This window comes from Chrysemys picta, chromosome 4, assembly GCF_011386835.1.
Source record: "Chrysemys picta bellii isolate R12L10 chromosome 4, ASM1138683v2, whole genome shotgun sequence".
NCBI classification, from domain to species: domain Eukaryota; kingdom Metazoa; phylum Chordata; order Testudines; family Emydidae; genus Chrysemys; species Chrysemys picta.
Window position 1 is genome coordinate 5,110,898 of NC_088794.1, and position 71,067 is coordinate 5,181,964.

At 45.1% G+C, this 71,067-nt stretch overlaps 6 protein-coding genes and 1 long non-coding RNA gene across 8 annotated transcripts in view; 4 read left to right on the forward strand and 3 right to left on the reverse strand.

The window, feature by feature from the left end:
- LOC135972108 (olfactory receptor 5AR1-like) overlaps positions 1-1,060 on the forward strand; it is a 12,061-nt gene extending 11,001 nt beyond the window's left edge. For both annotated transcript variants that reach the window (XM_065591227.1, XM_065591228.1), the window contains one exon: positions 1-1,060. This exon is cut by the window's left edge and continues 556 nt beyond it. In XM_065591227.1, coding sequence (XP_065447299.1) covers positions 1-430 — 430 coding nt within the window. In that variant the 3' untranslated portion in view covers positions 431-1,060.
- Positions 1,061-8,467: 7,407 nt separating this feature from the next.
- Positions 8,468-9,740, forward strand: LOC135983473 (olfactory receptor 5AR1-like). Its single transcript, XM_065595778.1, has one exon. It carries the CDS (start codon positions 8,502-8,504, stop codon positions 9,438-9,440), a length of 939 nt encoding a protein of 312 aa, XP_065451850.1. The 5' UTR covers positions 8,468-8,501; the 3' UTR covers positions 9,441-9,740.
- An 8,361-nt stretch (positions 9,741-18,101) lies between these two features.
- Positions 18,102-19,561, forward strand: LOC112061465 (olfactory receptor 10K1-like). The gene has a single exon (XM_065595779.1). The coding sequence runs from the start codon at positions 18,102-18,104 to the stop codon at positions 19,044-19,046; it is 945 nt and encodes a 314-aa protein (XP_065451851.1). The 3' UTR covers positions 19,047-19,561.
- Positions 19,562-27,628: 8,067 nt separating this feature from the next.
- Positions 27,629-28,865, forward strand: LOC135983299 (olfactory receptor 5AR1-like). Its single transcript, XM_065594185.1, has one exon. It carries the CDS (start codon positions 27,930-27,932, stop codon positions 28,863-28,865), a length of 936 nt encoding a protein of 311 aa, XP_065450257.1. The 5' UTR covers positions 27,629-27,929.
- Positions 28,866-33,112: 4,247 nt separating this feature from the next.
- Positions 33,113-34,218, reverse strand: LOC135983474 (olfactory receptor 5AP2-like). Its single transcript, XM_065595780.1, has one exon. The coding sequence runs from the start codon at positions 34,157-34,159 to the stop codon at positions 33,113-33,115; it is 1,047 nt and encodes a 348-aa protein (XP_065451852.1). The 5' UTR covers positions 34,160-34,218.
- Positions 34,219-47,346: 13,128 nt separating this feature from the next.
- LOC135983300 (uncharacterized) lies at positions 47,347-50,413 on the reverse strand. The gene is made up of 3 exons (XR_010600873.1): positions 50,134-50,413; positions 48,885-49,347; positions 47,347-48,279 (listed from the first exon to the last, which is right to left on the reverse strand). It is a non-coding gene; the product is annotated as an uncharacterized LOC135983300 (long non-coding RNA).
- Positions 50,414-59,006: 8,593 nt separating this feature from the next.
- On the reverse strand, positions 59,007-60,005 carry LOC135982791 (olfactory receptor-like protein COR4). The gene has a single exon (XM_065590985.1). The coding sequence runs from the start codon at positions 60,003-60,005 to the stop codon at positions 59,007-59,009; it is 999 nt and encodes a 332-aa protein (XP_065447057.1).
- Positions 60,006-71,067: the final 11,062 nt, after the last annotated feature.

The window sequence follows — 71,067 nt, forward strand, 5'->3', positions numbered from 1 at the left end:
CTCAAATGTCATCAACCATTTCTTCTGTGACGTGTCCCCCCTCCTGAAACTGTCCTGCTCTGACACCCGCATCACAGAGATTGTTCATTTCACCTGTGCCACTGTGGTGGTAACACCTACTATCTTGATCATCCTTATCTCCTACATATACATTGTGGTCGCTATCGTAAGGATCAACTCTGCCAAGGGCCAACGCAAAGCTTTCTCCACCTGCGCCTCCCACCTGACGGCTGTCACCATCTTCTATGGAACGGGCTCTTTCATGTATTTACGGCCCAGTTCAAAGTACCTCATGGATCAGGACAAAATCATTTCTTTGTTTTATACCCTGGTGATCCCCATGTTGAACCCCCTGATCTACAGCCTGAGGAACATGGAGGTGAAAAAGGCCTTTACGAGGATGTTAGACCGGAAGATTTTTTCTCAGTGAATTTAAATGTTGGGAATGGGTTTTTAATGGTAAACGGGAGTGAAAGGGCGGAGTGAATTCTTTACATCATTATCTTGGTTTTTGTGGATAACCAACCCTGTGCATCTTGCACCAAAAAGAACTAAGGGGCAGGTTTTCCAAGGAGATCTGCACCAAACAACTATGATTTAGCATCTCATGAAGTATCCAGCTTCTCAGAGCTGCACAACTCCCAGTTAGGAACCATTTTATGCTAAGGCTGCATTTCCATCCTCAAGTGAAGGGCAGGCTGGTCCCATGGTTCAGGCACTGGCTGAAGACATAGAAAACCTGGGTTCAATTTCTTGGTCCACAATGGGCTTCCTGTGTGACCTTGGGCAAGTCACTTAGCCTCTGTGTGCCTCAGTTCTCCATCCTTACAAAGGGGATAGTGGCACTGCCCGGTCTCCTGGAGTGCTGAAAGGGGAGCAACGTTGAAGAAAAAAAGACAGTAAAGTGCTTGGAGAGCTACTGATGTAAGCAATAGGCCGGGGTCGGCAACCTGCGGCACGCATGCCAAAGGCGGCATGCATGCCAATTTTTACTGGCACACTGCTGCCAGCCAGGGTCCCGGCCAGCAGCCCCGCTCAGCCAGCTGCTGGCATGAGTGAACGGAACCCCCGGTCGGCAGTGGCTGAGAGTGGCCGGTGGCCGGGACCCTGGCTGGCAGGAGCCGTCGCATGGAACCCCAGACCGGCAGCGGGCTGAGCCGCTCTGCCTGCCACTGGTCTGGGGTTCTGTCCACCGGCTCTGCTCAGCCCGCTGCCGGTCTGGGGTTCCAGCCGCCCAGCTCCTGCCAGCAGGGTCTGGGTTTACGGTCCTGCTCAGCCCTCCTGCCGGCCTGGGGTACCGGCAGCCAGCCCTGGGCTCTGCTCCTGGCCTGGTCCCAGCGCTCTGCAGCCCTTATCAAAAGTTACACTACAATTAGCTTAAAAACTTTGTATATTACAGGAATCGTTAAAACATGTGTAATGTTAATAAATAGGTTTGATGAAACAAAGTATTTGTACTTATGTGCCTGTGCTTAATTTGTGTTTTCTATGATTTACCTTCTAAAAAAATCTCGCATGACTTGCACCCCCAGAAAGGGCCAGGGGGTGCGGGCACACCAGGTTAAGAACCACTGCACTAAACTGATAAGATCTGCATTTCAATTTAATTTTAAATGGAGCTTCTTAAACATTTTAAAAACCTTGTTTACTTTACATACAGCAATAGATTAGTTAGAGAGAGAGACCTTCTAAAAACGCTAAAATGCATTACCAGCACGCAAAACCTTAAATTAGAGTGAATAAATGAAGACTCAGCACATCACTTCTGAAAGGCTACTGACCCCTGCAATAGGCATTATTATTATTAATTTATTTATTTAATTGTTTTATTTATTAATTAAGTGTTTTTAAAGCGTGAGCTGGGCCCTCTAATAATGACAGTGACTGAAAAATCATTTATATTTCATAATAATAATGTGTGTGTGCTTATTATTTGCCTTCTAGTTTTTGAATATTTGAGTTATTCAAACCAGTGAATATTTGGGTGAACTCTGGTCATGTTTAGAAGATTTCATTACAGGGTCTTACCTAGAGTTAAGGGCATGCCCCAATGAGCCACTTTGGGCCATTTCATCTCTGCCTTATACAATACTAGTCCACTTATTTCGTAAAACCTTCTACTTACTCACCAACAGCCCTTTCTGTTTCATCGAAGGCCACATATAATTTACATCTGATAGTTGCCTGCTCGTCTATGCTAAAAGCTTTGTATGGGTTTGTTCTTCTCAGATTTCTAAGGATCACCTGACAAAATTACATACAAACAAAGCATCATCATTAGAAGTAAGTTACGCCTACTGAGAGTTTGGTCCCATACATACGTCATGACAAAAATGACAAACACAAGCATGGTGTTGAGACTATTGCATTAACTTGATAAATGTTATCTGCAGGGCCGGTGCAACCCATTAGGTGACCTAGGCTGTCGCCTAGGACGCTAACATTTGGGGGGTCCCTGGATGATCGAGATACAAAAGGAGCACTTAAAGACAATAAAGTCATTGTGGAGAAAGTAAATGAATTCTTTGCTTCAGTCTTCACAGCTGAGGATGTTAGGGAGATTCCCAAACCTGAGCCATCCTTTCTAGGTGACAAATCTGAGGAACTATCACAGATTGAAGTGTCACTAGAGGTGGTCTTGGAATTAATTGATAAACTTAACAGTAACAAGCCACTGAGACCAGATGGCATTCACCCAAGAGTTCTGAAAGATTTCAAAAGTGAAATTGCAGAACTATTAACTATGGTTTGTAACCTCTCCTTTAAATCGGCTTCTGTACCCAGTGTCTGGAAGATAGCTAATGTAATGCTAACATTTAAAAAGGGCTCTAGAGGTGATCCCAGCAATTACAGACCAGTAAGTCTAATATCAGTACCGAGCAAATTAGTTGAAACAATAGTAGAGAATAAAATTGTCAGACACATAGAAGAAGATAAATTGTTGGGCAAAAGTCAACATGGTTTCTGTAAAGGGAAATCATGTCTTACTAATCTATTACAGTTCTTTGAAGGGGTCAACAAACAAGTGGACAAGGGGAATCCAGTGGACATAGATTTCCAGAAAGCCCTTGACAAGGTCCCTCACCAAAGGCTCTTACATAAAGTAACTTGTCATGGGATAAGAGGGAACGTCCTTTCATGGATTGAGAACTGGTTAAAAGACAGGGAACAAAGGGTAGGAATCAATGGTAAATTTTCAGAATGGAGAAGGGAAACTAGTGGTGTTCCCCACGGGTCAGTCCTAGGACCAATCCTATTCATATTATTCATAAATGATCTGGAGAAAGGGGTAAACAGTGAGGTGGCAAAGTTTGCAGATGATACTAAATTGCTCAAGATAGTGAAGACCAAAGCAGACTGTGAAGAATTTCAAAAAGATTGGGCAACAAATTGGCAAATGAAATATAATGTGGATAAATGTAAAGTAATGCACATTGGAAAAAATAACCCCAACTATACATACTATATGATGGGGGCTAATTTAACTACAACTAATCAGGAAAGAGATCTTGGAGTCATTGTGGATAGTTCTCGGAAGACGTCCACGCAGTGTGCAGCAGCAGTCCAAAAAACAAAGAGGATGTTAGGAATCATTAAAAAATAGAGAGAGACAATAAGATGGAGAATGTTATTGCCCTTATATAAATCCATGATACGCCCACATCTTGAATACTGTGAACCGATGTGGTCTCCTTATCTCAAAAAAGATATACTGGCATTAGAAAAGGTTCAGAGAAGGGCAACTAAAATGATTAGGGGTTTGGCAATATGAGGAGAGATTAAAGAAGCTAGGACTTTTCAGCTTGGAAAAGAAGAGACTAAACGGGGATATGATAGAGCTATATAAAATCATGAGTGGTGTGGAGAAAGTGAATAAGGAAAAGTTATTTACTTGTTCCCATAATAGAAGAACTAGAGGTCACCAAATGAAATTAATGGGCAGCAGGTATAAAACAAATAAAAGGAAGTTCTTCTTCACACAGCGCACAGTCAACTACTGGAAGTCCTTGCCTAAGGAGATTGTGAAGGCTAGGACTATAACACGGTTTAAAAGAGAACTAGATAAATTCATGGAGGTTAAGTCCATTAATGGCTGTTAGCCAGGACGGGTAAGGAATGGTGTCCCTAGCCTCTGTTTGTCAGAGGGTGGAGACGGATGGCAGGAGAGAGATCACTTGATCCTTACCTGTTAGGTTCACTCCCGCTGGGGCACTGGCATTGGCAACTGTCGGTAGACAGAATACTGGGCTGGATGGACCTTTGTTCTGACCCAGTATGGCCATTCTTATGTTCTTAAGGTAATGCTGCATTTGTGATGACATGAGGTACATGGATCTGATAGCAAGATTGAAGCCTGAACAATTTTAAGGGGATTAACTGGCAGTCTGAGTGAGAAAATCCCTAGATGGGAGCTGAAATGGTTCAAAGAGAAAGCACTTCTGGAAAAGCCATTTTGTCAGGGTGAGATATTCAGAAGTGCCTAAGGGAATGACCAGTACAAGTTGCAGGGAAAGTATTATCTGCATTTTACATAGTGAGGAATTGAGGCATAGACGGTAGTGCTCAAATTTTTTTAAAAGAGCTTTAACGTTGAGTGCCCATATTTAAACACCTGGGCTGACGTCATAAGTGCCTGAGTGACATTTTCAGCCATTTTCAACGTGGCTGTAGCTCTCAAGAGTCTAAAACCAGAGCCCTGCGTGGATACAAAATTTGTAACCGCATCCGAGCTGCAATCCGCCAAAAAGATCCATGGATATAAAGTGAATATCCACAGATTTGCAGGGCTCTAGATACAAAGTTTGTGTCTGCATCAGGTCCCTGATCCACAGAAATGGTCTGCAGTTATAAAACAGATATCTGTGGATTTGCAGGGCTCTAATTAAAGGAACCAGATACGAATCTATTTTCCAATATGTGTCACTTTTTGCACCTTCTGAGGTGAGTTACCCCATGAGCATCTGATCAGGATTTGGGGGATCGGAGGGGAGGAATGGGCCAGTTCTCTTTGAAACAAAGAAAAGGGAAATAAAGAAAACACCCCGAAGTTGGAGCAATAACTGGACACAACACATCTTTGTGTGGTTATCCCTAGGGGACGTGAAGGTTTTAATGATCCCATCTGTGTCTACCCTGAACTGCAGAACTCTGGGGCTCTCCAAGGATTCCATCCCCAAATGGCACTGAAAAACGTCTATAAACATGGCTTCCAAACACAATCCGCTTTGCAGTCAAGAATAACAGACGTCTCCCTCCTGCAGGTAGGTTTAATTGCTCTGGTTCTGATGAAAGTGAAATAAATATTTTCTTTTGGTTCTGGCAATTTGAATTAATTCTGTTTCAGAGCCAAATCTCATGGAGATCAGATTATTGACTCCAGAGGTCCTGACTTTTCTAAGAAGGCTGCATCCTCAGCTGGTGTCAGTTGCCTAACTCCACTAAAGCCAATTTTCCATTTACATGTGCTGACGATCTGGCTTGTTAGAGCAGAGCAGTAGCTCTGCTCTAGAAAAGGTTGAGACTCACTTTCCATTGCCTCTAAAATCCACAGCCTTACTCAGACTGTCTTGAAATCAGCTGATCCTCATGGATGTCCAAGGTAGGATTAATGGACTAAGTTTGGAGTCATGTATGCACGGGAACAGCCCCTTGAAAAATCACGGGATATTAGAATTGTACAGTTCTCATCATGTTATTTTGTGAAAGCCCTGGGCACAATAGTCCTCTGGTTCTCCCCAGACATATGACAAGGAGGAAGGTGGAGAGGAGAGCTGAATTGCGTGTGTGCGCATGTGGTGGGAAGGAAAGCTTGGAGCAGCCAGGGCTTTTGGGGCAGGTCACAGCAATGGATGTGGTGGAGGGCTGGGCATCAGAGCAGGGGTAGAGGCATGTGTGTGGGGGGGGGGTGTCCACTTTCCAAACACTAGGGCTTTGAAAACCGAGTTCGATGACTAGAGCTCTGAAGAAGAACTGGCTTTTGAACAATTCAGGGTTTTTATTTTCCTGTGATCCCTTGATGTATAACGGAATGTCCTCAAAGGGGCCTTTGCTTTCTGGGAGCTCAGAGACACTGAGAGCAGAAACTCAAGTGGCATAACTGGTGGGAAGGGAAGTCGAGCCACCTGTGTCCTTCTGCACGCATAACCCCCTCCCATTCCCCACAATTATTCCCCAGGACTGTTCCACTAGGTGGAGGGAGGGAGCTCTTCTTCCCTCCACTTTTCCTGGGTCAAGGGAAGGAACCCCAAACTCCACTCCTTCTCCACACTGCAGTGGGAAAGGGGTAGGCTCACCCTTCCCTTGGTGTGTTTGCTTCCAGGGGAAGGGGGAGGCCAGAACAGAACTGGGGAGCGTGGGGAAGAAAGGAGAGCATCAGAGCTCGACAGTGGGAAGTCTAGGGGAGCTTCTACTCTTCCTCCCTGCTAAAAAAAAAAAAAAAAAAAAAACTCCTCACAGCCAAGCTCTCTAATTATGTCCCCTCTTCAAACAATTGCCCCCACTGACTCCGTGTTAATCCTTGTGCTTGTCCTGCATCCTTGAGCTGCCAGGGGATTGGAGGACTGGTCTGATCTGTACAGACAGAGAAACAGGAGACAAGGAGATGATGTAAAGATTGGCAAGAATTACCATGGTCACAGAAGGCAGTAGCTGAATGTCAGCCCCTTCACTAAGGAGCAGTGGTTGAGGAGAGCTGGGCTGTGGAACATGGGGATGTCAAAACATTATTTGGCCAGAGAGAGCGAGTGGTTAAGGTACCCATCTCATGGGCAGGAGACCCTGCGTCCCAGCCCCCTTCGCCAATCATTCTTTCTTTATCCACACTGGAACAGCTTCAACAGGAGAAACATGATATTCCAGAGGCCAGAGCACTCTCCAGAGGTGGGAGAAACCTGTTTAAATCCTTTCTTCCCTCTCTGCCAGGGATGGGGAATGGAACCTGGGTCTCCCACATCCCAGGCAAGTTCTCTAACCACTGGGCCAAAAGTTATCAAGGGGGCAACAGCACCACAGCTTCCTCCTTCCGCCATTTTGTGCAGAACGGGGCCGGTGTCTAATTCATTCCCTCAAGAAACTGCTACTAAGCCAGGAGAGGGGTACCTGTGTGTGGATTGCTAGGAGAGAGAGTCACATACATCCAGGTGGAAGGGAGGTGACTATCTGTGAGGAAGGGGCAGTGCTTAGCAAATCAGTGGGTCCCATTGGCAAGCTTAGGGGACTCCCCACCTGGCATCAGGCGGGCTGTTGTGGAATGCATTTGAAGGTGCCGATCTGTCCCCATTCATTCTACAGGGAGATTGTAGAAGCGCCTTCACTGGAGGTTTTCAAAAGGAGGCTAGAGAGTCATCTACCTTGGATGGTTTGGGCACAACAAATCCTGCCTCGTGGCAGGAAGTGAGACTCGATGACCCTTGCAGTCCCTTCGACCGCTATGGTTCTGTGATTCTACAGGGAGGTACCTAACTCGGCTTTCTGGACTGCAGTGCTGTGCTTGTTTTTGTTTAGGTACCTAAAAGGTAGATGCCATGATGCTCGGAGCTGCACTGCCTGAGTCCCTTAAACACAGCGGGCCAGATGATCATCCCCACAGACATGCTGAATAGAATCATATCCCACCATTGCTCCCGTTGATGTGAATAGCACCACCGCCCGGCTGGGGTAAGTTTGCTGCTCAAGTGAGAAAAGGTATCGGATCGGGTGCTCGGAGTGAAGGAACTTTTTTTGGTTTCTTCTTCAGAAAGGCCGGGCTGTAAACCTGGGCTTGTGATAAACAGGGCCGTGCAGCTTTAATAGCTGAGTCACCGTGGTAATGTGAGGAGTGGAACCGGAGAAAGAGGGTCAGTTTTCTGGAGGGACCTACTTCATTGTGACGTCAGGAGCTCAGGAGTGCGAACAGGGGTCAGGCTCCTTGTGCACAAATGCTAGAGGTTCTGCATAGAACGCTGGGTCGCCTGAGGAAACTGAATAAAGGTCTCTTTCCTGCCACTCCCTGCTTGCCCACACCCCTTATTGCTAATGAAACAACTAGGCTGGCTCCATAACAGAAAGTGCAAAAGCACCCATGCCTCAGAGACATTCACACACCAAGTAGTACTTTGCCATGCAAAACGTCTCATTGCTCCGTGGTCGCACTAACTGATGTGGGTGATTGGATCAGAATCTGAGCCTGGAAACGACATTATGCAGGTGGGTGCGTTGTCCGCAGCAAAGATTGAACTTGTCCCTGTGGCTTCAAGAGTATGAGCCACCACTCCCTGAGCTAGAAAACCTAGCATGAAGCCAGTGCTGGACTCTGAACACTCCATGTAGTTCAGGGAGTAGAGGGAAACAGATCTTCATGGTGGGTTGGAGGCTTCTGGAATCCGGAGATGGATCCACTGCCTAGAGTTTATGCTTTGTTGAAAGTGACAGAGTTTGAGGTGTTTGCATTCAGCCCTCATTTGTCTCTTCTTTCAGTGTACACCTCACTTTCTCACCTGCAGTGGAGAGTGCGTCTGGGATAAATGGCGGAGAGGAATCACACCGCAGTGACTGAGTTCATCTTGGTGGGATTCACACAAGACCCGAAGCTGCAGGTCATCCTCCTTGTGTTGTTTCTGTTGATCTACCTGCTGATCCTAGTGGAGAACCTCACCTTGGTCACCTTAATCAGGATTGACTCCCGGCTTCACACCCCCATGTACTTTTTCATCAGCAACCTGGCCCTCTTAAATGTCGGATACGCCACCATTATCACTTCCAGCATACTGATTACTTTAGTATCAGCAAGAAAAGTCATTTTGTTCTCTGGGTGTGCTCTGCAATTCTTCTTCTTATGCATCGCATTGTCCTGTGAATGCTACCTCTTGGGTGCCATGGCATACGATCGCTTCACAGCCATCTGCAACCCATTGCTCTACACCATCATCATGTCTAAGCGGTTCTGTGTGCTGCTGGTGCTGGGATCGTACCTAGTGGGCTGTGTTAATGCAATTGTTCAAAGTATATTTATATTCCGTTTGTCCTTCTGCAACTCAAACGTCATCAACCATTTCTTCTGTGACGTGCCCCCCCTCCTGAAGTTGTCCTGCACTGACACCCGCATCACAGACATTGTTCATTTCACCTGTACTGCTGTGGTGGTAACACCTACTATCTTGATCATCCTCATCTCCTACATATACATTGTGGTCGCTATCCTAAGGATCAATTCTGCCCTGGGCCAACGCAAAGCCTTCTCCACCTGCGCCTCCCACCTGACGGCTGTCACCATCTTCTATGGAACGGGCTCTTTCATGTATTTACGGCCCAGTTCAAAGTACCTCATGGATCAGGACAAAATCATTTCTTTGTTTTATACCCTGATGATCCCCCTGTTGAACCCCCTGATCTACAGCCTGAGGAACATGGAGGTGAAAAAGGCCTTTACGAGGATGTTAGACCGGAAGATTTATTCTCAGTGAATTTAAATGTTGGGAATGGGTTTTTAACAGTAAATGGGAGTGAAAGGGGGGAGTGAGTTCTTTACATCATTATCTTGGTTTTTGTGGATAACCAACCATGTGCATCTTGCACCAAAAAGAACTAAGGGGCAGGTTTTCCAAGGAGATCTGCACCAAACAACTATGATTTAGCATCTCATGAAGTAGCCAGCTTCTCAGAGCTGCACAACTCCCAGTTAGGAACCATTTTATGGTAAGGTTGCATTGCCATCCTCAAGTGTAGGGCAGGCTGGTCTCATGGTTCAGGCACAGGCTGAGACATAGAAAACCTGGGTTCAATTTCTTGGTCTACAATGGACTTCCTGTGTGACCTTGGGCAAGTCACTTAGCCTCTGTATGCCTCAGTTCTCCATCCTTACAACGGGAATCGTGGCACTGCCCAGTCTCCCAGGGGTGCTGAGAGGGGAGATACGTTAAAGAAAAAAAGACAGTAAAGTGCTCGGAGAGCTGCTGATGTAAGCGATAGGCATTATTTATTTATTTATTTATTGTTTTTAAAGCATGAGCTGGGCCCTCTAATAATGAGGATGGCTGAAAAATCATTTATGTTTCATAATAATAATAATGGTTTGTGTGTGCTTATTAATTGCCTTCTGGGTTTTAACTATTTGAGTTATTCGAACGAGTGAATATTTGGGTGAACTCTGGTCATGTTTAGAAGATTTCATTACAGGGTCTTACCTAGAGTTAAGGGCATGCCCCAATGAGCCACTTTGGGCCATTTCATCTCTGCCTTATACAATATTAGTCCACTTATTTTGTAAAACCTTCTACTTACTCACCAACAGGCTTTTCTGTTTCATGGATAGCTACATATAATTTACATCCGACAGTTGCCTGGTCGTTTATGCTAAAAGCTTTCTATGGGTTTGTTCTTCTCCGGTTTCTAAGGATCACCTGACAAAATTACATACAAACAAAGCCACATCATTAGAAATAAGTTACGCCTACTGAGAATTTGGTCCCATACATACGTCGGTGACTAACATGACAAACACAGGCATGATGTTGAGACTATTGCATAAACTTTATAAATGTTATCTGTGTGTCGGTGAGCAAAAACTCAGGAAACATCATAGACTGTCATTATTTAGAGGTGCCCAGAAAATATTCATAGCCCTTCGTATTCAATAAGTGTTATATGTATTTGTGAGTTCTGGTTTCGCTGGGTGGGTTTCCCATGGAATCTGGTATCACTAGGGGGTGAGTAATGCAAAACCTAGCCTTTGAAGCTGAGGGGCCCTTGTTTTGATCCAGCAAACTGGCATGAGCAGGGGGCAAAACCTAGCTGGAGGGATTTTAAGACTGGAACCTGCCAGGACTCCATGTGGAAGGTGGTTGGCACTTGGGAAGCCAAATGTGCATTTTTTAGAACCTTTTATGGTTTTATGATATGTTTTCTCTGTGATGCACCATTGCCAGTTGTTATTGCCAGCTAAAGTGAGAAAAGATAACATTGTTTTTCAGGCATGGCAGATACCTTTCCGCATACCAGAAGGGCACAAGACACCACTGGGCAAACTTAACTCTGCATTAACAAAGGTTTGGGAAATTAATTTAGCCCAATTTTACAGCTAAATATTGAGTGTGGAATTTTCGAACTGCCTAAATAAAAAGCACTCACTCCCTATTGTTTTTAGCTGGATACTTAACTCCTAAAACCATAATGCTCTTCAATGCGACTTTCTTTTGGAAACTGTTTGATCTTGGTTTCAGAGGGGTAGCCGTGTTAGTCTGTATCAGCAAAAACAATGAGGAGTTGCATCTTGTGGCACCTTAGAGCAGGGGTGGGCAAACTTTTTAGCCCGAGGGCCACATCTGGGTTGGAAAATTGCATGCAGGGTCATCAATGTAGGGCTGGGGCAGGCGATTGTGGGTGTGGGGTTTGGGAGAGGGTGGGGTATGCAGGAAGGGGCTCAAGGCAAGGGGTTGGGGTGCAGGAGGGGTGCAGGGTGTATGAGGGGCTCAGGGCAAGGGGTTGAGGGGCAGGAGAGGTGCTGCAGGGGGTTGGGGTGTGGCCTCCAGCCCAGTGCAACTTACTCCGGGGTGCCTGCCTATCCTGGCCCCGCACTGCTCCCGGAAGTGGCCGGCACCATGTCCCTGTGGCCCCTGCGGTGGAGGGGGGCAGAGGGCTCTCTGCGCTGCCCTCGCCTGCAGGTACCTCCCCCGAAGTTCCCATTGGCCGAAGTTCCCATTGGCCACAGTTCCCCGAAAAACAAAAGTTTGCTGCAAGAAGTGCCTGTGTGAACGACCGTGTTGTCGGCAGAAGCACTCTATGGGGGGCATCAGTGGTTTGTGCTGGATGGGGGCGTTGGAACAAGTTCATTCATATTCATAGGGAATATATATTTAACATACACACAGAGAGGAAACAAATGTCTGAATGACTTTTATATTAGATTAAGGAAAACAAGAGAATAAGAAAGAACGAATGTAAGTCCTCAGGCAAAAGCACAGTGTGTGCGTGTCTGTATCCTCAGTCACGTGATGCATCACCTCTGCCTTACAAAATAGCCGCTGCCTCTGCAGACAGCAGATTTCTTGATAACGGGATCGTCAGGCGAGGGAACAAGGGGGAGTTCATCTCTCACTCTTCGGCATCAGTGCCCAGGCTGCCTACCAGGGTCCCAGCGAGAGACAGTTATCACACTATGGTTTCTTGGGTGGATGGGGTGGGGATATAAATACCTGAACATTAGGAATTTCTGGGATCATCAAAGAAGCTTGAGGGAATTCGGAGCCCAAATCTCCACTGGAATTCAATGGAAGTTGGTTTCTACGTCTGTTAGCTGAGCACAACTGAGACCAGCAACTTAACTTTCAAGAGAACATCTTCCCTGGGAGGAGGGGGCAAGGATTAAGCCTCCATAGATTCTGCAGAGGAGCTTTGTTGAGGGCTAGCAGGCCTAGTGGTCAGGCTGCTGCCAAACCGTCTCTCTGAGTTTTGGGATGGGTTTTCTGGGCAGCCTGGGGGGCCCAGCAGCCGAGTTACAGTTCATCACCTCCCTCCCACCCCAGAGCCCTCTTGGGGGTCTCAGGTGGCTGAAGGAGAAGGAAAGGGTAGGGGGATCTGGGCTCTCCCTCTCCACCAGTTCCTGGCCCAGGGCCCAAATGGGTAGAGGTGAGGGATGGGTCAGTCCTTTCAGACTCTGACTCCAGATCCGCCTCTCCTGAGCTGCTCCCTGCCTTTCCTGTTTTCCCTTCAGTTTGGGGCATGGCCCCAACCCTCTGTTTACACAGTCTCAGTATTTCAAAGCTTAGCTTGGTACAGGGGAGGCTTCCAGTTTTTCCCCCTGGTCAGGCCCCCCGACCTCCCAGCTGAATTGGACTCCCAGTCCTGGTCCTTCCCCTGTAGATTGCTCTGTCCCGGGTACATCCTGTCTTCCTTCTTCCAGCCGGCCTTGTCTTGTCTTGTCTTTCCCTCACCCAGCCAGCAGAGCTCCCTTTTAAGCAGGTCCTCTGTAGAGAGCATACTGGACATCTGTCAAGGGGCAGGGCTTTCTTGATCCAATATTTCTCCAACACTCCTTTACCGGTAGTGTGTAGGATGTAAACCTCCTCACAGATGCATAGACTGTAAGGCCAGAAGGGATGACCTCCTGTATACACAGACCTTGTGTGACCTCCTGTACACACAGGCTGCAAAATTATTCCCACAAACTGGATTAAAGCATGTCTTTCAGAAAGAGCTAATCTCGTTTTTAAAACTCCAAGTGCTGGTGAGCCTACCATAGAGTTGCCAACCCTTCAGGATTGTCCTGGAGTCTCCAGGAATTAAAGATAAATCTTTAATTAAAGTTTAGGTCATGTGATGATACCTACAAAAATAGTCCAACCAAAAGTAGCAACCCCAATCCACCAACTCCCCAGGGAATCTGTTCCAATCTTTGAAGACCCTCACTTCTAGGGAATTGCATCCTATTTCAAGCTTGAATTTGTTTAACTTCAACTTCCAGCCACTGGAATATAAAATCATAGACTATCAGGGTTGGAAGAGACCTCAGGAGGTCATCTAGTCCAACCTCTTTCTCAAAGCAGGACCAGTCCCCAACTAAATCATCCCAGCCAGGGCTTTGTCAAGCCTGACCTTAAATCCTCTAAGGAAGGAGATTCCACCATCTCCCTAGGTACCCTTTCAAGTGCTTCACCACCCTCCTAGTGAAAAAGTTTTTTCCTAATATCCAACCTAAACCTCCCCCACTGCAACTTGAGACTATTGCTCCTTGTTCTGTCATCTGGTACCACTGAGAACAGTCTAGATCCATCCTCTTTGGAACCCCCCTTCAGGTAGTTGAAGGCTGCTATCAAATCCCCCCTCACTCTTCTCTTCTGCAGACTAAACAATCCCAGTTCCCTCAGCCTCTCCTCATAAGTCATGTGCTCCAGCCCCCTAATCATTTTTGTTGCCCTCCGCTGGATTCTTTCCAATTTTTCCACATCCTTCTTGTAGTGTCTGTGTCAGTATCAATAGACAATGATCAAGTCATCGCTCAACCTTCTCTGATAAGCTGAATAGACTGAGCAACATTACACTAGAATTCCACAGAATTTACTGCAGAGGACAAGAAGTTCATTGTCATAGTGAATAGAAAGGAGAGATCTGGTTATATCTGGGACTCTCTGCTGGTGCCTCAACCTGCCTGATTGCAGCCAGTCCTTGGTGGTTCCACATCACAATTTTGGTTGTTATGTGGAACATTATTCCTACAATAGTCCCTAGGGTGTAGGACTCATTCTCCATGGATGGCATCAGCCTCTTTATCTCTTTGTGGCTTTTTGACCTTCGTAGCTGCAAGGGTCCACACAATTTCTTTAGGTGTATTTATTCACAAGGCACCATTTCTAAGCACTGCCTCGCAAGCCATGCCCACTCAGTGTGGTGTACTGTCTCCCTCTAATGGTTGCTGGCTCGTATAGGATGATAAACCTGCTACACACTTGGCTAACCAAGGGGAGTCTTTTAGCTCAAGGAGTCGAGGCTCTTGAATTAAGATCCAGAAGTTCCCAATTTCCATTGCCAACAATGCACCCACGGGTATGGCATTACATCCCTGATATCCGAGAACAGCTGCCCATCAGCCCCTGCGTGAGACAGTGTTCTTCTAAAAATTGTTGAATTCTTTGTGAACTCGTAAATGCTGGGGGGAGCAACAGGGGATTACATCCCAAGCGGTGATCAAAACCCAATATAAACATCTCTAAGCACAGATCCTTCTGGAGTTTCTTTCCTGGTGCTACAGGTATGTTATCTGGTGATGGCTTTACGTGGAAATAAATAAACTAATAGATGCATTTTTAATGTCATGCAAAGGTATAGTGATCTACCTATCTGTCTGTCTAGCTATCGTTTCAATAATAGAGAGAAAGAAGGATATAAAAGGGCTGGCAGGAATTCCATTTCATAGGAAATTCTGACATTTCGAAATTTGTTTTCATTCCAAATTGGAAAATAAAAAGAAAAAAATCCTACAAAATGAAATTTGGGGGGGGGGGGAGGGGAATTGTTTCAGGCCAAGCAAAATGTTCCATTTCAATAAAATCAAACGGATTCATTCCAATTGCCACCTTTTTAATTTTAAGTTATGTTATAATAAAATACATTTGAAACTGGAAAAAAATGAAAAGAAAACTCAAGACATCCCCGTCTTCTCAATTTTTCCCCTTCAATTTTGACAAAACAGCATTTCCTCATGGAAAAATGTTCTATGGGAAATTTTTCCACTAGTTTTATATATATATATATATATATATATATATATATATATATTAGACTCAGGTCCAACAGTTTAGTTTATCAGCTATTTTCAGGGTGTCTCAATTCAGAAATCACTGCAGGAAAGCATCCTGCCTGCTCCTACATTCCCTCATTCCAGGAAAAATAAAAGCCTCCTGTTCCACAGATGAAATAGTATGAGTTGGAACATGGGAAAGGGCGACTATTTAAGATGTATGGATGCACTGCAGATGCCTAGTGGGAAGATGGTATTAGAAGTACAGTGCCTGGAAGTTGAGTGCCCAGAATATCTTGGTTGATGAGGTGAATCCTTCATAACAAGAATTTTTCCTTAAACACCCGGATTGTGATAGCACTCAGACTGGTGTAAACCCACTGTGTTGCCGCTGAAATCAACTGAGTTCCTCTGGATTTGCACTGTTGTTATGAAAGTTGTCTCTAGCACATTCATCGCCTTATTTCCCCTTTGAGATGGGCGAGAGAGAAGCAGATCGTTTTTACCCATCAGAGTATGATTTGGTTCAGAAAGTTGGATGGTTGGTCTTGCTGTGTCTCTAGGAATGGAACTGAGAATCGTTGAGTGCTGTCTAGCCGCTAAAAGGTTTTCAGCAATAGTTCAGAGGAACCAGTTGCTGCACCCTCATCAGCAATGATGAGCGCTGAATAAGTACGTTAGGGTACAGCGACACTGCAAAGAAAAACTCACGGCACAGAACCTCTGAGCCTGAGTTAACTGATTTGAGCTTGCGGGGCTAAAAAGGCTGGAGCCCAGGTTCTGAGACTTCCCCTCTTGCCAAGTTACAAAGCACAGACTCCAGCCTGAGCCCAAACTTCCACACCGCTCTTTTTAGCCCTGCAATCCAAGCCCTGTGAGCCTGAGTCCATTGACTCCAGGTCTTTTATTGCAGGTTAGATATTCTGAGTTACCCATTGCTTGCTAGCTAACTTTCCTAGTGTTGTAGCTGGGGTTTCCAGGAAAGCCTGGATGATGATTATGATAATATTAATGTCTAGCTCTTACATAGCACTTTTCATCTATAGATTTCAAAGTTCATTTTTTTCTATACCTCCGTGCCTTTACATCCACAACATATGCCTAATGACACTTAGAACGTGTATACTAGTTCCCACAAAGATCTCAAAGTGCTTTACAAATGAGTGGTGTGGAGAAAGTGAATAAGGAAAAGTTATTTACTGGTTCCCATAATATAAGAACTAGGAGCCACCAAATGAAATTAATGGGCAGCAGGTTTAAAATAAATAAAAGGAAATTCTTCTTCACACAGAGCACAGTCAACCTATGGAACTCCTTGCCTGAGGAGGTTGTGAAGGCTAGGACTAAAGCTCCATGAATTTATCTCTTTTAAACCCTGCTAAAGTGCATTCATGGCTATTTGCCAGGATGGGTAAGGAATGGTGTCCCTAGCCTCTGTTTGTCAGAGGGTGGAGATGGATGGCAGGAGAGAGATCACTTGATCATTACCTGTTAGGTTCACTCCCTCTGGGGCACCTGGCATTGGCCACTGTCGGTAGACAGGATACTGGGCTGAATGGACCTTTGGTCTGACCCAGTATGGCCATTCTTATGTTCTTAAAACCATGTGAGCACAATTTCCCCCATCTTACAGATGAGGCACAGGGAGGTGAAGTGTCTTGCCCACGGTCATGAAGAAAGCCAGTGGCAGAGCTGGGAACAGAAATCAGGTCCACTAACTCCCAGTTCTATATTCTGTCCAGTTGCTAATAGACACGTGCCAACATCATTTTTTCCCCGCAGAGATTCATAGAGTCTAAGGCCAGAAGGGACAATTGTGATCATCTAGACTGATCTCCTGTATATCACAGGCTAGAAAACTTCCCAAAATAATTCCTGGAGCATATCCTTTGGTATTAATAACACCCCTTATGAGTGGCATACATTACCCTTCTTTGGGAACTTGCAACAGTCAATAAAGGACTAAATAAAACTCTCCTCTTCTCGGATAACTATAAAAACATTGACCGTAGCTAGGCAGATGGTGTGCTACAGCCACTGCCTATCATCTCGTTGCTTCCTTGTACTCCTCCATCCATCAGTCTGCACCCACCTGTTGTCTATTGTCTTGTACTTAAATTGTAAGCTTTTGGGGGCAGGAACTGGGTTTTTTTTGTTCTGTTTTTGTACAGCATCTAGCACAATAGATTCTGGTTTATGGTAAGGTTCCTGGATGCTACCTAAATAACTGTCATAATAATAAATAGACCATGAGGTCTTGATCCCTCTTGGAGGATAGATCCATCAATGGCTATTAGCCAGAATGGGCAGGATGGTGTCCCTAGCCTCTGTTTGCCAGAGGCTGGGAATGACCGACAGGGAATGGATCACTTGATGATTACCCGTTCTGTTCATTCCCTCAGGGGTACCTGGCATTGGCCACTGTCAGAATAAAGGATACTGGGCTAGAGGGACCTTTGTTCTGACCCAGTATGGCTTTTCTTATGTTCTTTAGAAGTGATCCTTCTGAAACAAAGTGGAGTCAAGTTGGGGAAATTGGTTGGGATAAACTTACATTGTCATTGTCCATACTGTAACACCTCCCCGGAACCAGAGCATATTGCAGCCAAAGCTAATGTTACTACCGTAACTTTTATAAATCAATCAATAAATCAGTCAATCTACCCAGCTCCTTAAGTGGGCTCTCATCACTGCAATATCTGAGCAATGAATACATGACTATAAAATACAATAGAAAAAAATCAGCAGTCTTGGGCTTGTTTTAGTTCCTTCACACCAATCATTTGATCATGTCTGAGGCTGTGTTGGAGCTAAGGAAGCAACTCTGATGGTGTTGTATAGCTCCTAAGATTTTTTGCCTCCTTTTCCCCCTTGAGTTTAGATGCTTTTGATGATGCCCAGAGGAAATGAGAGCACCGTGTCTCTATTTCTGCTGCTGGGATTCTCCAGTCTAGAAGAGCGGCAGGTACTGCTTTTCCTGGTGTTCTCCCCGGTGTACGTGATAATCCTGACCTCCAACATCACCATCATGGCAGCCATCAGTGTTGATCGGAGCCTCCATACCCCCATGTACTTCTTACTCTTCGCTTTGTCCTTCTCGGAAACCTGCACCACTATGGCTGTCGTCCCCAAGCTGCTGGTGAGTTTGCTGTCGGGAAACCAAACAATTTCTTTCCTGGGATGCGCTGCTCAAATGTTCTGCTTCTTTGGCTTCGGGGGCACAAATTGTTTCCTGCTGTCAGCCATGGCTTACGATCGCTATGTGGCCATATGTAAGCCGCTGCAATACCCAGTTGTGATAAACAGGAGGGTTTGCGTTGAGCTGGTCGCCGTTTCATGTGCAACTGGCTTTCTTATAGCACTAGGCATCAGTTCCCTTATATTCAGTTTGCCCTTCTGTGGGCCCAATGCCATCAGACATTTCTTCTGTGACATCTCGCCCGTTCTGAGGCTGGCGTGCAGTGACCATCGTATCATTGGGATTGCCATTGTTTTTCTGTGTGCCTTTGTTTTGCTAGGCACCTTCACAGGAATCATCCTCTCTTACATCTATATCCTCGCCGCCATCCTGAAGATCCGCTCTGCCACAGGCAGGCGCAAGACCTTCTCCACCTGCGCCTCCCATCTCATCGTTGTGATCACACACTTCAGCTGTGCTTTTTTTGTGTATTTAATACCCAAATCAACTGCTTCCCTAGATGAGGACACTTTGATTGCCTTGTCTTATACCTTGTTTAGTCCTATGTTGAACCCTGTGGTTTATAGTCTGAGAAACAGGGAAGTTAAATCAGCCCTAAGGAAATTAACTACCCACACATTTCTTTCTCCAAAAATGTGAAAAGTTGCAAATTTCGGTACTTCTAATATATCAATGACTTCTGCATGATGTCACTGTTGCCCATGGTATGGTCTTCAAGGCAGTGACCTCGTCTTTCTCTTTGTCGGGGCATCAAGAGCACCTGTGGGTCAGTATAAATAATGGACAGTAAAAGAATATTGTTGCCTCTTATTCTGAAACCAGCACTGCCCCTCTGTCAATGTCTGGGGCCTTGCAAGTCAAATTCCCGGCAGCAGTTAAATCTATGACGCAGAGTCTGGCTGTATTCTGAGTGTAACTTGCTTTATTCACACATCTCTACCAGTCCTGAAATGAGATGGTCAAACAACATGCAGGGCCATCTCTTATTCCAGGAATCTCATCCCAACACTGATACCCAGGGAGCAACTCTGCCTCAAAAATTGACTTTAATCAGAGACCAAACTCTCCTGCCACTCACACAACTCCCATTCCCCCCAAAGCTGCATCTACAACCAAAGCCTTACTTTACCCAAAGATGATAACAACACCGCATGTTCCCCTCAAGAGTCAAAACTTGCTTGCACACTAAGAGGATGTTTACACTGGCACTGGAGGTGTAATTTTCAGCTAGGGTAGACATACCCCTTCTAGCTCTGATCAAGCTAGCATGCTAAAAACAGAAGCGTAGCCACGGTGGTGCGAATGGCAGGACGGGTTAGCCGCCCCGAGAATGATCTCATTTGAAACCCTCGGCATGTAATCGGGCATAAGCCCTCATGCTGTCTAGGCTACACTTCTATTTTTAGCATGCTAGTTCGATCAGAGCTAGAAGGGGTATGTCTACCTGAGATGGAAATTACACCTTCCAGCTTTAGTGTAGACAGACCCTGAAAAAAAGAACGGAGACCAGGTACAACAGCACCACCTGATGATACCCGCATAACAATACTTTTTCTCTCCTATTTTTTTCATCTCTCTATATGTATAAGTGCAAAGTGTTATTATGGCCAGTCAGTGGCAATGGAGGAGTTCCTGACTTCTAGCCTTTTAATCAACATGACACACAGACAGCTCAGTACCTTTCCCCCCACAAATACACAGATCTTTGCTGGAATGGAGGCATCGGTATTTGAAATATCAGGGAAGGCGGCTGAACAACTGCCACAGTTTGAGGTTTAAATATAGCTGGTGGATTTTTTCCCACAGGAAAAAAAGGGATAAACTTTTTTTGTGAAACATTTTCCCCCTTTTTTGACCAGCTCCAGTTTTTGTCAATAGACAGCCCCGCCCGCCCTTCTCCCATCTCCCCGAGATAACTGCCGATATCCCAGCACCACCATTTCCTCCCATGTAAATATTATAAAGGAAAATAACCTCTTAAAGCTCCCTGCTTCCAATTCTTGCCCCCAGTGCATCACTTTGCTTGTGTGAGTTGAGGACCAGGGGGTATTTGCTTATGCCACTAAACTTGTTAAACTGAAAAATAACTTCAAATTATTATTTTTTTTTCCAAAAGATCAGGGTGAAATTAAAGGCAATTTATGGTCCTAGACAGATCATGACATGTTCCTTCCCCCTTCCCCGTAAACTCACCCTCCACTTGGAATGGTGATGACGAAAGTGTCATCCCCTTCCAGAGAGGCAAGGCTAATGCATTTTCTCACCCAGGAATAGCATTGTGTTCATCCGTCCCTCTCTAGGGGAGCATCAGGAGTTTCCTCTGCCCCTAGAGATGAAGGGGTGGTGGCAGGACACCCCCCCACCAGTACATACCCCAGCAGCTAGAGTGTATCTGTTTTTGAAGAGAGCAAGCCAACTGAATTCCTCCATTCTTGCCACACACAGCTCCCTGCTGGGATGGGTTGGCATGGCTCCCAAAGTAGTGTGTCCTGCCGTTAACATCCCATTCAGATGCATGGGGCAGGTAACGGAATAGACCTATGTTCACACACTACACGGTATTGTTATAATGCTTGTACAAGGTTTGCCTTGTGAGGTATTAGTTAAAAACTCATAACTTGCTGATGAATATCATGGCAAAATGCACATGGCATCATTACATGTAAAGTTAGGAACATAAGATGAAATCATGACTCAAGCATGTTACCCAGATAAGTCCAGGGAGTAGCTAAACCACTTCCTCAGAGACAAAGGGCAAGGCATCAAGTCTGACTCAACAAGGCTGATAGACCATTACCTGCTAAGTGGCCATTCTTTGACAAGGAAAGGGGCAGGGATAGAAATCTACATTTTAGCAAAGAAACTGCATGGAGTTTCCTTTCTTCACCAGACTGCCTGTCACCTTTCTCCTAGCTGGAAATGCTTCTCAATGGGGGGCAGGACTATAAAAAGAAGGGGCAGACACCCCAAGACTCCCATCATCTCTCTCTCTGACTATCTCTGGCATCACACCTAAGAAGATAAAAGAAAACAGCCACTGGACTAACGGGGAAGGATCCAGACCTAAGAGTTTGGTCAGTAATAGGTTGGAGTCTGTAGTGAGAAACTGTTTGAATCTAACACAGTTTATTAAGTAAGGCACTAGTAAATATTTTATCTTTATTTTTCTTATAACAGTTTGTGACTTTTCAGCCTCGTTACTTGTACTCACTTAACATCTATCTGTTTGTAATTAATAAACTTGTTTTACTGTTTTACCTAGTCCAGTGTGTTTAAATTGGAGTGTCTGTCTATTCTATTTAAAATAATAAGATGGCATGTACTTGGTGGATCAGACAGATGCTCATGAGAAAGAGGATCAATAAGGTGGGGAAGGAAAACGTCACATGAGGGAGGGTGTGACAGCAGGAATACAAGTCTCCTATCCCAAATATTCAGGATTTAGATGAAGCAGGGCCAGGTGGTGATATCATCTGGTTCCTTCTCTCTGACTTGATCTGGTCAGGACGTCTTTCAGTATCAGGACGATGAAGCCCCAATTGTGTCATGGTGGATGCCAGAGGATGATGGAGGTGGCAGCCATAATGGTAAAGTTCAGGCCTTCCAACCCACTTGTCCCCGTGCTATGATGTAGTGACCCCACCCCCAGATAAACAGCATCCATTGAGGGATGGATACTACATCCCTGGATCATTAACCTATCCAAGCACGTTTGGGTGGATTCAACTATAAACATTTCCTCCCATTTGTAGAATCTTTCAGCTCATTGCCGTGCCAACCCATGACTTTACCAGGTGCCTTGCAGACCCCTTAGTGCTGCTCCTTTAACCCAACCATCCAGTTCATAGCAGTCTTTGTGTCTCCATCTTTTGCTGACTTTCATACACAATTGTATGTAACAAGCTGAGCGGGATTCCTGTTACCTGGGATATCTTAGATTTCATGCATCTGTGCAATGTGGGGCTGGCTCCATGACTGGGGGCACCAGGCAGTTAATTGAGACTGTGGCCCTGTTTTGCCAAGGACTGAACCAGCACATGTTAGAGGCAAGTCTCCAAATTGCTTATAATATAAATAAGCAAAGGCAGAGAGAGGGAAATAGATTTCCTGAAGGTCATACAGCAGGTCAAAGTTAGGAGTAGATTCCAGGTCTCATGGCTCCCAGCTCAGTTCCTAATCCACTAGACCTGTTAGAGTCTCAGGTTTTTTCAATGATTTTGTAAAAATCCTCTATTGCTACATCAATTGCAGTAAGAGCATAGGATAAGCCTGTGTTAGTATGTCTAAGGGCTTGGGTGGTTTGGCTTTGGACCCAAGAATTGTATGACCTCTCAGAATTTAGGTTAAGCGTATTTAGTATAGAATTGGTGCTTCCAAAAAATCCTCCAATATCACCTAAGATGCTACATTTTTGTCTTTTGGCTGTGCGGGCCCGAATAACATATTGGTGTATTAGAAACTGTAGCTGGTCCTGCAGCCATTGCAGGGAGCTGGGGTGGTCTGAGCATGCATTTCGCAAAGGTGCCGAAAAATTGGACAAATCATATTTAACCTGAAGAGAGACCATAAGAACATCATGCAAAAGTGTTTTGTTGGGGCCTACTTGAATCATGCCATCCGGTGGGATAGGGTACAATGCCGGACAGATAGTAGGTGAGGAGTATGTTCAAATGGTCAGGTTGTAACATCGTATATCACTACAATGTAAACGTTTAACGGGGTGTACACAGTATTCCTGACAATAGAGTCCCTCCATCCCAGGTTCCCACCGCAGAGGAGGAACATCCGTCCATCCCACATTTACAAACACTGTTAGGTTAATAAAAAGTGCCCAGCCCTCCCACAAACATTCACACCGATACTCTCCCAACCCATTAGCAGCCTCATAAATGTTGTGAATCTCGACCAATCCATCCGAGGCCCTGGAAATAGAATGGTTTGTTTGTTCTAGAGGAGTGTCCGTAAATTAACACTCTGTCCTTTGGTTCCACTCCCAACTTTCTGTGGTCTTGTACCCTGAAATTGGGGGTCCTATATGAGTGGGCCCACATCCCATGAAACTAAATACCCAGTAACAGTCCAGATTCGGTGAGATGCAGGGAGGGAGCCGAAGACTGCTCCCGGACTGTGGTAGTCGAATTGGGACCTCAGAGCCTGGATGTTTTTGGAGGCGAGCTGTAACCACAATAGGTCCCAGGTGATCTGGCCGAGAGGTAAGCCAGATGTCTGGATTTTTTTTACCCATTCGCCTCTGCCTCTTGTAGGAAGTTGCACAAACTGACCAGCTTTGAAGCAGGTATCTTGTGTGATATGTACCAAAGGCGGGTCCCAGGAGGCTGCATCAGGTATATTTACCAAGAGGATTAACATGGGGAACCACATTTGTTACCTAGAAGGATACAGTATGTTGCTCTTTGCATCTACAACGAGATGGCTTTTGCTGGTGAGGGATCCTTCAGCTTCCTGGCTGAGGAAAATGGGCCAATTTCCTTTGAAACTAAGAACAGGGAATGAAGTGAGCTCATGAAGTGAGCCCAAGTTTTGAAGACAACACGTCCATGTGCAGTTATCCCCAGAGGACTTGAAAGACATTTTAATGATCCCATCAGTTCTTAGCCTTATGTGCAAACCTCTGGGGACCACCCAGGGATTACATCTGCAAATGCCACTTAAACTAATATATAAACAAACCCAGCGGTCTCTAAATACAATTCCTTTGGCTGGGTCAACAATGACAGACATCTGCCTGCTGCCGGTGGGTTTCATCACTCTGGTTCTGATGGAGCTGGCGTAAATATTCTCTTTTGACTATTTTTTTTTTTTGCAAGTGGAAATAGTTCTGATTTGGAGCCAATTCACCTGGAGAAGGGACTGTCTGAAGAGTCCATCTATTATTGTGTTCCTTTTGCACAGTAACACAATGCTGAGGAAAGTCATGCTGATGCCTCAAGTAATCTGGGAAACACAAGTGATTGCTTAGGTAAGAGTAATGTATGAAAAAAAGGGGCAGTGGAAGTTGATGTTACAAAAAGGCCACGTTCTCAATGGCTGTAACTTCTCTGAAACCAATGCCCATTTGCTCTAGTTGAGGGCCTGACTTACGATAGGGGAGTGGTAGCTCTGGTATACTTAATGATGGGACTTGTCTACTGTTGAACAGCTGGTTTCTGTAAGTGCTTTACAATCAGCGTGCTTGCTTGGGATGTCTTGAAAATTGCGCTGCCTCCTGGAAGCCAAGGGTAAGGTCCAAATGGATAGTCGCTTGTGCTTGGAATTCTCGAGGTACAGCCCCACGGTTCTGAGTGCTTGCTAACCCAAGTCAGACTGCTTTGAGTGTGGACTGAAGGGGACTTGGGCTCAAAACTGACTCCTGGGCTTCGTGTGCATTGTGGGCATCCCAAGGCTGGCTCGAGGTGACAGTCTGTGCTCATCGAGTCTTAGCATCACTCTTGAACTGTGAGCTTCAGTCCTGGCCCTGGCAGCTTCCTTAACCTGTGTGTGGACGTGAGTTACATTCTGCAGAGGTTTCTTTTGGAACTTTTGCCCTGAGAGCAAAGCTCCTGGTTTAGGGGCTGATTTTTCGAGATGCTCCAAAATGTGTCGGCATCAGGGGATTGACTTTAAAGTGACATGTTCTAACCGAGCCAGGGATGGGATCTGAGAGATACATTTGGGATCATTTTGTTCCGAGGATCCAGCCATGCAGCCCTTCTTAAAATTAGCTGCTTATAATTTTCAGGGTACTAAAATCGACATATATAGGTAAATTGATTTCAAACGTGATATGCTGCAAGGCAGTTTGGAGTAGAGCTGGCGGTGCTATTTGGGGGTAATTTGGTTAAGAGATTCCTGAGAAGCCAGGACAGGGGTTCTCAACCTTTCTCTTTCTGAGTCATCCCACACCCAACACGCTATAAAAACTCTAGGGCCCAGCTGTGCCACAACAACTGTGTTTCTGCATATAAAAGCCAAGGCCACATTAGGGGATAAAATTGCCTGGGGCCCTATACCACAGGGGGTCCGCGAAGCTAAGTTGCTCAGACTTCGGCTTCAGCCTCGGGTAGTGGGGCTTGGGGCCACGGGCTGGAATCCTGTACGGTGGGGCTTTGGCCTCCTGTCCTGGGCCCTAGCGAGTCTAATGCCAGCTATGCCTGGAGGAAACCCTGAAACCTGCTCATGGCCCGCCCAGGGGCCCCGGACTCCTTGTTGAGAACTACAGAGGTAGGGAACAAAACTAGGGCTCTGACTGCTATGCCATATACCATTGGACTGTCCTGGGATCAGCCCCTTTGTGAGTGACACACACTAAGCAGTGTACTCCCTTGGTGACTTAAGGGCACAGGTCCTGTCCCTAGAACGAAAGGACCGTGTGTCCCCACCCTTTACCCCAGTATTTTGTGTGCTGTCCGCCTTAGTGCTCTCAAGGTGCCTTTCTGCTCAGTGTTTGGGACCACAAAGAAGCAACTTTGGAAGCATGAGCGGGACAGTCACTTTAGAGGATGTCCAGCCCTCCACAAACATCCCCCCACACAATGCCATAGAGCTATCTGCCGACGTCTTGGTGGGGGACAGTTTGGGGGGCAGTGCTTGGTCAGAGATCGGATGCCTGGATGGTGATGGAGAGCCTTGATGATATGGGAGGGAATAGTTGCCACACAGAAAATGACATGGGAGAGGCCAGTGTAAGAATCCCAGCCAGGATAAACCACCCATCTGTTGGGATAGGCTCACTGAACGCCTGCCTGGCAGCACTAGATATGATGAACCGGGTCTGTGCCAGCCACGAGGAACAAATGTGCTCAGTGCATAGCACGGGCACACGGGACAGGGTGAGGAGCTGAGAACGGGCGTGCTCGGTGCATGGTACAGTACACAGCTCTGGGATTGTAGCTGGGAGCTGAGAATACATCAATGAGAGCAGACTAAGGAACCGTGAATGGGCTTGCTCGATGAATGGCACATGCACACAGTGCTGGGACAAGGACTGGAAGCTGGGGATGGGAATGTGATCTGCATGGCACAAGTCCAACAAGGGCTGCGTTGCAATCCTACAGGCACATTCAGGGCACGTTCAGTGTGTGGCATGGTGCACAGACCAGGTGTGGTCAGTGCGTGGCACAGAACACAGGTCTGGGATCATAGTTGGGAGCAGAAAAGATGCATGCTTGGTGCATGCACCTGGCACACACTATGAGACCAGTGTAGGGATCTGGAAATAAGTATGTTTGGTGCATTGTGCAGGCACACAACTCTGCCACTGGGGTGGGGAGCTGCGAATGGGCTCTGTAGTAAGAAATGTATGAGTGCCCATGTGTCATATCCTTTCTCACACTGCGTAGAAGCTTGTTACGCAAAGATTCCCATTGGTCAATGGTAGAGCTCATTGATGTGGGTTATGGTCTCAGATTCTGGGTTTTCTATAACCTTGGAAGCTTATTCCAATACTTACCTATCCTTAGAGTTAGAGAGTTTCCTCCTCATAACTAACCTAACCTGGAAGGTTGGTCGAAGCATGAAGGGGCATACAAATGTTTAGCATATCTGGATGTAAATACTTTTCAACACTGGCTACAACAGTGCCATGCAAATGCCTCTTCTCACTTTCAGGTGACATTGTAAATAAGAAGTGGGCAGCATTATCACCTGTAAATATAAACGAACTTGTTTGTCTTAGTGATTGGCTGAACAAGAAGTAGAACTGAGTGGACTTGTAGGCTCTGAAGTTTTACACTGTTTCGTTTTTGAGTGCAGTTATGTAAAAATAATTTTACATTTGTAAGTTGCACTTTCACAATTAAGAGATTGCAGTATGAGGTGAATTGAAAAATACTATTAGCTTTTTTACAGTGCAAATATTTGTAATAAAACAATAACACAAAGTGAGCACTGTACAATTTGTGTTCTGTATTGTAACTAGAATCAATATATTGTTGAAAACATCCAAAAATATTTAAATAAACAGTGTTCTATTATTGTTAAATCTGCAATTATTTTTTTATCTCACAATTATATTGTTAATTGTTTGACAGACGTACTAGTTTGCTTATGAAAACGTTATGTGCGACTGTGTCAAAAGCCTTACTAAAATCTATATCGTATCTACTGCTTCACCTCATCTTCTAGGCTGGTTACACTGTCAAAGAAGGACATTGGGTTGAGTTGACATGATTTCTTCTTGACAAATCCGTGTTGGCTGTTTCTTATTGTTGGCAATGGGGATTGAACTACGGCTCTGACTTTAAGAGTATGAGCGTCTACTGCCAGAACTCAAAGACCCAACTGTGTAGCCTGAAGCCAGTAGCAGACTCTTAAATCTCGATATGGTCTAGTCCCTACAGGGACCCAGAGAAGCAGAGGGTATATTTGATAGTTATATCTTCAGACCTATGCACTGACTACAGTTTATGCTTTATTGAAAGTGACAGAATTACACCAAGGGGTTTGCACTCAGCCCTTCTTTGTCTCCTCTTTCAGTGTACACCTCACTTTTCTCACCTGCCGAGGACAGTGCATCTGGGATAAATGGGAGAGAGAAATCGCACTCTGGTGACTGAGTTCATCTTGTTGGGATTCACAGACAACCTGAAGCTGCAGGTCACCCTCTTTGTAGTGTTTCTGTTGATCTACTTGCTGATCCTAATGGGGAACCTCACCTTGGTCACCTTAATCAGGACTGACTCCCGACTTCACACCCCCATGTACTTTTTCATCAGCAACCTGGCCCTCTTAGATGTCGGCTACTCCACCATCATAATTCCCAGCACGCTGATGACCTTTGTAGCAAGGAGCAAGGTCATTTCAGTCACTGGATGCACTGTGCAGTTTTTCTTCTTCTCCATCGCCATCTCTTGTGAATGCTGGCTGTTGAGTGTGATGGCGTATGACCGCTTCACGGCCATCTGCAGCCCATTGCTCTACACCGTCATCATGTCCAAGCGGTTCTGCGTGCTGCTGGTGCTGGGGTCATATTTCATGAGCTGTCTGAATTCAATGGTTCAAACTGCATTTATATTCCATTTGTCATTCTGTGATGCCTATATCAATCATTTCTTCTGTGATGTGCCCCCCATTGTGAAGCTGTCCTGCTCCGACACCCACATCACAGACATTGTTCATTTCACCTGTGCAACAATGCTAGTAACAACTACCATCCTGATTATCCTCGTCTCCTATATATACATCGTGGTCACTATCCTAAGGATCAACTCTGCCAAGGACCAACGCAAAGCCTTCTCCACCTGCGCCTCCCACCTGATGGCCGTCACCATCTTCTACGGAACGGGCTCTTTCATGTATTTACGGCCTAGTTCAAAGTCTTCCATGGATCAGGACAAAATCATCTCTGTGTTTTATACCCTTGTGATCCCCATGCTGAACCCCCTGATCTACAGCCTGAGGAATAAAGAGGTCAAAGAGGCCTTTAGGAGGATGAGAGAGAGGAAGGTTTTTTCTCTGTAAATGTAAAAACTGGGTATGGCTTTAGTTCAATAGAGGGAAGAAAAGGCTGGGAATGATTTCTCTGTATTGTTAGCTTGATTTCTGTGAATAATCAATGTGTGCACCTTCCATGAAAAGGAATAAAGGAAGGTAGATTTTCCTAGTTCTTACATCACTAAATGCATCAGGAATAGTTATCAGAGAAGAAATGGGGGACTTTGTCAAGGTTTGTGCAGCTGGCTCTTATAACACAGAAATATATTAGGAAAACCTGTCAAACAAACAGACTCATGAACCAGCAATGCAAATTGCCTTTTGCTAACTAATAGAAAATAGATGTATTCAACTCACACAGGCAACGTACATTAATTAAATCATGGAATTTGTTTGTTGTTGCAGCTATAAGTGCAATTAAAAAGGAGATGTGACGTAACCACAACAAGAAAGTAGTGAATAGATACAGTACATTGTATTTAGAATGTTTTATATTCATGCTGAAACTGTACTGTTGGTAGATGATGTAACCTGTGCATGAACTTGCTCTGTATACAGCGGGAGAATTCAACATGGCTAGAGAAACACATTCAACCTGACAGCCTTTAGGTATTCTCCTATGCTTGGCTTCTGCAACCTTCTGTCTTATCTATCTATCTACCTACCTACCTAAAAGTTTTATAGTGTTAGCCAATCTCATATACAATATTATCTATAATAGTAGGTATGTTTATACAAGTATGAATTGTATTCATCTTAAGATCTTCCAAAATTATTTTTACTTATGTTATGCTATTTAACCAAGAGGCGATGTGAACTATTGTAATCTCAGAGAACAAGGACAAGACAAATAATTTTGCTAACGCCTCACTAACATATGCTTTATAACAAGTTTTTACTGGTAGAGGATGCTTCGAAGGTTTTGCCAACTTCTCAAATATAATGGTCAAAACAGAGATAATAAACTAGTTATACATGTTGTCCTGTTTACTTTCCAGTCTGTGCCAGCCCAGCAAAAACATTCAAAAACATGTCAAAGATAAGAGATAAAAAACCCCTCAACTCTAGTGTAGATAGAGGCAGAGTGAAGCTCAGATTTTAAGGCAGATTTTAAGGATGCATTGTTACCATCCAAATGGGTTGGTAATATATGTAGTCTTCCTTTCTCTGTTATGCTGCATTTATCTGTTACTAAGAATCTTTTATTCATAAAAGTTGATTAAGCCTAGCCATTTGGCATTATTGAATTCAGTCGAACCTGTAACATGTGGTAATGATTTAGGGCTGGACCCAGTGTGCCTTAAAAGCCAAATGCACAACTCCCACTGATTTCACTGGTGCAAATCAAGCCTTTAAAGGGGGTGAGGAGAGGGAATTCTCTGAGCTTGTCCATTTTCCAAATGATTTTTATTTACCCATCTTGCACAAATATCTGAAGAGCTAAATTCAGCTTGGGCCAGTAAATGCAGCAAAATGACATTTCCTCTCTCGGTAACATGACATTACATGTCCCATTTTGGGGTGGTATCTGTGCCATTAATAGCTCCTCTGTTTATACCTTGGAAACTATTCAAAGTGATGCTTTAAAATGTCATGTGATGGGAAGATGGATACACTTCAATGCTGATCTGTCCCTTAGGTAAGATCCATTTTGATACTGATAGCTATGGTTTCCATGTACTTGTCTGGCACATTTCATCCACTGAAGGATCTCCAAGGATGTCACAGGAGTCTTATGCACATTATTTTCCCCACTGCTTTATCACAGTTGCCTCTGCGGTGAGGCCGTTCTGGGCTAATGCAATGTAGCCAACGTGAAACATGTCAAGAGTTAAAGGTCTAGCTGCCTCTTTGAACCCTCTTTGGCCAAATCCATGGAGGACTGGTGCAAAGCCTTCTCCACCTGCATCTTCCAGTTGGTGGCCATCACAGTGTTCTTTGGAACTGGCTATTCCATGTATTCACAATATTTTGTGCACTCCCTCACGTGTTTGGGCTCTTGCCTTCACCTGTCCTGGGAAGAAATCCCCGAATTCTCCCACTCTTAGGTTATCACCTCCTGTGTATCTACAGTGGCTTCTCATCGGGTCCATCTGGGCATGGGGCCTGCAAGTCTTCCCTTCGGGAGCTGTGATGAGTAATTAACACAGTGACCAGCTTTCTTAAAAAGAACCCCAAAATCTGTGTTTCATCTTAACAACAAAAACACAGCGCAGCATGGAAGCAAAAGGATTTTCTGACAGTAAACCAGTCTAGGTGCACGAGTGTCTCACCTAAGGCTTAAGAACCCCTGGGGAGATCAGGAAGGCCCTTCTGCCGGGCCCATGGCTATGTCAGCCGGAGCCTCACAAACAGCACCTGACAACTGCCCCACCCTCACTAGTGATTTGCTTTTTAACTATTTCATATCCGTTCATTCTATTCCCACTTATATAAGGGCTGTTCTGCACTGAAAACTGTCAGTGTAGCTACGTCTCTCTGGAGAGTGAAAAATCCACACACACCCTCTGAGAGACGTAGCTATGCCAACATAACCCCATGGCATACACAGTGCTAGGTCCATGGAAGAATCCTTCTGTCAACCTAGCTACTGCCTCTCGGGAAGGCGGATTAACTACACAGATGGGAGTACCCCTCCTATCCCTGTCATGAGCATCTACACTGAAGTGCTACAGATGCAGCACCCTGTGCGGTGGTAATAGTTTAAGTATAGACGCACCATAAGTTTGGGCTGAAGGCAAGGATTTGGGCACCATTTCTTAGTCCTGTTGCAATGTGAAGGATGGGAGGGTTGATCCATAACTATTTATGGCTACTGTATATGACATAGAAAGTGAGATTAAATACGGTCTAGTTACACTGAGTTCTTGGGATGATGTAATAGATACATTGATTAAGCTGGACTGTTAGGAAACTAGCATGAAGGCAACAAAATATCTCTAGTAGAAGTAACCTGCCGGTAAACATGGCAGGAGTCATTAGCTGCTTCCTATTAATTTCTTTGGCTGATCTCTGATTCTTGTCTTTTGTGAAGGGGGAAATAGCATTTCCAGGGGTAAATAACACTGCTTTATTCACTTTCTCCATATCGTTAATGATTTTAGTGACCTCGATCATATCCCCCCATATGTCTCTTTTCCGAACTGAACTGTCCCGGTCCTTTTAATCTTTCCTCATATGGAAGCTGCTCCATAACCTGATCATTGTTGTCACCCTTCCCTGTATCTTTTCCACTGCTAATATATATTTTTGAGATGGGCAGACCAAAACTGCATGCAGTATTCTAGATGTGAGTGTACCATGGATTTATATAATGGCCTTATGATATTTACTGTCTTATTATTTATCCTTTTCCTAATGGTTCTTATCATCTTATCTTATCTGTTAGCTTTTTGACTGCTACTGCAGCCAGAGTGGATGTTTTCAGAGAACTGTCCACAATGACTCCAAGATCTCTCTCATGAGTGGTAACAGCTAATCTAGACCCCATCATTTTGTGTGGCTAGTTGTATGACTCCTCAGTCTGGGACAGTTCCTCAGATCCGTCACCAAAAAAGAATGGTTCAGGTGTGGGAATCTCCCTCATATCCTCTGCAGTCAAGACCAATGCAAAGAATTCATTTAGCTTCTCTGCAATGGCCTTGTCTTCTTTGAGGGCTCCTTTAGCACCTCGATCATCTAGTGCCCCCCACCCATTCTTTGTCAGGCTTCCTGCTTCTGATGTACCTAAAAAAAAAGGCATTTCCCTCTTATGTTGCTCCTGCCTTCTTTCTCACCATGCAAGGCCCAGTGACAGGGGTAACAGCAGCAAGATCTCACTTTTCCCTCATCACTAGAGCCAGTTGGGAATTTTCCATTGGGATGATCTTCTGGTAGAACATACCTTTCTCACAAAATTTTAGGGAGGAAATTTTTATTTTTGCTGATTTTTTTTTTCCATTGGAGAAGTCGAAAGGACAGGACTCAGCTACCTTCTTGGAAAGTCCGTACCAATCTCGTGTTCTACCAACAGAGAGGAAATGAAATTGGGAAGAGCCTTCTAGGCGGGTGGCCAGTCAGCCAAAAAACTCCATTTTGGTTTTCCCAAAATGGAATTTTTCAGAATTTCCCTCCCACAAAGTATTTTGAGATTTTAACTTTTTGTCCTGAGTTAGGATGATTATTTTTTTTTTTGAAATCTCAACATTTTCCATAGGAGAGAAATTCCATTTTCAGGCCAGCTCCTCTCGCTTCTGTTTATTATTAAATGATGAAACTCATCCTCTTAGTTAGATTCAGTGAGGAATAATTTTCTGGTATATTGTCTTCCTCAAGGCATCTTTCACCTCCTTGTTCCTCAGGCTGTAGATCAGGGGGTTCAACATGGGGATCACAAGGGTATAGAACATGGACACCACTTTGTCGTACTCTGATGAGTTACTGGATGTGGGTCGTAAGTACATAAAGAACAGAGCCCCATACAGTATGGACACAGCCATCAGGTGGGAGGTGCAGGTGGAGAAGGCTTTGCGTCTGCCCTCGTTGGAGCGGATCCGCAAGATGGCCACCATGATAGAAACATAGGAAATGAGGATGACCAGGATAGTACTTAGTGCAGCTACAGCAGCAAAGAGGAAATGCACTGTGTCACCCACGCGAGTGTCAGAGCAGGAGAGTTTCTGGAGTGGGGGGATGTCACAGAAAAAGTGATCAATGATATTGGGGCCACAGAAGGACAGGCTGAACAAAGAGCCTGTATGCACAATGGCATTAATGGAGGCATAAATGTATGATGCCACTACCAACTGGACACAGACTTTCCTGGACATAATGAGCGTGTACATCAGCGGCTTGCATATAGCTATGAAGCGATCATATGCCATCACAGCCAGAAGTAAACCCTCAGAGTTCACAGAGAAGGAGTGAAAAAAAAATTGCGTGGCACACCCAGCAAAGGAAATGACTTTACTCTCTGCTAAGAAGTTCACCAGTGCCTTAGGGGCAATAATAGAAGAGTAAGTGAGGTCTACAAGGGACAAGTTGCTGAGGAAAAAATACATGGGGGTGTGTAGCCGCGTCTCGATCCTGATCAAAGAGATCATGCTGAGATTCCCCGCTAGGCTCATGCTGTAGATAAGCAAAAACATCCCAAAGAGGACAGCTTGCAGCGATCGACTGCCTTTGAATCCTAGAAGGATGAACATGGACACTCCAGTATGATTGCCATGCGCCATATATTCCAGGTGCGATCGATGCTGTTGGGGTAGAAGAAAGAAACACAGCCAAGGTAAAGCGTATGATTCAAGATGAACTGCATGGGGCTGGGAGGTGGATACCACCATTGTGAAATACAGATGAAAGCCAAGATACAAAAGCCACGTTATGCTGGTCCGGCTGTGTGACATTTGCAAACTTAAACTCATTTCATGTGAGTCTGTATATTTGCCAAGATTTTTACTCCTTTTAAAGAAAAGAGATTATAAAATAAAATAGAAAGATCACTTCAGAATTTTCAAAGTTTGCATCCCTGGCATTTGCAAATATAGCTTCATGGTATTATATGGCTAGGCATCATTTGAAAGGAAGTAGAGAAACTAGAAAGGATCCAGAGAGGAGTGACAAAGGTGGTCAAAGGGATGGAATGCGAGCAGAGGCTGAAGGAACTGGGTATGTTTAGTTTGGAAAAGAGGAGATTAAGGAGGGACATGATAGCCATCTTCAACTACTTGAAACACTGCCATAAAAAATTGGAGAAAAGTTTTTCTCTCTTGCCACAGAGGGCAGGACAAGTAGCAGTGGGTTCAAACTACAGCACAGCCGATTTAGATTAAACCCGAGGAAAAGCTTCCTAACTGTCAGAACACTTGGGCAATGGAACAGACCTGCCAAGGGAGGTTGTGGAAGGTCCTTCACCGGAGGTTTTCAAAAGGAGGCTGGATAGCCATCGGTCTTGTGTGGGTCAGACACAACAAACACTGCATCTTGGCTGGGGGTTAGACTAGAACATGACCCATGTGGTCCCTTCTAACCCTATGGTTCTATGATTCTCTGAACTCTGCAACAACCTGATATAGAGCAGAAAGGTGGATGAGGTGTTTGAAAACCAGCCTTATATTACAGCACTAGCACCCTTCCATAATTAAATCATCGGTTAGGAACCAGGATATATTTATGACAAGTCAGCCAAAACCTCACTTTTGGAATAAAGTCCCAGAGTAAATTCAACAAAGACAATTCTTTTGGAGATAACCAAGTTAATATTCACAAAGGGGGTGTTCACATAACTAAAGGAGGTATGAATGAACTGCAGAGTTCAACAAAGGGAGGCTGTAGTTAAACCATGGTTGAAAGAAGCCCTCACACCCGTTCTGGCCCCTGGCACTAGCATGGAACTGGCATAACTCAGCGAGGAATCAGAAGCAACACAAGTGGGTTTGGCAAAGATCACCATTCAAGAGAAAAACAGTCTACTGAACAGTGATACGACTAAAACTTCTCTCTCTCTCTCCTCTCTCTCACGTTCACTATGGCAATATCACCCTCCCACCTCACCTGTTTTTGGCCCTGTAGTGCAAGCCACACAAGGCAGAATCAATTGACCTGGCCTCTAAGACTCTCTGCCACGGGTTATTTTTCCTTTCTGCAGTGTAGACATACTTTGAAGCTCTGTTAATCTCGCTCGTGTACCCAGAGTGCGTGGAGACAGTGCTTTCTTTCTCAGAAGATATTTTGAAAGCAGAAACATTAAGCAGCTTCATAGTGAATACACACCCGATAGCCACCTGGAACTCCACAATGAGATGCCCCAGTAGCAGGGAGTGTTGGTCAGACAGCGTCCAGGGAGACGGTTACTTGGAATCCAAGTGGGTCCAAATGTGCTTGTTCTTCCACTTCAAGCTAATGAGAAAATCTGAAATATACACGAGCTTTTTATTTTCGTTCCATTATCTCTGTGTATCCACCCTGAACCCTAGCAGAGACTAGTGTGTTGGGGGAAGCCAGTGCTGCCCGTTCTGTACAGAACGTTCTTTCTACAGAGAGACACCATCTCTCTCTAGGGCTGCCAATCTAGAATATTTCACCAGCAGAAAACCTGCTCAAAGAAGTTTAAAATGAAAACATTTGTTGTTCAAAAGCATGAACTGCATTTACCAAAAAAAAAAAAAAAAAAAAAAAAATCCCTTGCAACTTGATTCCTGGCAAACAAGGGGTATTTTTATCTTACCTTTTCCTTTTTTTTTTCATTTGAGGAGCGTATACAATAACTTAGCTCACTGAAGCACATTGGGCCAGATCCTTAGTTGGTATAAATCATCACAGCTCTATTGCGGTCGATGGTGCTATGAGAATCGACAACAGCTGAGGGTCTCTAGCCCCATATATACCACTCCCCGCAAAAAATCACATGCCGCATTCAGGGTAGTTTAGGCTTTTTATCCCATTTTACTGCACATGATACAATGAGAGATAATCAAGACAACATTTTGGTGGTAAAAGAGTCACCATTTTCAGAAGAGAAAAAACAACCACCCTGTTTCTCAGTGAAAAGAATGGATCTGGGTGTATTTACCAGGTAGCTGAAGAAAAGAAAACATTTTGTTTACTCACATTAGTCTTTGTCCTGTAATATTAAAGCTGCCTGTTGCAAGAGAGACATCTCTCTTTCTCGGAGTCAAAAAGTGTAATTAGAGGCAGGGCGTATTTATTTGGTCTGCAGGCATTTGGAGACAGAATCCCTTAGAGCTGTCAATCTCACGTCTGGCACAAAGGGCATCATTAAAATGCCCTTTAGGTCACATGGGAGCAGTAGATAGTGGGATGCCAATCTGTCGGCTTCTAACTTTGTTCAAGTTCTTTGAAGCGTTGATGCTGCTCTCCATCCCTTTCCCCTGTTTTATGCATTCCATAAATCTGAACCTCCCCCTAGCAATAATTACTTCCAGTCAGGAGTAAATGTGGAAAAGTTTATTGAAAATGCATTTTCTGTTACAGTTATTTAATTATTTTGTAATTGCAGAGAAAATTAGAATTGAGTCATTCCTAACACTGGTTTTTTGAGAGCCCAGAGATTTTATAAGCAGTTTCCAGATAGAATGCAATGGATTGGGATTAAGATGCTTTTTTCTTTTCTTCAGAGATGTCTAAAAACCTGGGATTGGAGTGGCAAAAAATGGCTGAAGATCAGGGTGAGGGGCACTGGCAGACTTAAGGGTTCAGAAAGGGCTGAAATAGCATAGAGTGATGCATAGAGTAATGGGATGAAGGGCATGGCTGGGGCATATCTCACCCTATATAAGCGATAATGCGTGTGTCTCTCTAGTAGTGATGATGAAATGGAATTAAAAAATACCAGGATGAGTATGTCATGATAGGGACTAACGACTTGTGATTCTACTATGGAAAATCATTCCTGATTTATCTACTATAATTCTTTCATTTTGTTGACAAAAGAGTGAATATGGAGGGAACCATCTGACATAGTATACTTGGACTTTCTTTGACAAAGTCCCTCACATGAGGCTATTAAGGAAGTTAGGTAGTCATTGCTGCCATAAATGAGAAACAGGTTACGCCACAGAAAACAAATGCCCAGATCCTCAGAGATGTCTAGACCCCTAACATCCGTTGATTTCAACGAAGTTAGGAGCCTACCTACCTTTGAGCATCTGGGCCAAAGAGTAGAATAAACAGTCAAATATTTATTAATGATCTGGTACAGGGAGCGAGCAGTGAGGTGGCAACATTCGCAGATGGCATGGAATTGTTTTGGTGAGTCCAGGCTGGGGAATGAGAGTGAAAACTTCAGAGGGACCTAGCTGAAAGTTGTGTGAATGGGCAGCTCAGTGACAGGTGAAGTTAACTGTTGACAAAGAATTTGAACAGCTCACGCATGATTCTGTGTTCTAAGGTCAGTAACTGCCAGTGAAACATTCTCTGGTGTTACTGTGAAGAGCTGAATGACAACTTCTCCCCAGGGAAATGGAAAGTTGGCAAATTCAGTCCTGAACAATGGAAATACTGGCGTTAGTCACAAAACAGGGGAGTTTTTACACAGCAAATTTGTTTTTGTTTTCTAAGAAAATATTAAACCCCAGAAAAGTTCAGCCTAAAACTTTTGGCTAAAAACCAAAAATGTCTCGTTGGAAATGATTCCCTGTGGCCTTAGGGGAATTATTGTTTGGGTGTCTCATGTGGCAATTCTCCTTAAAGAGCTGGGGTGTCTGGCAGGACTGTATCTCCCATTGTTCGGATCCTGGGGTGCCCAGCCTATGGCCTGCAGTCCATATATGGACCACCAGAGCATTTTCTAAGGTTTGCAGCCCACTTCAGCACAATCTACTGACGGCCAATTCAGGGGCGCTGGAACAATTTTTGTAGTGGGGGTGCTGAAATCCCTTAGGTCCAGCATATAGAAGAGAGGACCGTTAACCAAAAAGTGCTGCTCAATTTTAATTATTATAATTATGTATTACAATGGTCCCTTCTGGCCTTAAAATGCGCAAATCTATCTTATCCCTTATGCCTTCTGACGTTTTGGTTTTGCTTTCCTGACTAGCGCTGCACATAGGAACATAGGCCCCGATCCTCAACAGAATTTAGGCACCTAACTCCCAAGAATTTGGGCCATAAGAAATTGTCTTAATGGATCAGATTACAGTGGTGCCCAACCCTATTACACAGGAGGGCCACATGAACCAAACACTGGAGGGCAAGCAGATTCTACACATTTTAATAAGATTTAAAGTCACCTGTATTGCTTTATATTTTAAGTTCAGCTTGTTTCATGTGTCTTTGGGTTGTTTCTATGTACAGGATTGTCTATTTACACACATGTGTAAACTAAAATGATGTAAACATAGCGCCAAAATACTAATGAATTGGCCCCTAGGTGCTAGACCTAGAGGGGCTGCTGCTGCACCCCCTGGCTTGAAGTGGTTTCCATCATACACAGGGCTTACTGTTTGGTTCAATGGCTTCCAGCAGCCCCACTGTAAAAAGTGTTCCAGTGCCCCTGAATTGGCCGTCAGTAGATTGTGTTGAAGTGGGCTGAAGATCTTACAAAATCCTCTAGTGGTCCATATATGGATTGCAGGCCATAGGCTGGGCACCCCCGGATCCGAACAATGGGAGATACAGTCCTGCCAGACACCCCAGCTCTTTGAGGGGAATTGCCATATGAGACACCCAAACAATAACTCCCCTAAGACCACAGGGAATCATTTCCAAAGAGACATTTTTGGTTTTCAGCCAAAAGTTTTAGGCTAAACATTTCTGGGGTTTCATATTTTCTTTAAAAAAACACAAATTTGCTGTGTAAAAACTCCCCTGTTTTGTGACAGGCACCAGTTTTTCCATGGTTCAGGTCTGAATTTGCCAACTTTCCATTTCCCTGGGGAGAAGTTGTCATTCAGCTCTTCACAGTAACACCAGAGAATGTTTCACTGGCAGTTACTGACCTTAGAACACAGAATTTTGCGTGAGCTGTTCAAATCCTTTGTCAACAGTTAACTTCACCTGTCACTGAGCTGCCCATTCCCACAACTTTCAGCTAGGTCCCTCTGAAGTTTTCACTCTCATTCCCCAGCCTGGACTCACCAAAGCAATTCCATGTCATCTGCAAACTTTGCCACCTCCCAGCCCGGTTAGGCAGACTCACTTTAGCTCCTCTAGAGCTAATGTGTAAAACTTGGTGTTTAGACATTGCGGCACTGGCAGTGGCTCTGGTTAGCCACATGAGCTCAGACTCAGGGGTCGTGGAGGCCTGGAGACAGCCAGCTAGTTTGAGCTGCCACGGGTGCAGCAATGTCCACATGACTACGTGTAGCATGCTAGCTTGAGTGCACGCTCTGAGCGGCCGTACAGACACACCCACAGGTGCTGTAACAATGGGCTGCTTGGAAATTCTCTTGGTTCAACAGAGACCTAGCACAGAAAATATAATCCAGGGACTCAATCCGATGTTTAAGCATATAGAAGAGAGGACGACAAAGTGGTGTCCATGTTCTATACCCTTGTGATCCCCCTGCTGAACCCCCTGATCTACAGCCTGAGGAACAAGGAGGTGAAGGACGCCCTGAGGAGGACAATACACCAGAAAATTATTCCTCGCTGTATGTAACTATGGGGACTGTTTTTTACTGATCAGTACTGGAGAGCAGATATGAGCTAGTTCTCACTCGTTAAGTCATTATGCAGAAATTTCTGTCATCATGTGACTTACAGGAGAAAACAATACGGAAATGGAACTTGAGCCAGATAATGAAGAAAGGCGCCATTTCCCTTGAAAAACAGTGTCCAGTAACAGTGGTACAGCTTCTCCTTTATGCACTGACATGTGATTTCTGCAATATAGGCATCTCCCCCTGCTTGTTCCACTACCTTTGAACTATATTGGTTAGTTCAGCAGATGATATAAAGAGGAGATACTCGGATACTGTAATTGTTTTTGTTTGCCACAGCTATTAGCTTAGTTCCCACAGCCCCCACCTAAAATCACTGTACAATTAAATAAAGGGAGGTGTACACGGAGAGATGTTTTTTATAGATAGTCAGACAGATGGTTATGTTCAGGGACAAATAGCTAGACACTAGACAGAGACAGATGTTTGTATATGGGGATAGATAGAGAGATGGTTATGTGTGGGGACAGGTAGACAGAAACACGTCATTATACACACACATGAGAAAGGAAGGATGATCCAGAGGTTATTGCACTTGCCTAAGTCTTAAGGGGTCTGAGTTTAAACTCCTCCTCCACTTCAGACTTCCTTTGTGACCTTACGCAAATCAATTATGGCCAGATTTTTTAAAGGGATTTCAGTTCCTAACTCCCATTGAAATGAATGGGATTTAGCTGCCTAAATACCTTTAAAAATCCTGGGTTCAGTCTCCTTTTTCCTCAGTTTTCACTTGTAATATGGAGGCAAGAGCAGGGACGTTGTAAGCAAGAGACGAGAAGTAATTCTTCCGCTCTACTCCGCGCTGATTAGGCCTCAACTGGAGAACTGTGTCCAGTTCTGGGCACCACTTTTCAGGAAAGATGTGGACAAATTGGAAAAAAAATCCAGAGAAGAGCAACAAAAATGATTAAAGGTCTAGAAAACATGACCTATGAGGGAAGATTGAAAGAATTGGGTTTGTTTAGTCAGGAAAAGAGAAGACTGAGAGGAGACATGATAACATTTTTCAAGTACCTAAACGGCAGTTACAAGGAGGAGGGAGAAAAATTATTCTTCTTAACCTCTGATGATAGGACAAGATGCAATGGGCTTAAAGTGCAGCAATGGCAGTTTAGGTTGGAGATTAGGAAAAGCTTCCTAACTGTCAGGGAAGTTAGGCACTGGAATAAATTGCCTACAGAGGTTGTGGAATCTCCATCACTGGAAATTTTTAAGAACAGGTTAGACGAACACCTGTCAGGGATGTTCTAGATGGTGCTGCCATGAGTGCAGGGGACTGGACTTGATGACCTCTCAAAGTTCCATCCAGTCCTTTGTTTCTATGATTTTCCTACCTCATGGAGGTGCTGTGAGAATAAATCCATTAAAAGCTGTGAGATGCTTCAACACAGAGGGGCCATAAAAGTAGATTAAAATGGATTTGCATGAGAGGCTAAAGTAGCTACAGAAGTGTACTCTAGCACACTGACATGTCAGGAGTGATTTTCCATGAGTCAATTTCTGGCCTCCCACTTTGAGACACCTCAAAGGAACCTGATTTTCACCCACTCTCAACAGCCTTTTTAAGGTATCTCAACTTGGGCATCCACAACGGCGACAACCCACATCACTAGTTAGTTTTGAAAACATTACAACTAAACCTTATGTTCTCGTCTTCCTGTTTGTTGCTCTGTTGTACTGAATCTTGTGTGATATTTAGATTGTAAGCTCTTTGAGGCAGGGATCTGATTTTTGAAGCCGCACGCACATTGCTGGCTGTGCTAAAATAATCATAAAAAAACCAGCTTGATGATTAATGGTAGGTAATCCATCATGTCATCCTCTGACTGTAGTATACCGGCAATAAGGTGATATTGCTTTAAATAGTCTGTAAGCTCTCTAGTGGTCCTCACAGTGTTCTTGTTTTAGAAGCTGCCAGGGCAGCAATGTGTATGTTTGGGATATTTTTACTACACATGGTTATTGGGGACTCATCTTTGCCCATATGAGTTCCTTTAATAACAATAGTTGTGCTGAGAACAAAAGACACAACTCATGTGGTTTGGATAACGTATTTGCATTACATAAGCACCGTGTGATGTCACAATCCTTAAAGTCCTCTATGTACGTAAGGATTCATCACACTAACGCACTGGATAAAGTCAACACAGATGTCTTCATTAGTATGCATGTTTGGTGAGTTCAGTGCAACTTTGTGTTCCAGCATATTCTATTCCATGAGTTTAAGATTACAGAGGAAGGACTATGCAGACTAAATTTACTGACCCAGAATATCGCCTGGCCTTGCATCTACAAGATGTCATTTGCAACTGAGCACAACAAACACCTGGCAAACATTTTATTTTAAACTTCAACCACTTTTGAGTTACTTTGGAGCAAAAAAGCATGGACTTAATCTGTCACTTTATTCACATGCAGAAGTTGGAGAGCAGGGGAAGTTCTCTGGCCTGCGTTATACAGGAGGTCAGACCGGATGATCACAGTGTTCCCTTCTGGCCATGAAATCTATGAATCCATGAGTTAGCCGGAAGGAAGCGGGGAGAAACAACAACAGGATGTTTTAATACAAACTGTCTCAGAGCAGGGCTGTATGCAGTGTAGTTCTGGCCTTGCTGACCCCAGGATATTAGAGAGAAAAGGTGCATGGTTTACTATCTTCCTTTGGACCAACTTCTGTTGGTGAGAGATACACATTTTCAAGCCAAACAGAGCTCTTCTTCAGGGCTGGGAAAGGTACTTGAATGGGGGTCCATTACAATATGTCCTAGCTATTTACGCCAAGCAATCTGTTCCACCTGGCATTTAACTATGACTCTCCAAGTACCTTTCCCGGGCCTGAGAAAGAGCTCTGTGTGGCTCAGATGTTTGCCTCTCTTACCTACAGAACTTGGTCCAATAAAGGATATTGCCTCACGCATCTTGTCTCTCTGAGCATGGTTCATAGCTGCAGTAAGTCAGTCAGTCATAGCAAATGCTGTAGAAACAGCTCACACCCTGCCTGTCATTATCAATTGACAGTTTACTGAAGTCTTTGCGAGAGAGGTGGGCTTTATGGAGGGACTTGAAGGAATTGTATGAAGATTGAGAGCGGATTCTGACCTTGCTCTCACCAGTGCAACTCCCTGGGCGTCAGGGGAGAGACACGTGGTTCTCACTGGTGAAAGCGAGAGCAGGGTCAAGCCTGGAGCTCATGAGATAATAGCTGAGACGTGTACAAGTAAATGGAACAAGAGGTTCATGAATAGAGCAGGTCACAAAGTTTCCAGTGGAATAGATCTCCATCCAAAATGGAATAAAACATTGCACGGAACCATGTTACTTATCTCAGTACTCTGAATGGAAACCAGTCAGGCTCTCTGTGCACGGCTGCTCACCTGAGGGACAGCTACAATGCCCAGTTCCCAGGCTTCCCACTCCAGGGTCCTCTTCCTGTGTGCTTCCTCTAGACTGCCCCTCTCCTCATATACCCCCAGGTTCCCCCCAAAGTCTCTTTCTCTCAGGACCCAGAAAAGAAATGTTGGGTGGAATAGCCCATCTGCTCATTATTTTGGCCACCAATTCAGCCTAATATCTTATATACCAATTTTGATCTATTAATTTCTGGTTCCACATCTTCTGTTTTTACCAAGCATGATTTCAACATATTCCTTGAGTTATGGACCTAATTTAGTCTCTCTGTCTAGTTCTTTGCACCTGTTTATAATATTTATTATTGAAAACTGCTTGACCTATTTTGCCAACAAGTTTTGTTATTCTAGTATTATTTTATAATGTTTCATATACTTTTTACAGTAGAGCTCACAATTAGAGAAAATTTGCAGGCCCAGTTATCAGAACATAATGGCAAGGAAGGAATTTGGCTATGGGGGCGGTTTGGAGACCCTCCCTCGCCTGCCCCCTCTGCTGTTAAAAGTAGTGTATGGTTGAGAGTTGCTTTACCGCGAGGCAGCCCTACCTTAGTTTGCCCTTTGAAGAAAATAACTGTTGCTTATAGTACTTGACCCTCAACCCATTGCTGGCACAGCTAATCCCTGAAAGGGGGGTGGGGTCCAAAGGAACATCATACCCACTTCCTGGTGGGAGGACCAGATCTCAGGTTTAAATCCAATTATTTGGAGTAACAAGTGTAAGAAGGGAGATGTGACAGCTCTGCCCCATAGGTTCTAAAGAGAGATATTAGATGGGATGATGGTCACATGACTCTGTATGGAATTTTGAAGGGTTGACTTCCCCGGGCGCCCTTGCTGCAGCTGGGTGATCTCTGTCAAGCTTATCAGCCAGTGGACAGGTTCTTTTATTGTTTTTAATATGTTTTCTCTGCAAAGCTTTCACCTTAAAAATAAACGTCTTTGCCTAGAAAAGGTTGTGTGGTAACTTAAAGCTACTGACAATCATGCCGATTATAACCTTTGGCGAGAAAGCCAAGGAGAGACACTGGCCTTTAAGGTAGTCTGGCTTGCTAGGAATACCACTGCGCAGACAGGGAATTGTGCAGCAGGAAAACCACTCGTCAGGAAGGTGGGGAAGAGACCCACATCACTCTGAGAGGTGATGGCTGAGGAGCCGAGAGCGAGTGCCCTTGAGTAACCAAGGAGGAATACAAGGGCAGTTGCCCTGGTCTGTGACACACTTTTGTCAATAACCATCCGTCTCAACCCACAACCGCTTATTCTTGCAATACTGGACATTCCATCACTGCTTCTACTAACGCAAGTTAATTCTGACACACCCTCTCTTCTAGGCCCCGACTCTCTGCATGTTTTAGCTGAGGCTTGACATGCAGCACCCTGAGCTATCCCAGTCCTGTCTGGTCTAGTGACTCTACACGTTCCCCTGAATCCTAATGTATAGCCCCTCTTGTTACTCCAGTCTCAGGCTTTTGCTCATCTTTGACATGCCCCTTAATCCTGACTCCTTCAACACCCATTCAATTGCGCGTGGAAACTTGTTGTAAAGTTCCTAACATTGGATTCTCATATGATCAGTCTACAAACCTTATTTTCTCATGGGAAAAAAAGTAATGAAAAAAATATTGTAATGAACATTTCCAAGTGTATCCCTGACTGGAAGTCCTAGGGGGATTTTCAGATTTATGGACTGCATCCTCATCTACTACATTTATATTATCCTCAATATCTTGAGGACCCGGTCTACCGAAGGCAGGCGCAAAGCCTTCTCCACCTGCGCCTCCCACTTGACGGCTGTCAGCATATTGTATGGGACTCTGTTCTTTATGTATTTACGGCCCACATCCGGCAGCTCATCAGCTCAGGACAAAGTGGTGTCCGTGTTCTACACCCTTGTGATCCCTATGCTGAACCCCTGATCTACAGCCTGAGGAACAAGGAGGTGAAACATGCCCTGAGAAAAGTGATATACCAGACAATGAATGATTCTTTAGTGGTTGGATGATGATCATAGAATCATAGGACGGGCAGTGACCTCGAGAGGCCATCTAATCCAGTTCCCTGCAGTCAAGGCAGGACTAATTATTATTATTAACATTAAATCCTATTAACATGTTGATTTAATGTTCAATAAAGCTGGGGCAGGATCAAGTTACTACTGCCATTGATGAAGTTTGTACCATTCCCTGTTTCTTTCCTGTGTAATCGGCTTTTGTGTAAGATCTGGGTTGTATATTGACCTAGGTGTGTGGCTGGTCCTTTGGGATCAGAAGAACCTGTTATTTGATGAGACAGGTTTTAAAGGCTCACTCATCTTTAAATCTAGAAAAAGGACCTTTTGCAATATTCAGAAATGCAAAAGCTGATAATGGACCAGGAACGACACCGATCTGCACTTAATGGACTTTCCTGTGAACGTTCAAACTAGAGTGGGGGTAATGGCTTCTGCTATGACTAAGCGAACCATGCATGGAGATGTGACTTGCCCATGTGACTCCAAACACCATCTTGTTACCTGTAATTTTCCACAGTGAGAATAATGGGTTTCCCTTCACTTGGCAGAAGCTATAAAAGACCTGGGAAACATCTTCCATTTTGCCTCTTTCCTGCTCAAACCTCTGGACTATGGACTTTTACTAATGGGAGCATTGTAACACAGAGACTGAGGACTGATATGGAAGTAACCGAGACTTGACTTAAGCCATCAGTTTATTCCATCACTCCTTCAAGCCTGAACTAAGAACTTGCAATTATTATATGTATTTGATTCCTTTAATCGATTTTAACTCTCGTCTTTCTTTCTTTCTTTCTTTCTTTCTTTCTTTCTTTCTTTCTTTCTTTCTTTCTTTCTGTAAGTAAACCTTTGATTTTAGATACCAAAGGATTGGAAACACCATGATTTTTGTGTCTAAACAGACTCCCCTGCTGCCCTCCTTCCCCCCACTCCAAACAGCATCACAATTGTTCTGGAGTTGCCACTCCCTCCACGGTCCTTTTCCTTTCCAGGATACGGACCGAGTGGCTACCTGTTTTACCAGTTGGCTACCAGGCTGACTATTCTGGTCGCTGCCAGCTCCCATCCCTGGGGCCCCTGGGCCCTGCCCTCCCCATGCGTCTGGCTCTGGACACCACAGCCTCATGCTGCCCCTCAGACCCCAGCATCTGTGTAGGGCAGCCTCCCCCTGCCACCACCTGGGGCCCTGCCTGCTCTGGGGTGGGTCACAGACCCCTCCCCTGAGACTGCAGCCATGGCTCCCAGCACAGGTGCAGTCCTGCCCAGGGGTCTGCATCCACTGGACCCTGGGGAGCCCTTTATAACTCCCCCAGGCTGGTCCCTGATTGGCCGCTCTAGCCTCCTCTATGCAAATGAGCCCCACCCATCCCTTGAGGCTAATGAGGGCCTAGGTGCCCTGAGGGGGGCGGAGCTCGGCATGAGGTGACAGTTAAACCGACACAACGACACAACGGGGAAGGGGGGGACAAAGGGGCAGGGAGTTCAGGGGGAGGGGTAAAGAACAGGAGGGGGGATTTAGGCGAGGGCCATGGAGGGGGAGGACACAGTTTACATGGGTAGGGAAGGGGGAATTCCAGAGGGTGGAGAGAAGCAGATTTGAGAGAAGGTTGTGGGGAAGGGAAGGGGCAGGGGGCAGGAGTCAGGGAGTCGAGGGGAAGGGCCCTGTGGGATGGGGGAGATTGGGAGGGATCAGAGGGGAGAAGAGAGTTCAGAAGGCAGCAGATGTGGGGGAGCCAAGAGGAGGTTGGGAAGGAGAGGGGGAAATGTACAGGGGGAAGCAGCAGCTCAGGGTCCGTGAGGGAATTTAGTGAAGGGGTTTTCATGGGGAGGGGCACTTCTCAGGCCTTTCCCAGGCCCCTGGCCCTGGCAGCTGCCACTCCCCCATCAGCCCCAGCTGGCCCCTCTGCCCTGGGCAGCGAGCTCTCAGGATAGGACTGTTCGCTCTGCAGCCTCAGCCCCCTCTTGATTCCCTGCCCCGGGGGAGCTGCTGCCCCACCCCCTCAGGCGAAGCAGTTCTCGGCTGACAGGACAAAGGGGGCAACCGGCGAACAAGCATCCATGAAAGGACTGGGTTGCTACTGCTCCAGGGTGGGGGGACATTGCAGCCACTGGAGGTGGCAATGGACCAGGGTCAGTCCCATTCCCTTCTCCTGTGATGCCTCCCAGGGATACCCAGGGCTGTGAGACACTTTGCTCCCACCTGCCCTTCGCGTGAGGAAGCCTAGTCAGTGTGTGCCAGGGGGTCACTCCCCTCTAGGCCTCTGCAGGTCTTGCTCTCTCGGTATAGGTTAGTGATACGCACCCACCAACCCTCGAGCATCGCCCTGGAGTATCCAGCCCCTGACCCACCAGACATGCAGAATTACTAGACCCAGTGTTCCCAAACTGCATCTTACCAGTTACACCACACTACACAGCTCCATTTAATGCACCGCACTCACACTTGTTCACACAGAAAGCAAGTATGTTTATTTAACACAGGGATTCAAATGATAACAAGTAGAAATATTAGAAACAAAGGGTTACATATAAAATAAAATCATGACATGCACACTCGAGCCTAAACTTGATGAATAGGCCATTGTCCTGTCATAAGAGCAAAAGCCCCAAATCCTTCCAATCAGGTGTGGCTGTGATCTTCTATTCATGAGACAAGCATACAGTCCTTTTGTCTCCTCAGTGGGAAGATGCAGAGTTTGTCTCTTTATCTACAGTTATCGTCCAAAACTCCATTGTGTGCACTTGTAGGACAACTCCCGCTGCTTGTCTTTTCCTGTCCAGAACACTCTGTGAGCACTTGATTAACATTTTGCTCAGACTGTAAATGGTGCCCATTGTGAACCATACAATACTCAGCGTACCTGTAGATAGACCGATAAACATCTTTTGTCTGAAAGAAACCTGTTTTTCACCTTTTCTCACCAGTTTCAAGTCACAGACCTTAAGAATATAAGTTTCAGTCTATATACATAACTCCTTACATGGTATCTGTACATACATTTTGCAATGATTAAGATGACCAGTGTGACACAGGCTTTCAGTAGAGGCCTGGCATGACACGCTTTGGTGAACTAGTATGTAGATACCAGGCCCAGGGGATCCCGGAAATCCTAATGCACTCCTGTGTCCTCTGCCAGTTGGCACCAAGAAGTCCCTGGGTCACACAGCCCCAGTAACACTCATGCTACTGACCAGGGGAGACCCCCAGAGTAGAAGAGACTGAGATAAAGGGGAGCAAGGCTAAGGGTGGGGAGGACTGAGTCCCAACCCCCCCAGGGTCTCTCATTTACTCTGTAGGGACAGCTCTGCGCTGGTGCTGCAGGAGCCCAGGGTGAGAGCTGGGGTGTCCTCTCTTTTCCAAGCTGAAAAGTCCCAGTCTTATTAATCTCTCCTCATAAAGATTATGGCTATTACCTCTTTTTTGTTGTTATTTTTTAAAAATAAAACAGAAAGGGATTTGACTTACCATGACCAGAAGGTTGTAAATCCTGATTGATGCCAGGAAAGAGGATTTCTAAACACTCCAGAAATTGCTGGCAGGTTGACTCCCCTTTTTTCTGTATGTGAATTAACAACTTCCTGATTTTGATCACTAAGTTCTCTTTTTTATAGAAGCTGTTGTACTCCTCCTCTGTGATGATGGACTGGGCAAGTAACTCATCCAGGATGTTATCAGGATCACTTTGAATAGTTTCTACCAGCTCTTTGCGTTTGGTGCATAGAATCCTGTATTTGTCCCCAGTGGCCATTATCACTGAATCGCAGGATCCGCAGTGATTTGCTTTTAAAAGACAGAAGACACAGGATTCGTGACGCTGCTAGAGGCAGCTTCAGTTCAGCGAGTAACTGAAGGAAAGTGCCTTGTCCGTTATCATGAGATTGGCCATTTCAACAATTTGAGAGACGGACCCACCAGACTCCCCTCTTTCCTGTTGAAAATGGAATAGTTCTGTAATAACGACTGGAAATTAGCTCTAGCAGTGCACTGGGGTTCATGAAAACTGGGTGTTAGTCCCCATGGGGTTGAGACAGGGCCAACTCCAATAATGCTGCCAAAACTGAACTGCAGCTCTGGCTCATTCACACCTTCCCGGCTCACTGTTTCCAAGCTCTGTCCCTCCTTTTACCCATCTTTATAGCCGTGTTTTGCTAGTTAGAGACCAGCATGTCCTGAGGGGAGTGGGGACCACGCTGCTGAGACAGCTGTTCCTTTTCTAAGCGGGAATGGGGAGATCTGCATGCAGAGGGTCCCTCCCTTGAGCAATCCACCTCACCTCTGTCTCTGTACATTTCAGTTATGAATGATGGAATTTCCCCACCCCCCCATTAAGCCCCACCCCCATTTTTTAGGATTGCGGACGTTGTATTAAAATCAAAGGGAATGTGAAAAATCAAAGGCTCCTGTGAAAGTTAATGCTGCTTCAGGCTGTGTTCATTTTGGGGGTGGACTCACTGCTGGTTGTCAAGGGTGGGGGAGCTGCAATTCCCAACCCCACCTCCTTGGGGTTCAGAGATTATATTGCAAAGGTGGCTCACCCCATAATGTCCCCATAAAGGAAATGGAAACGTATGTCACAGAGTCTCTTCTGCACCCAGATCCCGGAGGAGCATTCCCACACCACCACCAAGCCCCTCCTGAGAATTCAGGATTTGGCCCACAGATTTGTATTTTAAGTTTTCAAATCTTTTTAAATAGCTAATAGTATAGTACTTACTCTTTTTTGTTGGAAGCTAAACTGATCACAGCTCTTAAAGAGGTGTCTGTTCAGCTGGGTTTGCCTTGTGCCGTAAAAATAAAGAGTCAATAGGAATCTGAAAGTAAAACTATTTCAGGGAGGTTGGGTCACAGCCTTTCCTTTGCAATGATCAGAAACCACACAGCTGCAGAGTGTCAGCAAACAAAACCCACCTCCTAACTGGAACTTGGGCTGATGCCCAGCACCATGGGTGTGCCCGGCTTAGGGTGCAAATTATTTGAGCTCAGTTTCATGGCACAGCCCGAGTCCAGTGCAGTGTCAGGCTGTCTTTCATTTCAAAGCAGGCAGGCTTCTAGCATTTGTGTACAAGCACTTGAAAAACTTATCTGTAATAGAGCCCGGACTGTGGCCTTGCAGGGAACAAAACTGATTACATTTTCTGATGGCCTTCTTTGCCTCCCTCGAGAGCCACAGATCTTGAGTTCAAAGGGAGCCCACCAGAGATCCCAACCCCAGAGCAGACACATCCTACATCAGCATCATTTCAGGTTGATGGTGGATGAAGGGAACGCCCTCACAAACACTGAGTGAGTTCGCCACCAATCCGATGAAGTCACAGTGCTCAGATGTGTTAAAGGAGGATATTGATATAATAGGCATCACAGAAACCTGGTAGAGTGGGGAAAATCAATGGGACACAATCATTCCGGGGTACAAAATATATCGAAAGGACAGAACAGGTCATGCGTGGGGGGAGTGGCACTATATGTGAAAGAAAATGTAGAATCAAATGAAGTAAAAATCTTAAATGAATCCACATGTTCCATAGAATCTCTATGGATAGTAATTCCATGCTCTAATAAGAACGTAACAGTACGGATCTATTATCGACCACCTGACCAAGACAGTGATAGAGACAATGAAATGCTAAGGGAGATAGGAGAGGCTATCAAAATAAAGAACTCAATAATAATGGGGGATTTCAATTATCCCCATATTGACGGGGAACATGTCACCTCAGGACGAAATGCAGAGACAACATTTCTAGATACTTTAAATGACTGCTTCTTGGAGCAGCTGGTACAGGAATCCACAAGGGGAGAGGCAATTCTTGATTTAATCCTGAGTGGAGCGCAGGAGCTGGTTGAAGAGGTAACTATAACAGGACCTCTTGGAAATAGTGACCATAATATAATAACATTTAACATTCCTATGGTGGGAAGAATACCTCAACAGCCCAACACTGTGGCATTTAATTTCAGAAAGGGGAACTATGCAAAAATGAGGAGGTTAGTTAAACAGAAATTAAAAGCTATAGTGACTAGAGTGAAATCCTTGCAAATTGCATGGACACTTTTCAAAGTAGAGACCCAACTTAAATGTATTCCCCAAATTAAAAAACACAGTAAAAGAACTAAAAAAGAGCCACCGTGGCTTAACAACCATGTAAAAGAAGCAGAGAGAGATAAAAAGGCATCTTTTAAAAAGGGGAAGTCAAATCCTAGTGAGGTAAATAGAAAGGAGCACAAGCACTGCCAAATTAATTGTAAAAATGTAATACGAAAAGCCAAAAAGAAGTTTGAAGAACAGCTAGCCAAAAACTCAAAAGGTAATAACAACATGTTTTTTTAAGTACATCAGAAGCAGGAAGCCTGCTAAACAACCAGTGGGGCCCCTGAACGATTGAGATACAAAAGGAGCACTTAAAGACGATAAAGTCAATGTAGAGAAACTAAATGAATTCTTTGCTTCAGTCTTCATGGCTGAGGATGACAGGGAGATTCCCAAACCTGAGCTGTCCTTTGTAGGTGACAAATCTGAGGAATTGTCACAAATTGAAGTGTCACTAGAGGAGGTTTTGGAATTAATTGATAAACTTAACAGTAACAAGTCACTGGGACCAGATGGAATTCACCCAAGAAAAACTGCTCAAGATAGTTTTGTGAGATCTTTTTGACGTTCTTCACCGTCTGCTTTGGTCTTAACTAGGTGATTGGGCAACAAAATGGCAAATGAAATGTAATGTGGATAAATGTAAAGTAATGCACATTGGAAAAAATAACCCCAACTATACATACTATATGATGGGGGCTGATTTAGCTACAACTAATCAGGAAAGAGATCTTGGAGTCATCGTGGATAGTTCTCTGAAGACATCCACTCAGTATGTAGCGGCAGTCAAAAAAGCAAATAGGATGTTAGGAATAATTCAAAAAGGGATAGAGAATAAGACGGAGAACATCTTATTGCCCTTATATAAATCCATGGTATGCCCAACATCTTGAATACTGCATACAGAGATGGTCTCCTCATCTCAAAAAAGATGTACTGGCATTGGAAAAGGTCCAGAGAAGGGCAACTAAAATGATTAGGGGTTTGGAACGGGTCCCATATGAGGAGAGATTAAAGAGGCTAGGACTTTTCAGCTTGGAAAAGAGGAGACTAAGGGGGGATATGATCGAGTCCCTGCCTCATGCTGCTGCAGGCAGTTAACCAACGCTGTGCGACCAACCCCCACTCAGTTCCTTCTCTACTTCCCTTGGCTACGAGTTGGAGCAATCAGCAGCATTACTTAGTTTCCTTATTAGCAGCTACTTCGCTTGTTTCCTTTTCCTTTTCTCTTTGGCTTAAAAAAACAAAAAAAGCAGCAGATCTCCCAGGAGACTGGAAAAATCTAACTAAAGAGCAGGCGCTGCAGGGCCTAAAGGAAATAACAGACATGCCAAGAGTCTCTTTACGTAGGATGCACTTCAGCCAAACAAATCCCTTAATTTTAAAAAATGGAATGTGACAAAAATCTGACATCATGTATCATTTGTATTGAAAATGGAGAAAATCAATTGCAGGTCACATCTTCCAGATCGTGCAGGGCTGCTGCCCAGGAACAGTCATACCAAACCAAATTGATAGTCCATTTACCCCATCTCCCTGCTGAACCGGAACAGAACAGCAGCCCATCTAGCCTGGTATCCCACCCCCTGCTGCACTGGATCAGACCAGGTATCCATCCTGTCTCTGACAATGGCCATTACAAGATGGCTCCATGAGAAGTGCAAGAAACCATCTAATGGAGATTATGAAGAAACTTGCTTATAGGGGAAGATTCTTCCTAGCACACCTGGGTCGTTTGCAATTTATGCTATTCCTTGGATTCTGATTGGTTGAAAATGTTCAATTTATATAATCACTGACTAAATATTTTTCAATAAACATGCAGTATTCAAATCCCTTTGCGCTGGCTAATAATGATCCTTCGCTGACCAGTGTGCAAGGATGTACATGATCACTGAATGGCTATTTCTTTACCATATAATGAATATGCAAAATCTCTTTATTCTGAATAGCTGCTACAACCTCTGTCCTCTGACTGGCTCCTGCACTGGGAATTTTCAAGCTATTTGACAGTACTGCGGATGCCGTCTCAGCTTCTGTCTCCATTCAAGTGAAGCAGAAAAGCTCCAAGATGAACATGAAAGAAAATGGAACAAAAATATGAAAGAACAAAGAAAATGTGCTTTTGAAACCCCAGTATCGCCTGGACAGCTGTTTTAGTGAATTGTGGGAGATCCTCGTACCACAAAGACCTCACTGAGATGAAGCAAAGAAACAGCAACCAATATTTGACTCTCTGGCTTTCTTTTATCCAGCATGTAACATATCCAATCAGCTAAACCAATCCATTTATTAACCATGCTCATTTTGTATGTACTAGTCTGTGTGTTGCATATATTCACATTTTAAACAGAGAGAAAATTTCATGGAGCCCTGAGCTGTCACTGGGGGGTGGAGACCCAATGGGGCACAAGTTAGTAACTGCTGTGGTGGGAGAGGCAGGGCCAGCACTGCAGCCACTGGAGCAACCCCCAGGTGAAGCAGCTAAACCCCAACCCAAAGAATGGATTTTCCCCAGTTACAGGGGAAATTAGATTGAAATATGTAGGGTTGGAAATCCCCAATAATGACATTTATGGCCCAAACTCTTTGCAGCAACGCCAACCCATGACACTCCCTCTCTGTGTCTCTTCTCGACCGTAGGGCTGTGAGTGTGGCTGGATTGGGCATTGGCTCCTTCTACTGTCCCATGGGGGTATCTCTTCTCTTCATTGCCACATGCCACACAGTTGCCATACTCTATCTGCCAGCAAAGCTGCTTAGTGGATTTGCCCATGTCCATGTCACCCATTTTCAATTGTTTCTTTCCACATAGACCCATAGGACTGGAAGAGACCTTGAGAGATCATCTAATCCAGGAATTCTCAACCTTTTTCTTGCTGAGGCCCCGTTCAACATCCTATAAAAACAACAGGGCCTGGGGCGGGTGGGGGAGCGCGGGGTTCCAGGCCGGGGAGACACACTTGGGCATGGGCATAGTTTTACTTCTATTTTTTGGAGGGGGAAGGGGCAAGGCCTGGCAGGGCTCAACCCAGCTCCACACAGCACAGTCAAGGAAGGGTGCGCTACCTCCACCCCCTGACTCACTCAGGAGGGCACCCAGCCTGTCGGGGCTCTGGAGGGATGCAACCAAAACATATAACTCAAAGGGAGGACTCAGTTCAAAAACTTTGAAAACGGCTCAGGGTGCGGGCAGGGGGGTAGCTAGGGGCTGTGTGCAGGCAGGGGGTAGCTCAGGGTGCGGGCAAGGGGGTAGCTAGGGGCTGTGTGCAAGCAGGGGGTAGCTCAGGGTGCAGGGAGGGGGTAGCTAGGGACTGTATAGTGGCAGGGGGGGCTCCCAATGCAACTCCCAGCTTCAGGGGGCGAGGCGTTGGGGACAGGCCCAGCTCCAGGCACCAGCTCAGGAAGCAGGTGCTTGGGGTGGCCAATGGAAAGGGGCGGCACATCCGGGTCTTCAGTCCCTCTCAAAGGGAAGGACCGGCCGCCGAAGAATGAAGCAGTGCGGTAGAGCTGCCACCGAAGTGCCGCCGATCGCAGCTTTATCTTTTTTTTTTTTTCCGCCTCTTGGGGCGGCAAAAAAACTGGAGCCAGCCCTGGTTGGGGCTCCTGGCTTTAGCCTCCCGCTGCTCCTGGCTTGGGAGGAGGGGAGGTTTGCCGGTATAGGACAAGAAGCAATGGGCTTAAATTGCAGCAAGGGAGGGTTAGGTTGCTACATCAAGTAGCCGTTTTTTACAATCTATACATCTCAATAACTGTTACATAGACCACAGTTCTACACAAAAAGCAGTTTCACACATACTACAGTGCAAGAAACTGCTACAGTACTTGTAAGCATTTCCTACATCAGGTAGCAGTTTCATATAATAGCAGTTTCTTACAATCTATTATGTATCAGTAACTGCTACTAGTATCACATTCCTACAGGGAGCAGTTTAATAAACTACAAGTGTTAAGTAGTGCATCAAATTCTGTGCCTTGATCTGAAGTCAATGGAAAAGGTGTCATTGAGTTCAGCACAGCTGAGAGTGAGAGGGTGTGCTGCTGGAGGACTGAGGAGCACAAGCGTTATCAGACACCAGGAGGAAGGTCCTGTGGTGAGACTAAGGAAGGTGTTTGGAGGAGGCCATGGGGAAGTAGCCCAGGGAGTTGTAGCTGTCATGCAGCTGTTACAGGAGGCACTATAGACAGCTGCAGTCCACAGGGCCCTGGGCTGGAACCCGGAGTAGAGGGCGGGCCCGGGTTCCCCCCCAAACCTCCCATTTGACCTGGACTGTGGGTTCTTCCAGAGGGGAAGGTCTCTGGGCTGTTCCCCAACCCACATGGTGAATCTCTGAGGCAAGTAAATCTGCCAATAAGCGCAGGACCCACCATGATAGAGGAGGAAATGTCACACTATTTGAACTTCCTTCATAACACAGGCACAAGACCCTCACCCAGTAATTTGTCCATTGAGTTCATGAATTCTGCTCAAGTGATAGCATATGATTTAGAAAAATATATTGCCTTGATTTTAAGACATTACATGATGAAACATCCGCCACAGTAATAGGTAATTTGTTCCAATAATTAATTACCCTCACTAAGAAAAAGGTGCACCTCATCTTGACTGAGTTTATTTAGCTTCCAGCCTCTGAATCTTATGCCTCTGTCTGCAGAATTAAATATCTTTACCCTATTGGAAATCTTTGTCCCACACAGGCGCATATACAGCATGTTGAAGTCACTTCTTGACCTTCCCTTGGATAAACCAACTAATAAAAATAAGATGTATCAGTAGAACTCATTTTCAGGGCCAGATCCCCATTTGCTGTCCTTTGCATAGCTCCATTGACTTCAAGTGACTTCAACAAAACTATACAACAACCTCGGGTCTGGAACTCAGTTCCTAAAACACAAGCCAATACTTGCTGTGCTAAAGAAGAATTTCAACTGTCAGCAGTAGAGCTGTGCAGAGGACAGGGGTTGCCAGGGGGACGTTGTGAAGGCCAAAAGTATAACTGGGTTCAAAAAATAATGACATAAGTTCCTGGATGATCGGTCCCTCAATGGCTATTAGCCAAGATGGTCAGGGAAGCAACCCCATGTTATGAGTGTCCCTAAACTGCTGACTGCCAGGAGCTGGGAGTGGATGACAGGGGATGGATCACTTGATAATTGCCCTGTTCTGTTCATTCCCTCTGAAACACCTGGCATTGGCCATGGTGGAAGACAGGACACTGGGCTAGATGGACCATTGGTCTCACCCGGTATGACCAGTCTTATGTTCTTAGGTGATGGGCTGGGTGATGGTTTCTGTTAAGACGGCTGATGCTGGTAGCTGGGTGTGGCTCTATTTTTTGCCCCCTTCGTCTGCCTACACAGTTCTCAGCTCTAGGACGCCACTGCTTCTGTAGGCCACGCCGCAGGACCCCAGCCTTTAGAATTGCTTTTCCCCCTGCCCTGGGTCTGAGCTGTGTTGGGGGCAGGGGAGTGAGATGAAAACTCCGCTGTGGTTGGGTGAGGGCAGAAAGGGGGTGGCAGCAGCTGCAGGCAAAAGGGAGTAAATTGCATGAAAAGAGGGGAAAGGTTTGACTGGGCATCGTGAGTCTGAAAGGCAGTGGGCCTAGGGGTTAGGCTGTGATTCCTCAGATCTTTTCAATCTCGCCATTCCTGAGGGAGCTCTGCTGGGTCGTATCTATAGACTAAAAGGATCCTAGCAGGAGCCTGGCATGTGGTTGAAACTTGCCCGTAGTTCAATATTATTACTTTTACAGTAGCGACTGGAAGTGCAAATTGAGACCAGAGCCCCATTGTGCTGAACAATGCACACACACACACACACACACACACACACACACACACACACACACACACACACACACACATCACAGTGATTCACTAACTCTCTGAGGACACGTCTACACTGCAGTGTAATCCCTGGGCTAGTAGAACTCACGTTAGCAGACCCAGGTTTGTTAACTTAGGGTTTGAGAAACTACACTCATTTGTAAACCCAGGTTAGGGATTGTTGCACCCTGGATCCCGAACTGGGGCTCCAGCATCTACATGGCATTATGTGGGCCCCATTTCAACCACTCATATCCCAGAGTTCCTAGCAGGCTCCCAAAATGTGACCATTTTAGCTGTTTGTTCACGGTGTAGTGTGGGAACACTTGACCGTCCAGAGGACAAAGAAACTCAGCCTTTCGGATACTTTTGGCTGACTCCCAAAGAGGAGTCCAGTGGGCCTGCGTCTACACTACAAACCAGTAAAGGGTTAGTGCAATTTGTGTGTAGATGGAAGAGGGTTTAACTTGAGCATGAGTTCAAACCGTGGGCTTACCCTGGGCTTACATTTCAGTGTAGATGGACTGTGAGGTGACTGGTGCTTCGGCAATTCGCCGTGCCCTAAAGATTCAGCAATGGCCAATGATTTTGGTAGCCTCTGTTTATGGGTGCCCAACTTCAGTCCCCTCGGTCCTGATTTCCAGAAACTCCACCACTCCAGCTGAAGTGAACGGGAGCTGTAAGTACTCAAGGAGTACTTAGGAAAATAAGGTCCAAGATCTTTTACGTTGAGATCCCAATAACCGTGGCATTCACAATCAACGACGATCCTTGAAAATGTCTCTGTATATGTTTGGTCACCTAAACTACCTGGTCTTTAATTGTGTGACTCCTAAACTCATAAAGAGTTGGTGTGAGTCCTCACCAGAACTATCAGACCCCACTGAGCATTCACGACATTCTCCCTTCCAACAAACACAGGTTTGAATATCATTTCACGCACACAAATGTCTCCCAAAAAACAGAGGAGTTGGGCTGTGGATCTAATTGAAGTAAAATCACAAAATGGAATTGAACAAATATCTGTCAATGTTTTTGGACATTAAAACCCGTCCTGGTCATTGCTCATGAATCCATTGTTGCAGGGTGAACTTTTCCCTTTTATGCAGTAATTCTAAACAATATTTAAATCAGCCTCTTACATCTTACACTGAAAAATCAATTTCAAAGTATTTTATTATAGGCACAGGGGAGCAAACCATCATTTAATAACCGACATGGCTTTTTTATGCACATAAGGCCTCTAGTCAGGAACGCATCTCTCTTCAAAGCAGCACCTAAATACCTGTTTAACTTTAAACATGTGCTTAAGCCCCACTGAAGTCAAAGGGAGACAAACCTAAACATGTGCTTAAGGACTTTCTGAATCAGAGCCCATGGGCAGGTCTACGCTACGGGGACAGGTCGATCTAAGCTACACAATTTGAGTTACGTTAGTAGCGTAACTCAAGTTGACATGGCTTAGATCTACTTACCACAGGGTTCACACTGCGCTGGGTCGACAGAAGAAACTCTTCCATAGACTCCCCTTACTCATCTCATTCTGGTGGAGTACCGGAGTCAAAGCCAGAGTGACAGTCTGTCGATCCAGTGCGTCTTCATTAGACCTGCTAAATTGTCCCCTGGTGGATTTATCGCTTCAGCATTGCTCCACCCTGTAGTGCAGACAAGCCCTATGTGTGCAGAGAAGCCATTGAAGGATTGGGTTGTCCTATTATTGCACCCTTTGGGGGAAAATGGGCCCTCAATTTTGTCTCTATTGATCTCCTCAGGGCGTCCTTCACATCCTTGTTCCTCAGACTGTAGATGAGGGGGTTCAGCATGGGGATCACCACCGTGTAGAACATGGAGGCCATTTTGTCTGTGTCCAGCGAGTAGCTGGCGCTGGGTCGGAAATACATGAAGAGAATTGTCCCATGGAACATGGAGACAGCCGTCAGGTGGGAAGTGCAGGTGTAGAAGGCTTTGCGCCTGCCCTCGGTGGAGCGGATCCGCAGCACAGTCACAATAATTAAGATGTATGAGATGAAGATGGTCACAATGCTGATCACCTCAATCAGACTGCCAAAGAGGAAAACGAGTAGCTGATTGATGGAGGTGCCGGAAGAGGAGAGCTTTAGAAGTGGGTTGAGATCACAGAAAAAATGATTCAGGATATTGGAGTCACAATAGGATAATCTTAGCAAACCGCTGGTGTGTATCACAGAGTTCAGGAAGGCCCATAGATATGAACCAGCCACCAGCCGTAGGCAGTGCTTTGGGGACATGATGACCATATACAGCAGCGGGTTGCAGATGGCTACATAACGGTCATACGCCATTACTGCCAGCAGAAGGCACTCAGAGATGACAAACAATATGAAGCTAAAATATTGGATGATGCAAGCTGTATAGGAAATAGCTTTCCTCTCGGCTAAGAAGCTCATCAGCATCTTGGGAGTGATGACTGTGGAGTAACAGGCATCCACGAGAGATAAATTCTTGAGAAAGAAGTACATGGGGGTGTGGAGTTGGGGGTCGATCCTGATTAAAACCATCATCCCCAGATTCCACACCAGGGTGATAATATAGATCACTAGGAACAGCACAAAGAGGGGGACCTGCAGCTCCAGACGATCTGTCACTCCTGTGAGAATGAACTCGGTCACTGCCGTACAATTTCCTCCAGCCATTCATTCAGCCTTGGGCGCTAGCTGCGGGATCAACCATAAAGGAAGGCATTCGTTCTTATGCAAATGGTGTATGCTAATATAAAGAACTGTGGTCATATGCGTAAAGACCCTTTGAGTCATGGAATGGAACCTGGAACAACTGATGGGAAAACCCATCACTCCTTCACTTCTTCTAAGGGAGAAAAAAATCCTTTATCTCTAGGAAAGTGCATTACCCTGCCATTTAGTCTGATTTACACATTTTGACCCATATTCTGTTGATATTTTAATTTCACTTATTAGTGTAGCCTCACAGACTCAGTGGAATGCCTCACATAAATAAAATTAAGGAATATGTTCAATTTTGTGGGACTGGTACCTTAGACAGTAGTAGAATCTGTGGATCTCCATTATACCTGGGAACAATAACATGGTTAGGAGGAACGCATAGTTTGTATCGCACTATGGTTATTGGTTGACAGTTTCCCCCACCGAAATATGCCTCCATGTTTTTAAATCATCGGCTACCAACTAGAACACATTATGCACATACTTTCATTGAGAAAATATTTCAAAAATGGAGCTTCTAAATGTATCCCTTCTGGACACTACAGCCATGCTGACTAAATCCTGTAGCTTCTTGTTCTTTGGCTGCTGAAAAATTACCTTACGTACACTTCTAATGATCAGAGAAAAAGTGTGTAGCCAGGGGTGAATATTTCTGAGAAAATGAACAACAGTGAATATATTTTTAGAAACATATATTTATAATGATAAGAAAAAATATTCTATGTATAGATTTATCTTTTAACCTGTCTTTATAGAGATAAGAAACTGCCTGTAAACCTATTTAATCATATATCAATATCCTCAATGCACCTCTTTCCTCACCCCATGTCACAATAGTGATTGCCAAATCATATAATTGTTAATTGTACTTAGCTCATGTCGCACATTCCAGTTTGTGAAATTATGGGGATGGCTTGGTTCTCATTCATAACACCCTGGCAATGTAAAAGGTAGTGAACGTCTAGTGTGATCATCAGGTATGTTTTTTGTGGCCAAAGATCAAGAAAAAGTGTGTGTGTGTGTGTGTGTGTACATATTCATGCACATGCCGTACATACACACACATGTCTTTCATTTCTTTACACACTCTTTGGTTTTGGCCAAATAGCATGTCAGTCAGTCGGCATTCAGACAAATATTACAAATAAGTGGGTTTTAGCCCACGAAAGCTTATGCTCAAATAAATTTGTTAATCTCTAAGGTGCCACAAGTACTCCTGTTCTTTTTGCGGATACAGACTAACAAGGATGCTTCTCTGAAACAAATAAAATGATTATTCAACTTCAAAGGCAGCTTGCTTAACGTGCACTTCTACAGAAGATAGAAAGGAAGAAGGACTTGACTTCTTTCATCAAATGCATCCAAGCAAAGAACAATAGGTCATTTAGGGCTTGATCCTGCATGGATCTGAGCATTCTTCCCTCAGTCCAGCAGAACATTTAAGCAGGTGCATATCTTTTCATAGAATCATAGAAAAGTAGGGCTTGAAGAGGTCATCTAGTCCATCCCCCAGTGCTTCTAAACCTTTTATTGTTTTTATTGCTCTCCCCTGGGCTGTCTCCAATCTATCTCCATCTTTCCTGAAGTGGAGCACCCAGAATTTTAAGCATGTTGATTTCAAAGGGGCTTCTTACATTCTTAAAGTTGCTTAAAGTTAAGCATGTGCTTATATGTTTCTTTGGATTGGGGCTAACGTGCTCAGTGCCTTGCTGGTCTGAACTGTTCTTCTGGATGAGCTGAGAAGTTGGGAAATGTCTGTAGATCCTAGGAGTGCTGTTAAGCAGAACCACAAAGAAACTGGAGGGATTTGACAGTTTTATATGGCATGGTGTGTGGATGCGGATGCTTAAGGAATACTAAACATTATGCTTCAGGGCTTAAACCAATCTCTTCTCTAACTATGAGAGATCAGGGCGAGATGGGGGAAAGGGCTGATTATTCCACATCTGCCTATTGAAGGTTATTAAACCTTCTTTTGAAACATCTGGTACTAGTCACTATCAGAGACAAGACACTAGATGGAGCTCAGGTCTGATTCAATCTGGTAATTTCTGTGTGTTTATTCAGTGTTTCATAAAAAGACCGGTGAATCCAAATGCTTCTGCAGACCAAATTCCTTCTAAAGAGACAATCAGAACCAGAGATCAGATAGTTACATTCTAGCAAATTTCTATTAAGCTATTTCCTACCCCCACTTTTAAAGGAAGTACAGGATTGATGACCATAAATATTTTTTAATGCTAAAGGAGCTCTCCTGCCTGTTCACAGATCTCAGTTCCTAAAACACATTATCTATCTATCTATCTATCTATCTATCTATCTATCTATCTATCTATCTATCTATCTATGTGCAAGCGAAAAGTGCTCTCAAAAGAGGCTGTAGAATTCCCCTCTATTTAAGTCAAGGAAAGATGGAGTTAAAAACATCAGAGAAAAGACTAATGTAAACACATTCTACATAATGCTCAGTAGAGCATCTGAGCTGACCATGTCACTGAAAGCCCATCCGATTCACAGAAAATGATTTACTTTCATTGGACTGAGCCTTTGTAGACATTGTCTCTGCTCAGCAAAGCAGTGATGTTCTACAAAGTGTTAATGAACATGCATTCCAATACGCCGTGCTCGCCACAACCAAACCTCCACACGGCACTCAGAGAAAGAGCTGAGCCTTACGCTGTGCCTTGAAAACTCAGAGTTTGGACATGTGTGCCCAGGGAAATGACCTCCAGGTGTAGGAGACCCCCAGTGAGAATGCTCGACCATCACTCCCCACATATTTAATCTCAGCCTCATTGAAGTCTATGGCAAAATTCCCATTAGCTTCAATGGTCCCGGATGTCCTCCTAGGTGTAATATCCCCTGCAATTCAGTGGACACCTGCATTTGGCAGTAGCTGTGCTTGGGCTGAGTGGCTCATTGTAGAGAACATTGCAATAATCCACTCCAGAAGTCACCCAAGGTATGGACTGTAAGAGAGAATTCATGTGAAAGACTCAGAACAATCTCCTTTCTGTTCCCACGTGGCTGCATTATAGATTCAAATAATCAACAAGTTGACTTCTGCAAATTTCTGCCTTGGGCAAGGTGTTCTGAAAAGAGCTATTTCCTGATGTAACTATCAAAAGGAGATTTCAGTTTTATTGTACTGGAAATAGTGTTCACTCCGACCTTCGGAGAGATGTCATCTCTCTTGATTTCAAAGTATAGGATGGAAGTGCGTTTATGTTTGGCATAGCATCATTTGGGAGAGGATCCCTGTAGCACCTCTGAGCTCTGATCATCAAGACAAGTAAGGGCAGACTCATTAAAATACACCGTATTTCTCTAGGGGACAGGGGATAATCACATGCAGATGCATTATCTTGAAAAGTTTTGCAAAGGTTTTTGCCACTGGGGGGATATGGGCTCTGTGCCTGATGTAGAACACATCCCTTGTCTCCCCGACCCAGCACCTGCTCTAGGAGGCAGGTTGGAGCAATCCAGGGGAAGGACAGGATGTGGTTACACTGTGCTGGTGGAATGGCCAGGGGTAGGTTTAACATCATTCTCATCACTGATTCCCAAGGGGCTGTAACAGTGCGGCGGAGAGCGTGACTTGGTCCCTGGCATGCAGCATCTGCTCCAGGAATGGTACCTGCCATGTTCCATCCTGTTTGCCAGCCCAGGGTGCTACTTGCAATGTATAATGCTGGTTTTCCAATTTACTTGAACTCAGAGAGCATGACCTTTGCTAACCTGAGAATGCAAAACTTTGTAAACTTTTAATCCTTTTTAAAACCTTGACTTTGTATTTCCTAATTATGTTATGGTTTAGTTTATTGATGAAAGCAAACTTAAGTAACGTTAAATGAAGGGTTTTTTGTTTGTTGATTTCCTTTGTTTTTTTAAATAGAAAGAAAATATTTTATATATGTGTTATTTAAACAATGAAGCTCTTACTCATGTGTTGTTTTCAGTATATAGTTTATTGCCATTGTTATCTTTGTGAAAATCTCTGTTTCACCACTCAGTGCCGTGTTGATCAGAGTATGGAAAGTAATTAAATTAAACTGTATTAAAACAAAACTTATTTTATGCAACTTCTGTTTCAGTGAAAGTTCTCAGCTAGAACCCTGAATGTGTAAGAAGCAGATAAACAATATCCAAGAAAAAGAGCTGGAATTTTTCCTCTTGTTTTCACCTGGCCCTTACTATGGAAAGTAGCAAACAACTGCCCTTTGGAAAAAAACACTGGACCCTATCACAGGACAAACCCAAATGAGCACAGCAGGAGGCTGTCCTGCCTGTCCAAATGTGGCCCTGTTTCATTACAAACTTCCTTCCTGTGATGATGTTCTGGGGGCAATCAGTTGTCAAAGGTAACTGTTGCCATGGTAGCCAGGGTGCCAGTCATTCTCCCCAAGTATGAAAATGAACTGGAGGGAGGGAGTGCTGAGTGGTGGATTATCTCTGATGTCACAATGCTACTGCTCAGGCAGCACCAGTGGGCAGCAAATGTGTAGTGCGTATGTGGGGGGGGGAGGGGGGAGGAGAACGGGGGGGGGGGGGGGGGACAGGCTTTCCCAGTGCTCCTCTTTTGCAAATTTCCTAAAGAAGCCAACAACATAACTACACAGAATACACAGTAATGATGATTCCACACACATTATTGTTCTGGCTCCTAAGAAACAAATTAGCAAAACATTGCGAACTTCCAGCAAGAGAATTTTATGTTTTCTCTAACTTCTCTGCTTGTGTGCCACAAAACATAAAAGACACAATCTCATAAAAAATGAAATAAAATTCTGAAGTCAAATGCCCTTTTGAAACAGAAAACAATGGAACCATTTCATTCAGGTAAGTTTACTCTTACTGAAGCACTTCACTTTTCCTTTCCCCTTCACAGGGAGGAGCCTAAATTAGGTTTCCCTAAATCCATGATTGGAATAGCGAAGCGAAGCCTCACTAAAAGCCAAGCAGCTCGGAAAGAATGGGATGAGCACAATACAGTAGAACCCTGTTTATCCGACCCTCCATTATCCGGTTCTCCATATTAACCCAACAACCAGCACACACAGGTCCAGAAATGAGCAGTATCTGTTATGGTCACTAGATGGCGCTGCAGCCTCGCACTTTCCCATTCATCCGATTATCTGAAGTTTTAGTTAACCAGTCTGGCCCTGGTCCCAATTCAAGGGGATAAACGGGGTCCTGCTGTCCTTGTGAGTGATCATTTGATGCAGGTGATCTGCTGCAGTTGTTACTCCTCGTGGAAAAGTACAAATTGCAAAACTGATGGGAGGGGCCTTCCGAGGTGGTAGGGAGGGGTCACGCTGTTACCTGCAAAGTACACAGGCCTCGCAGCAGGGATGCACCTCGGGCTGTTAAAAGTGCATCACAATAGTGAAGCTGTTGTCAAGATGCTATTCTGTGCAGAGGATTGTAAGACAGCCCCTTACGGATCTGATGCCTGAATACCACTCGAGAGCATTGAGGTGTGTGAAGAGGTCACTGTAACTGAAAAGACAGAGGTTATGACTGTGCTGCAAAGTCACTGCCAGGTATTATCTAGCAGGCCAGGCCTGACTCACAAAAGTTGCCTAAGATTAACACTGTGGGATCACAACCTGCACCCAGCAAAGCACCCCACAGAACTGGTACATTGCAGCAGCAGGTTCAGAAGGAGCTGGCAAGCCTGCTGGACATGGGAATAATTGAAGAATCAAACAATCCCTGGGATGAGGAGGTCGTTTTGCTGATGTTTACAGGGAGCTCCTCCCGAGTTTGGGGGGCAGAATGGGAGAAAGCACAAAGGGGCTTGTTTGAAGCTTTAACCAGTGAGTGATGGAGGCGAGCTTCATGGGCCATGTAACTGCGAACATTTGGTGGCCTTAGACCAGGGATGGGCAAACTTTTTGACTCACGGGCCACATCAGGGTATAGAAATTGTATGGAGGGCCATGAATGCTCACAGAATTGGGGTTGGGGTGTGGGAGAGAGTGAGGGCTTCAGCTGGGGGTGCAGGCTCTGGGGTGGGGCTGGGGTTGAGGGGTTTGGGTGAGGGTGCTGTCAAGGGCCCTCAGCAAAGAGCCTGTCATGATACATGCCATTTAGCTGAGCCCTGGCGGGATCCTTATCAGGCAGGATAACAAGGGTGATGCTGCAGCTGGGAACAGTGAAGATCCTGCCAATGTCCCTGCAGGCCAGGATGTGACCTCAGATTATATCAGGAGGACCAGTTTGGAGAAGATATCAGTGAAAACTGTGGAGAGGGGGATGTGCCTGGCCAGAGACTGGAAATCCAGGTGGTTACTGCAACTCTCTAACCCCTCCCTCCCATTGTTTTCTAGATAAATTGTACTTTCAACACTGAGGATTTTGGAGGTTATGGCCAAATCATTTACTGTCCTGGCTATTATGCCCCGTGCATTGCTGGGTGTGTGTCTGTGGGGTAGTGCAGACGCCACGACATTTGCATGGCCTCCTCTGCCTTCCCCTCCCCTCCACCAGCCTCTGCTGGGCACAATCCCAAGTGGATGCAGAGCACTGGGGGGAAGGTTTCTAAAAAGCCAACGTTGCTGTTTATCCAAGAGGTCAGAGTATGGGCTGCATGGCTTGTGCTGAAGCCCACGGTCTGTAGCAAGTTCACCAATAGAAATCAGTGCCCCTCTGTCCGTTTCACGGCAGGCAGGCAGGTGGGGGTGGAGGGGTTCAAACACCGCTTGGATCAATGCTCTCCATCCTAGCTCAGGCTTTGGTTGGTTTCCTTCATCCCCCCCCAGTCCTGGTAGCTTATTCTGGGAAGTTTCTCAGGCAGCATGAATTCTCAATGGCCTTTCAGGAGAACCGGGAGTGCAAACCTGCTAGGACTTCCATAATAGCCAGGTCCCTACCAAATTCAGGGCTCAGTTTGACTAATTTAAAAACCCTCTGGCCTTGAAATTGACCAATGTTTCCATCTGAAATGTCATGGTATTGTAACCATGGGGGTCCCGACCAAAATAGGAGAATAGGGGAGTTCAGCGGTTGTTGTAGGGGTCACAGCATGGCCACCCTCACGTGTGTGGTGCCTTCAGACCTGGGCTCCAAGGGCAGCAGCCAGCAACCTTTCTGAAGCTAGAGGAGGTTCCCAGATGTGCAGGAGGGTTCCTGCTGTTGGGAGCACCTCAGCTCCTACCTACTACTTGGGAGCACCTCGGCTCCTACCATTTTCGGGACATCTAGAAAAATAGACACCTGAGCCCCAGAAGGAATGGCAAGGGAAGCCCCGAGCCTCAGCTGCAGATGCCTGGCAGAAGACCCGAGCCCGGACACCCAGAGTGCCAGCAGGAGTGGGGAGGGGCATGAAAGTCCTGAGCCAAGTTCCCCAGCACTGGCTGCAGCCACAGGGGGCCAGAAGCTCTGAATCCGGGCACCCAGAGACGTGACTGGAGCAGAAGCTGCCAAGGCCAAAGCCCTGAGCCCAACGCTGGGCTGATGCAGTGCACTCACTTCTGCACTGCTTCTGGAGGTGCATCTGATATCCCCACGCAGAGGAAGTCCTGTCACCAGCCCGGCAGACAAACAGCAAGGAGGCCCCTACTGGGGTGCTCCTGGCTCGGGGGCTCCCAGCAGGACGGGGAGATCGGATATCATGGGGCAGGGCTAATTCGATCTAGCCAAGAAAGGCACAACAAGAATTGGGCTTAATATGGTGCAAAATGTGTGACATTTCATAGCCCTGGAAATAGAGACCACATTAGGAGATGGAATTGTATCACAATCTGGGCCTCTATGAAAAACTCAGTGTGGGGTGAGGAACAGACTCTGCTGTTTTACCAGGTGGCCTGGTTGCTCCCCAGAATCAATAATGAGCAAGTGGGGAGATCCGGGGTGCAGCTCAAACATCCAACCAGGCTGGCCAGGGGCAGGCATCAGGCCTGCGAGGGAAAGGTGAGTGTGGCAGTGACTTCACAAAGGCCTTTGGCAGGAACTCAGCCTATTGGGCAAAGGTGATGAGGCGTCTGTGACCTCACAGAGCTCCCTTGACAACAGCCAGGCAGGACAGGGATGCAAGGCAGGGGGAACCTCAGAGACCCCCTGTAGCCTTGCTGCAGCAAGTCTCCATCTCGTGGTTCTCTCAGAGTACCAAGAGACCGTTGTTGTGGAGGACATTCTGTGCGTTTTTTTTTTCATATCGGACTGGATTTTTTTGAAAGAAATCGTCATCTGTGTAGAAGGTAAGAAAAAATATAGGCTCTAAGTACAAGATAGGGGACTCTATCCTAGCAGATTCAAAGGCATCACCACCCTACTAGTGAAAAAGTTTTTCCAAATATCCAAGCCTTCCACACTGCAACTTGAGGTCATTGTTCCTTGTTCTGTCATCTGCCAGCTCTAAGAATTCCATGAGAATCAATCTTTCATTAGGAAAATAATTCAAAAATACAAATACAAAAAACTTTGAGTGAAATCAATCCATCCTGATCTTTAGTGGCTGGGGGTGTGGGCCTCGGAGGCCAGACTGAGACCCTCATTGGCTAGTAACACCCAGGAAGCCAGTAAAAAATTCCAGTTCTCTTAGCCTCCATAATCCAAGGAACACCTGAGGGCTGCGGGAGACAGAGGGGTGCTGAGAATGTCTAACTCATGATTGAAAATACAGAGATGTGCTATTGACTTTGGTTGGGGGACAAGTATCAAATCCGTCGGGATTCTTGTCCCAAACAACAATCATCCATTGTCCTTTAGAGCACAAGGGCCCTAACACGCCTGACATGCTCAAATCTCTCTCCTGCTAGGACTTAGAGAATTTTCTCCATCCCCATGATACAGAGGGAAAAAGAAAAGAAGTGACCTCTCTTTGGTCACACATCAAGGTTATGCCAGAGCTAGAAAGAGAAGCATAAGAAAAAAGTTGTATCAAAATGTTTTGCTTTTAAAACTAACTGATTTCTTAAACCAAGGAAATTTGATGTGTGGTTAGTGAACTGAAATGATACATTCTGGTCTCCACGTGTTTCTAGATTGATGAACCAGTAGATCCATCCCTTCACAGGTAGTTTTTATCCATAGATTGAGGGAGGAAAACAAGTTTGCCTGTTTTGTGAACTCCCAATGGCTTTCTTGAATTTCAACGAACTAGTCGATTGAACTGAACTATTTGAATAAACTGAAATGAAGACAATATTTTCTGCACCTTTCAAGGAAGTTATTGCTGTCCAAAGCTAGGCTAGCATTTCAGCTAACTTTCCTTCCAGGGCCTTAGCTACCACATCAGTGGTGCGACTGTCTGAAAAACTCGGCAGTGAACATATTCCACTTAATGTTCTTTTTTCTCTTCTATTTAAATTATTTAAAAGATTGTCATAAATTTTGCCCTTATCAAAGGTTGTCAATTTCACGTTTAATTCTGACAGCGAGGGAGACAAGCCACTGGAACAAATTAACCAGGGGAGAGGTGAAGTCTCTGTTTCCTGGTGTCCTCACATCACAACTGCCTTTCATTCTGGAAGGGTCCTTTTAGTTAATTACAAGCAATTGGGCTTAATAGGGTGCTGAGAGTCTGAAATTTCATAGCCCGTGATATAGAGGCCAGATTAGGAGATTGAATTGCTTCACAATCTGGGCCTCTATGAAAAACTCAGTGTGGGGTGAGGAACAGACTCTGCTGTTTTACCAGGTGGCCTGGTTGCTCCCCAGAATCAATAATGAGCAAGTGGGGAGATCCGGGGTGAAGCTCAAACATCCAACCAGGCTGGCCAGGGGCAGGCATCAGGCTGCCAGGGAATGGTGAGTGTGGCAGTGACTTCACAAAGGCCTTTGGCAGGAACTCAGCCTATTGGGCAAAGATGATGAGGCGTCTGTGACCTCACAGAGCTCCCTTGACAACAGCCAGGCAGGACAGGGATGCAGGGCAGGGGGAACCTCAGAGACCCCCTGTAGCCTTGCTGCAGCAAGTCTCCATCTCGCGGTTCTCTCAGAGGACCAAGAGACCGTTGTTGTGGAGGACATTCTGAGGAATTTTTTTTCATATCGGTGTGGATTTTTTTGAAAGAAATCGTCATCTGTGTAGAAGGTAAGAAAAAATATAGGCTCTAAGGACAAGATAGGGGACTCTGTCCTAGCAGATTCTCAAGTAGAGGTATAGAGGTTCGATATGTCTGTACTGGGCACTGGTGCAACCACTCCTGGAATATTGTGTCCATTTCTGGTGTCCACAATTTGAGACAGATGCTGATAAATCAGAGAGGGTTCACAGAAGAGCCACAAGAATGATGAAAGGATTAGAAAACCTGCCCTGTGGTGACAGACTACAGGAGCTCAATCTAAGAGAAGGTTAAGCGGTGAGCCTATGGGAACAAATATTTACTAATGGGCTCTTCACTTTACCAGATAAAGGTTATGAGCAGACAATGGCTGGAAGTTGAAGCTAGACCAATACACACTGGAAAAAAGGCGAGCATTTTAAACATCAGAGTTTGGAGCAATTCACTGAGGCTTGTGCTGGATTTTCCACAACTTGCCTGTTTTAAAATCAAGATTGGGTGTTTTACTAAAAAATCTGCTCTAATTCCTATGGGAATTATTTTGAGGGACGTTCTATGGCCGAAGCAAAACAGAAAGTCAGACTGCAGTGGTTTCTTCTGGGCTTGGAATTTATGAATCTGTGACTCCCTGGGGGTGTTTGGAATTTGATCATTTTGCTTCCCTCTTCCTCCTTCCCTCTTGTCCCTTACATTGGTATTGTAAGCTGAAGGGCATTGTGACTTTAGAGCAGTGGTTCCCAAACTGAGGTTCGTGAACCCCTGGGGGTTCGCGAAATGTTACAGGGGGTTCTCGGGGAAAAATTCCCTAATGGCGGACAGAGCTGCCCCTAGGGACCCCAGGCACCATGGGGCCAGCAGCCCAGAGCCCCTGGACTTCCAAGAGGTAAGCAGATCAAAGCAAGCATATCTATCACACTGAAGAGATTTAAATTTCAAGACTCCTTATAAGAAATGGAAAGGGAGGTAGATATTTTTGGCTGTTTTTAAAATGAAATAGGCAGCTA

Excerpts from the sequence above, each read along its gene's own strand:
- LOC135983473 (XM_065595778.1), top strand. The coding sequence starts at position 8,502 with ATGGCGGAGAGGAATCACACCGCAGTGACTGAGTTCATCTTGGTGGGA.
- LOC112061465 (XM_065595779.1), top strand. The coding sequence starts at position 18,102 with ATGCCCAGAGGAAATGAGAGCACCGTGTCTCTATTTCTGCTGCTGGGA.
- LOC135983299 (XM_065594185.1), top strand. The coding sequence starts at position 27,930 with ATGGGAGAGAGAAATCGCACTCTGGTGACTGAGTTCATCTTGTTGGGA.
- LOC135983474 (XM_065595780.1), bottom strand. The coding sequence starts at position 34,159 with ATGGTGGTATCCACCTCCCAGCCCCATGCAGTTCATCTTGAATCATAC.
- LOC135982791 (XM_065590985.1), bottom strand. The coding sequence starts at position 60,005 with ATGGCTGGAGGAAATTGTACGGCAGTGACCGAGTTCATTCTCACAGGA.